We start from the raw sequence: 72,089 nt of genomic DNA, 5'->3' as shown, positions 1-72,089 counted from the left end.
TGTACATAAAGTTTCTTCCTTTTACCCTTTACTCAGCACAAGGTCATGTAGATAGTCATAATAGTGGCACCCTCTTTAAAGCTTGGTGCAGATATTCTTGCATCTAGCACTGTCTGGTATCCCTCTCACTGAAAAGCATCCAAATTAAATAAAACGAGTGCTTTTAAGCTGCCGCGGCTCACATACGTCTAAATCACCTACAGTTTTTCTGACTCGTGCCCTTTCTAAGGCTAAATCAGAGTAGATCGCACTACATTGCAAAGCTTGCTAAATGGTAAAAGCATGCCTATATTCCAGAAGGCCTTAGATGCTATTCTAGCTCATGGTTGTCAAGGGTGTCTGCACAGGGATGATAGAATTTAGCACCATGGACAGTACTTTATGCTGCCTCTGTGCACAGGGCCACGGACAAATCAAGATCATCACTGCAGGAGGGAACACTTAAGTAGGCCGCTTCTTTGTCGACCCTTTCTGGCCTTCGCAATCTTTAGAATACCAATCTCTGACTGCAAGGCGGCATTGTTTTAGTAAAATATATCACAGTTGCCTCTGGCGGCCTTGAAAAATGTACTTATCTGTTCATTCACTGTTTCCATTTAATATTCTACGCTATATTTGAGTAATGTAGATGTGCAGAATTAAGTTCTGCATAATGTTTAACTTAAAATTTGTATTATATTAAACACCAAGTTTGATATTATCCATAGCTGCCATTTTTGTAAGCAACAACCAATTACAGTTCTCTCTAGTAGTTGATTTAACCCCTTAAAACTCATCTTGGTGTATCGTTGTTATATATTTATACATTTTTTCCCCATGAAAATAATCCCATCATGCCTTTAAAATGACTTAAATGTAATTCTAGACATTTACTTCCTCTAGAATACACAGATCCACGTATTCCCCTTCACAGTCATGGCAGCTCGAGCACACCAGCTCGCCTATGTCTCTGCTCATACACTGTAAAAGTACTCTCTGCTGCACGATGGCTGGAATACTGGAGTGATTCAACTGAGTCTGAAGTAGAATAATGAAACAGAAAGACCCATCCGGCATGCTGACAGGATCGATTCCTTAAATTTGTTATGTATGAAACCCCAGAAGCCTGAATCTGGATTTTTCAGACTGTCATCAGTACACTGCAGTTTCAAGGTGAAGATGCTCATCCATGGTGCTGACTGCTTATATCACTCATGATATTCCTTCTAACATATAAAAAAAAATGGTATATGAGCACAGTAACAAGGAGGGGGTCTTTAAGGTTTGGTCTGTAACCTCTTATATGCGGCAACAGATCTCTGCATCATGTAATGTTAAATATCTTTTAAATATGCAGTCAGCTTAGTCTGAACTCTCAAGAATAATATCTTTAAGTAACACAAGTACAATGAAGCAGATTTCAATTTGAACTGCAATCATTCCGCTTTTTTCTTACTCTTTGTATTTGTGTAGAATTTTGTCTGATATGACCACGGAAGACCTTTTTTTGATGCGTTTGGATATCAAGGGGATATTTGATAAACATTCTCATTAAAATCAAACTAACTATGGTTCATTTAGCAGCCGTAGTTTAGATTTACACTTAGAGGAGATAATAATCATTTCAAACAGAGCTGGGCAATATTTCACATTCTATCTCCTGATTTGAATTTTACTTGCTGAATGTGATAAATTAGATATGTGCTTCCTGTGCTGTCCCTCAAACACCACCAGTACTAGGAGTGAGAAATGGTTCTCAGCGGTCCAAAAGCACACAAAAAAAAAAACAAAACACAAAAGCATATGCTGGAATTGAAGGAATGTGTTTCTAGTTGAGACTGAGATTCTAGCTCCTGTCCCATCTCTAAAACCACAGGCAGAAACCAATATTCGATGCCAGACACAGGACACTAGTAGAAGGAAATTTCAGAAGCATGGGCTTTATATATCAGGTAATACATGGTAAAGAATCTGAGCTGAAAACAATCGATGACAAACATGAGCCACCAAGCTGCACATACTTTGCCTTGCTTTGTTTTTATGTCATTGTTGCACCGTTGCTCCCAGTGTTTATTGTTTAATGAGGACTTTTAGCTAATAAAGCGTAAAGGTGTGCAGTTGTAATAATTAAATTATCTGGTCATATTTCCCAGCCCTACTTTTACACCAGGGCAAGAGAAACAGTATTATATGCTTGAAAGGCACTACTTGACTTAAGCTCCAAGGATTAGTAAGATCAGAGTTGCTCTGATGCTTGTTTTGCATGGTTCATTGTTGATGTGGACCATATACCTGCGTGCATGTAGTTTTTTTCCTTACACACTCATCTTGTTTGTGTCCTGTTTTCCAGTGATGTCCGCTGAGCTGCAAATCTACTCTGTGACATCGGCAGCCCCTGGCTCAGAATGGCCCCATGTCACCACTGCACTGCCTATTTGCCGCCCGCCCGCTGGCTTGTGCCTTTCCCTGCCATATGCAGCTGTCTCACACGCCTCCTAGCAACAGCTAGTCCTGGCCCCAGCTGCTTTATGAAAACCCTGACGGAGGCAGACAGACACATATGCTTAAACATACAGACTCACCGATATAGAGGCTTCTGTTTACCACAGTATTCACACCCACCATAACATCATACAGAAAGTACACTGGACATGCACACGTGAAACCCAGTTTGTCATCTACTGTATATACATAAATGAAAGCATTTGCTCTGGTCTTTGATGGACGTCCTCCATAGCAACAAAAAGGTTAGCAGTTATTAGCCATCACAGAGAAAAAGCCGTCTCATCCCGGTGAAAATATCACAGCTCTGGCTTCAGAGACCCAGCAAAACCTCACGCTGCCCTGCTCTGATCGAAATGCCTCATGATGAAACCGCACTGACCCCAAAGCTTTATCTACTCCAATCCCACACACGGTCGGCCGTCATGTGTCCATGTGCTGCGTTAGGACACGAGGCATGCAATTCACAGCGTTGATACCCGACAGATTTGTTGCCACGGCGGCTATTTCCAGCTTATCAGGATGTATTTCTCATGTGTTCAGATTTCATTTAAAACATTTTTTCTCACTCTGCTGTCTCATATTGACAGAATGCAGTAGATTTGGACGCACATCAATATTCCACGCTCCAGTAATGAGAGCTGCCGGGAACCGAGGGGGGCCTCGCTGTTTCACGCTACAAAAACAGCAGGAACCTTAAAACTATAAACTGCTACATTCTATAGCTTTTTTTTTTTTAAGTGTATAACATCTATTTAATGAAGATATGTCTCACATGAAATATGAAAGGATAAAATCAGATACTAGGAAGTCTTTGCCTTTTCAGTGCTTTATCCTTTAGCCTGCTATTGTCATTTAGCAGACGAGGATAAGTAATACTGCCAGGCTTTGTTTCAATCCTAAAAATAGCCTGTGGATGGTTTTATCAAATAAAATATGGTTTAAAGCGCAGAGAAGCCAAATAATTATTCCCCAGCGACAGCTTTGGTAATCTCACAAGTCTGATATTTGTCCTTGTCTAAAGAGAAAAAGAGACCAAAATTATTTTCGCTTCAATTACTGAAAACCTCATTTGGCTGATTACTGGTGTAGAATGAGTCAATACTGAAAGCACACTTGGCTTCAATACCTGCCATAATGTGTCTGAGCAATCTGAGAGACATGTGCAACTTGGAAGTGGCAGCGTGGAGTTGCATTTAATGAGCTTTGAGCAGCTCTAATTGGTGTTCTCCTTATATAAAACTATAATTTAGCCTGTTGTTGATCGTTGTCTGTTGGACAAAAAGTCACATCAAAATGCCATCAGTGTCTCAGCGTTTCTTGTCATATGCAATTCTACTTTTCTCCCCCCACAAACAAATCAATCATTAATAGCAGGCTGTAACCTGTTGAAGGCTTGCAGCAAGAAAACACCAGAGGGACAGAATCAGCAGCACTTCTACATTTATAGCCACCCAGCTCTCTGCACAGTTGGTCTTTAAAATTAACTTTAATATATTAATACGTTAATGTTCTAGTGAAAGTCAGGAAGTTTGTTGAATCTCTTATTTATTGCTTTTTTAGATGTACATATTTACTGTCATCTATAGTGTCTTTTGCCTGCGGCTCAGCCTAGGTTTGAAAGGATTAATATCACAGTGTGTGATGTGACATTGACGTCTAGAAGTACCTTGGAAAAAAAAAAAAAACTTATAAGTGCACCACAGATGCATATATTAAGAGCATCTACTTGTTTATATGAAGGCCACATCTATGTAAATGAAAATTCAGACTGATCTTTAGGTAGCTAACCTTCTCAGCTGTGTTAGTTTCATACTTTTACTCCTCCATCTGTCCCTATCTGATATTACCTCATCCTTCTTTTATTAAGACTGGCCTTGTTCAAGCAGCAAAGGGAGAAGTACTCTCGTGGCTTGGAAAGGAATGGATTGCCGCTGGGACTGAAACTTTCTGGCAAATTAATTGTCAAGAAAATCTGGCATTGTATCCACCTATTGAGTTATATGCAGCCTTAATATTTTACTCACAGTAAGCCAGTGTTGCGGCTTCAGTCGCAGCTGAATACTCAAAAGAAAGGGCCATTTTGTGTAGTGCAACCAATTTTCAGACAGTAATTTGGCCGGCACACCGGGGCTGAGTTCGCTGCTTATACAGGTTAGTAGCAATAAATTGGCCACACTTAATGTACTTTTGACATGTTGTTTGTTATAATACATTTGCCTTCTATTACTCTTAACTGGGGTATGGGAAATATTGCTAGGTCACATGCTTTACTAAATTGGATCCACTGATGCAATACTGCTAAAGGGCCTTTGTTTGAGTGTAAAACGTGTGACATATTCGGGGTGCTTTGTGAAAAAAATATTGGAAATCTGTTCTTGCAGCTGACAGCGCAGCAGCTTATTCTCTGCCTGTAATTCACCACACCGATGTTCAAGCATGACCAAATAATGTAGCACTTGTAGTCTTTTTCTACGGGTGTCAATCATATGACACAGATTGCAACTTTGTCATTCTTTCTGCAGAACGGTGTGTCTTGATGACCACTGAAGTCAGTCCATAGTAATAATGATTTTTTCACCGTGCTGTCACCACACAAACACTAGGCCCGTATCCTGCGGTGTGCGATGCTAGTAATCAACCAAGCAGTGGGTCAGATAGACTCCAATCAGCGACAGACTCTGTCTCACCCAGCATGACTGCCCATATCAGAGATGGCCGGTACCACCCACAGGGTGCCATCTGCTCTACATTTTAGTGCCTTTACCGTCTATCTGATCGCTCGGCGTGCACTTGGTGGACTTTGTGAGGCGTCAGGGCTGCAGTTAGATTATGATGTTCTGAGGCTTTGGTATGGAGGAATATATTTGTGTTGTGTTCTGCTGACCTTTAAAATATTATACAATTTCAAGTAATGTTTGTTCTTTACAATATATGCTCTTCTGTATTGCTCAGCATATTAATTATGATTAACTGCATGTCAATGCAATGTCAAAGGTATAATATGTGGCATTTCTGCATTATTGAACAGACCAAAGTTATATTTGCAACAATGCTCCAGCAAAGACAAATCTGTCATTTTATCAACTGTAGCTGTGTGTCATTTTGGTTGCCTGTCCTTTGCATCACATCCCCTTAACTCACTGTAGAAAGGAAGCACAGAAGAGTGTATTCCAGTACCATGTTATACTACATAGTAAGACAGAAAGACATATAGTGTGTTCCAATACATAGTATGGCAAATGCATCCATTCATTAATCCATTTATCTTTTTTTTTCATGTCAGTAGGCTAAGCAGAGCATTCATGACATCCCTTTCCCCAGCACCATCCTCCAAGGGGATCCCAAGACTTTCCCAAGCCAGATAAGATATGTAATCCCTCCACAAAGTTCGGGGTTTACCCCGGGGTCTCCTCCCATTTGGGTGCGCCCGGAAAACCTCCAAAGGAAGACGCTCAGGAAGCATCCTAATTAGAAGCCCAAACCACCTCAGCTGGCTCTAAGGCTGTGCCACCCTACAAAAGAAACCCATTTCACCTGCTTGTTTCTGCTATCTTATTCTTTTGGTTACTACCCAGAATTCCAAAGCTTTATGCCAAAAATACCATGATGTTATTGTACATCTGGTTTCATGTTGCAGTCTGCGAGGCGGCTAGCTTTTCAGGCCGTTCTGACCAACAATTTTCTGCAAAAGACACTGTCACATACATCACAGAGTGTCCCACGAGTATAAACAAACTTGGGCTGCCGAGAGCACACACAGATGACAGCTCATTTCGCACTACAGACTGCAATGGATATATGAGGACGACAGCTTAAGGTGCAATATTATGATAAAGTAGCATGTCCCAAATGTATACATACAGCATGCAACTTTATGTACTTTGTAAGTGCAGCTGTAGTACGTACTGAAACTACAACGGCTTATTTATGATAATGAAAGAGTTTGTCGGTCAGTACAACTTTCTAGTTAAATGCTGTTTTAATGTTTATTTTTTTTAAAAAGTTAAATGGCATGGAGTAATAACTAGGGATGTCTTGATTGTCTGTCCAATCATGGCAATTTTTACCTGTCGCCTTATTCTGCAGCAGTTTTTATCACTAACAGATTAATTTACAATGCAAATAGTGCACAAAAGTCATTTATCCAGTGATGCTCTTGCTGTTTTAAGCTGCTGACACATGATACAGTTTGCAAAGGCAATATATGGGATATATGATTGCTGTCTTAGGTTTTTTTTTTTGCACGAGGTAACACATATCTACATGAGTCAGAGGTCATTAAGTAACACTGAAACTTTGTCATGGTGTCATTTACCAGCAAAACTTCCACACTGCTCTTTTCTTTCTTTCTTTTTCATGGAATATATTGAGAATAAGAAAATTCATGTATATCACAAAACTTTTAAGCCTTTGGTGAAAGCCTTGTGGAAACTGTTGGTGTTTAGCCGATGTATGTTAATTAAATAAGTTTGAAGAGGAAAAAGATTTCCTGTCCTTGTACAAATGAGCCAGCCTTCTTCAAAAACGCATTTCCCTGTTTGGTCTTTTTTACTTTTTAGCTAGCAGCCTGATTGATTCGGTTGCGGCCTGGTATTGACATCATTTGCTTTTTTGAAATTTCAAACATCCGCACTCTCTTTTGAATGCCCTATCACTAAAGAGCTCTAACCAGAGTCAGTTATCAAGCCTGAGCAAACTTCAAAGGCTGCCTCCAGTAACTGTGTTCACCTAAAAAGAAAAAAAAAAAACAGGGTTTGGATCCAGAATCAAAGTCAATAGTTTTCCTCTCTCTATATTGTACTCTCCAGGGGTCCACCTCATTAAGATGTAGCCTGTGAAGAAAGATTTTTAAGCCACAGAAGTTAAAGAATTTTTCATAGTCTGTAAATTCCTTCAGAGGAGGTGTGTTTTTGCATGCATTCCTATATTCAAGAAAGATTTTTTCTATATATATCATACAACATACATTACAGTGACATGCATCCTCATCTCTGAGGATTATCTTGTGTTAAATAGATCCAATCAGAATGCAGAAACAATAGCAACATTGTCTGCCACATTTCATTGTACTTAAGATTATATTATTCCTCACTAAACCTACAGCAGCAGAGCAATACCTCTGAGTTTGCTGGCGGCCTTGACACAGGAACCCTTAGATCCATCATGCCATATCTTTGTCTTAGGGTGCTTTGTTACATTTTAGGGGCCTGCTCTCGGGTGAAGATAAATGCTGTAAACACCGCTTTATGAATGAATAAATTCCCCCCGCGCCGACACTGCTCCACGGCCCACCGTTAATAAACTGATTCATGGCGTAATCCACTCTCTCAAGCGTTCACAGCCCCTTTTTATACCCCCTATTTATGTTTGCTGTTATTTCAGAGAGTCAGCTGAAAGGAACCACAAGAGGAAGAAGATAAATCACATTTCCCTGCTTTAATTTATGGAGGTGAGCTGGTGTTATATGAGCAAATTCTGTCCCAGCAAACAGCACTGGTGGGGAGCAGTGGAGCAAAACCTGAAAGGGAAGTCCAAGTCAGCCGCCGCATCTTTCTCAATAACCTGGAAGCAAGGAAAGTGAGCGAGTTCATTACAAACCTCATTGTCCATAACCATGACAGAGAAGAAAAGTTACTCCAAAAGTGAAGAATTTATTGCACCTCAGCCTCTATAAAGAGCTTGTCTTTCATCATTGTTATAACCATTCTTGGAAAAAGTGAAGGCTTTTTTTTTTTTTTTTTATGGAAGTGAGATCATTTTGCAAAAATGCTGACAGATGCATCATAATTTTTTAGCACTAGCTCCTGGGGAAATATTTATGGCTTAACACATTTGTCAGAACAAATGATTTCTCTGTTAAACCTCTTACTTTGGGCAAATGTATCACATAAGTGAGATTTTTCATTTCACGGTGGACTGAAAAATTTGAAAAGGGAACAGATCCATTCAGAGAGACCAGAGGAGTGCAACTTATTTTATAACAGGATTTTGCCATTTGGTCCACAGCTCAAGGAGGACATCTTAGTATTTAGTGCATTTAGTAGATGACAAGATAATCTGCTTGCTGTTTACTAATGCCACTGGGAACCGATGTTAGCATTTAACTTTACTTTTTAAGTGGCTCTTAATTGAAACGTCATCTTTGGAAGGAAGTGCAGTGAACATTTTAAAACAGAACCACAATGCAGCCTGTGAGCATTTTTTTCCCCAATTATTATTTATGAAAAACTGTATTTATACATCTGGCTCGGTACACAGACACAATAAACAAGTATTCCAACCGGTCTTTGAGGATGAGTGAAACAGGTAAAAGCAAGCTGAGCGACTCCTGCTCAGAGAGTGATTTGATATGCAAATAATGTTGACCCGTGGTCCAGGTCTCACAGAGTGGCCATCTGTTAGCAAGCCTCAGAGTGGCTGCTGGACGAGACATCCAACAGTAATCCCTCTGCCCTCAGCTCTTAAAAATAACCTACCTTCCATGTGTGCTGTTCTAGTAATGCAGCAATAGTAATGCAAAAGGGTTTTGCAAACTGCATTTTTTTTAATGTTCATTGTTTTCTGTACAGGCCAACCGCTGGTACATAAAAATAAATAGCCACAGGGCACATTCAGTGATATGCTTGTATTGATTTGGGAGCAGATTTCCTTGCTGTCATGACACTTGATGTATATGTACTACAGTGCTTTATATGACCTCCTGCAGAAGCTAAATTGCACTGACTGGCACATGAGTACCTTGCTATATGTACATTGTTTACATTATTTGCTTACTGTTTACACTGTTATTGTGTAAAGGAAAGGGAAAGAAAGCATACTTTATAGTCAACCCTTCCACATAGCGGGAGAGAATAATATCTGCTGTCAACAACAATTAATAATTTATTGTTATCATTACTGCCACCATCACGTCTGGAGAATATCTTATTTTGAAGCTTGGAAAGAGAACTGAATGCTGGATATTTTTGCAGATAGCAGGATGATATGATTTTTTTTTTTTCCAAGAAAAATTTAGATGGAGCCTTAAAGGTGGAGTCTGTGATTCTGGAAAAAGATTGTTGATATTTGGCTACAGGTAGTTAGCATGTCCCAGATTCCATCTCACGCCCACTGTCACCTTTCTTGTGCAGATGTGAATGAGTGATTGTGTGATCCAGGGTGTTCTGGGCATGTTCATGGTTGCGCATGAGACCCACTGGGATAGTAATTTGTAGATCAACCTTAGCCTCTTTATTTGTTTCCCACTTACAGAGCAAGAACTGTGTCCACACCTGATTTTTCTTCAGTGTACACTCAAACCACGGACAAACAGTGGACTGTATTGGATTAGAATCACTGACTTTCCCTTTAAAGTCTCCCTGTGATGAACTTCTGTGCTTTAGTTGTTAATTCTGAAATGCACTTACACCTGGTGTACGATCTGTCTGTTTGAAGAGCAGAATCACTCACTTGATTGGAACATGTTGCATTAGAGCTTTGACCTGTAGTTGCAGCCTCATCAACAATTCTGCTTGTAAAATAACAGAGCCGAAGAAGAAGCAGAAAGGTGTGAGCAGTTTTTGCTGCCCAGTGTACAGAATTTCAAACAAATGTAAACACACAGTGAAGTTAATTGGGTAATCTTTCTTCATGAGTGACTGCACACAACAGTTAGATGGAATCGTGAAAACCTGGAACATGAAGAACAATTGCACCATAGACCGAAGTCTGGTGAGCTGCATGGATATTGATTACAGGCTAGAAGCTGCCCAGCTGAACACAGTCACGCTCATTAGCTATTCCATTACAGCCACTGATTGGTCAGTGTCTTCAGGGCTTAAACAAAGTGCGCCTGGCCATCTAGCTGTCTAACTGAAGCCTTTAGAAGAGAAGAGCGGAATAAAGTGTTGAGAAAGCTTTTGTTAAAGTGTATCGACAGAGCTGCCACGGGGTATTGAACGTTACACTTAAAATAACCAAGGATATGCACAGCAAGTTTGTGCGTTGGGCTCTAAAGTAAAAAAAAGTGCATATTTCTGAAAGGTCATAACCAAGAGAAATGGGAAATGGTACGCAACGTCTAAAAGAAGCCCATCAATTAGCATTTATTTCTCTTTTCTGTAGGTCTGTAATAGAGATGCAAGCCTCTGTTTACTGTTTAGAAAACAGTTTAGAGTTTAGTTTGTGCTTGAGGTCATGATTGAGGCTCACGGTCTCATGGCATGAAAATCAGAGTTATGGTTTGTAATGGGCGTCTGCCTTTGCAATGCATAGCTGAAGAGAAAGCACGGTGATCTTACTTGATAAGAGAGCTGAGCTCCAAGTTACAGAAAGAAAATGATATAAAATTAAATGTTTTCTATCTACTCCACTACCAAAGAAAAACCTTATGCCCTTCATTTTCCGCATATTGAAAGGCAGAAATAAGGATTTCCTATTAGGTATGCATTTTTCTGCCTCTCTCTGGTGGAATGTTGATTCTTGGGGAGCAGAAAAGGCAGAGCGGTGCCCGTGCCTTATTAAAAGTCAGCTCTGTGTTCCGTATCTTATCAAATACAGAGACAAAAATTACGAAAACAACCCACTGTGTTAGATTGTCTGGCTGAATGGTAAATATCAGGTGTATAATGAGCTTTCCCTGTCGCTTTTTCCCTCTTTTGTAATGTAAAGTGGTTAGGCACCTCTGAGAGAAGGCTACTGCGTTGCTTCTGTAAACATCATTTCCTGCATCGCTCATGTCCCTGGGACATCCAGTATCTCAGCGGCATAAAAAGCGAACCGCTCCTTCAATAAACCCAATTATGGGAAAAGTTCGATCAGCTGATCCCAGCCTTGCTGAATAACCTATGCATCTTGTTCCCACAGACAGAAATACGACTGTAGTAACTATATAGCAGATTATGCTTTATATCTCTTAGTCTGTACATAATTACAGTCGAGCTTCATAAGTTTAATTAATATGTATAAGCCTTGGAAAACCGAGTGACTCAGTGATGATCAAATCAAAACATATGCAAGAAGTAAGCAGAGGATACTATAGACATTTGTACATGAATTGTTCATTAATGGATGTCATCGTTAAAAAATATATATTGATTTATAATTCAATAGCAAGATATACATTTTTAATAAGTGATTTTTATTTGAAACCCTCGACTGAAGCCATATCTTGTTCATCAACACATAATGTTGCATATACATTGTATTTGCATATACAGTATGGTTAAAAACAGTTAAACATTGAAAAAGGTACAGTTTGTAGGTGAGGCACATTACATCTGTTATGTCTAGTAAATAATTTATAATAAACCTTAGAGATACCTTGAGATATTTGAAATAAATATTGATGTTTTGTATATGCATTGGTTTGAGTTGCTCTTCTGCTCTTTTCTGAGACCCAAATGTTATTGGAAAAGCTAAGACACAAGATATGTAGCTACAACAAGCTCTAAACTATCTGTTATAGCTGTCTGTGCTGTGCAAATATGAAGTTCAGTAAAAGCCACCTCCTAATCCGCAACTTTATCCACACTGTTTTTGTTTGCCTCCCCTAAACAAACCTCTTCCGTGCGAATGTGAGCCCAGAAAGGTTTTCGTCAAAGCTCTCGCTTTGCATGAATATGCTCATACACGTGCTATGAGAAAGCATACAGAGTATAGCCTATTGACCTGCTCATCAAAACATGGCGCTACACTCCCACTAGTTTGATTGATCAAATGCTTTAGATATGATTTATTTGGATGCATTTCATGTATTTTGTGGCAACACACACTGATGACTGCAATTATATTCACAGACAGAATCAGTTTTATTACTATAAATCTGTTACACCCGTTCCTGTAAGTCTAAATGTATAATAGGATTAGTCATTCAAAACAAAAGCATATTACATGTCCCTCATCCTATTCTAAACACTTTCCGTCTACTCACTGTAACATATCAATTCATACCTCTGCTTCCTTCCCTCTTTGTGATTTGTGGGTTTATAAGCCCATCTGTGTCTCTGTTCTTTTCCTGCAGAGTTTTCTTTGCTTTTCTGTGCCAATAAATAATGCAGAGGCACTTGATTTAAAACCGTCTTATTTAGTTGATATTATTTTTTACCACTTATTTATGCCATTTCATTCTTCCAAGTGCTTAGATCTATTTATTGCTGATGAACTTGCATCACTTCCACGTTTTACAGTCTAGACTGCAATAATCTGATATATATAATCTAACTGCTCGCCAGAGGTGTTGCCCACAGCACTGAGGATTTTTTCCTTTTTTTTGATAGTGCTGCATTTCTTTTTTCTTTATTTTTTGTGATTATGATATCTGAGGTCAAAGTAAAAGAGCACAACTGCTATGAGACGAATACTGAAATCTTTCACTTGCTTTGTCTGACTGCTGGTAAAATTTACAGATAATATTATGCTACACTCCAATCTATAGAGAAAGAAATAACTGAATGTCATAAAACTGAGTATTTCTAACATTTTTCAAATTGCTAAAAAAAAAAAAAAGTTTGTGCTGCTAGGTAATGCTAATCATCTAGAGACCAAAAAGACCAAAAAATCTAAATCATTCCCATTTGTGTCACCTATTTATTTGTAGAATACAGAACTCATTATAATAGGATGAGCTTTTTTGTCATTATTCTACAGTCTGTCTTCCTATATGCAGCACTTACTGTATATTCACATTCAGTTGCTCTCGAGTCTGTGTTTACTACTTGTAGTGAATAAACTCGAGGCCTGTTTGATGTCCTGTGAAATTAGTCACTCAATGTCAAAGTCATCATCGACTCCCTTAAAATTTTAAAGAAAACATACCCGGCTGTCACAATGATATGAGGAGTGCCGTCGCACGAAGGATTTACAGTGCATGATTTGTGATGATTTTTCTTTGAAATATCAGTGACAGGACTCTTGCCATCTGTTACACAACTACTGTACACATCTAATACTGTGCTGGAGGCATTTAGATCCTAAAATCCCTCCAAGCCCCGTTGTACACATGACAGGGAGCATCTGATTTTCTTTTCTTCCCAGTAAAAATCTACATTAGTAGGTTGATTGTGGATAATAGTAAACTACCTTGAAGTTACCTTGAAACTATGTCCTTAATGTGGCAATTGACTGAAAGCAGTTTTTTACTGTAGGGACTTGTGGCCATGTTAGGGTTGCCTCTTGTAGGGCTGTTTTCTAGGGAGGAAAAAACAATCTAACCCAGAGCAGAAACTTCCAAGTGGTCTTGAAAGACTGCTGTGTGGATCTGGACATTGCTCAGTTAAATTAGACATGGCTAGTTAACCTGAAAGAGGGCAACAGGTGCAGCTTTTTCCTGCTTTCTCTATATCCTTGGCCAGTAGAAGTCTTCTCTTCTCAAACATAGCCATCAAAAACATAAATTTACTATTGGGCTAGCATACCAAACCTTCAGTTGTTCTATCTCCACTAAGGTGGAATGACGTTCAGGAACTAGTATTTGTTGTTCTTCGTGGTCAAAGCTGTCGGATCGGGCACTATAATGGAAACAGAGAAGCTAATTGCAGGGCTGCACAGTGGCGTAGTGGTTAGCACTTTCACCTTGCAGCAAGAAGGTCCCTGGTTCGCGTCCCGGCTTTCCCGGGATCTTTCTGCATGGAGTTTGCATGTTCTCCCTGTGCATGCGTGGGTTCTCTCCGGGTACTCCGGCTTCCTCCCACAGTCCAAAAATATGCTGAGGTTAATTGATTATTCTAAATTGCCCGTAGGTGTGAATGTGAGAGTGCTTGTTTGTCTATATATGTAGCCCTGCGACAGACTGGTGACCTGTCCAGGGTGTCCCCTGCCTTCGCCCGAGTCAGCTGGGATAGACTCCAGCACCCCCCGCGACCCTAGTGAGGATTAAGCGGTGTATAGATAATGGATGGATGGAAGCTAATTGCAGTGATGCTCACGCTAATGTTTGTGCCGCCTTGTCCCTGCCTTGAATGCCTGCAGTGGAGAGTCGCCTTATGAAGCAATGGGGTACATTTAGTTTTTACAAACAGTGATTTAATGCAAGAATTATGCAAACACTTAATATAACTGAGGAATAAAATTTCTAGAGTGGAGACTATACAGAATGAACTACATTTGTAGCAGAGGCCAAGACATGTTCTAATAAAGATATGACTAGGAGCTATAATGCTGCTTGTTGGTGGAGTATTTATGCCATTAAAAGTTGATACACTGTTCGAAAGGCATCATAAAGACGACAGTTGGTGCTTATGCATGTGGATGGGAATATTTCTGGTTGTGTTCACAGTCCATCATTACTGTCCCTCTAGTTTATGTCGTTTTATACTGTGCTGCGGTAGTAAAATACAGATGGTGTTCTACATCAAAGCTCTTTCTGCTCTGGTCATTATAATGGTATTCTCTACGTGAAGGCCAACCGCTTGAAGACTCATTTCACCCGTCTTTGTGGCGTCACTTCAGGTGGCCTTGCAGAGTTGATGTCTCCGTAATTCATTATTGCCGAAAAGCCCACACAAAGGAGTGTATCATCCGTTTTTAAAAAAAAGGAAAAAACGAAACGGTGATTCGTTGGTGGAGACTGATTTTAAGGCAGCCCTAGCAGCTATATGTTAGCAACATCCACTTATCTCACCCAGTGTGTCCCACACATGTGTGGACTGTACACTATAGTCTCTTCATTAGTTACAAAACAGATGTCATTGAAAATCTCAATTACATAACAGGTCTCACATTGGCAACATGCTCTCCAACACACAATACCAAGTTTAACATGCCATTTATATCCTTGACAGCAATAGAAACCAAGTAAATTGCACTGCGAATTCTTGTCATCTTGATAGCTTTTGTACTTGTGCATCTCTCCTTCTTGCCTCCTCTGGCTGAGATTAATTGCTCTCCCATCCAGCACTGACAACAGCGTTTATGGAGGGAGGGCTACGGATATGGGATGCCCGTATTTCAGGCCTTATCCCCCTCCCTGCTTTTGTTTTCTTCTTTTACTCTCCCTCTGTCCCTCTTATTTACCAGTTTTCTGTGATTCAGCCGAGGAAAAACACAAACAAAGACAGCACACTGTGGGAATACAGTAGACATGGAACTACAGGCAACAGCTGCAGGGGCAGAGGAAAGGTGATGTCTCGGTTTATGACCACCTCCCACATTTTTCATAAATTCATCACCCAGATACCACCTGCTGCCCCGCTGCCACTACTGATGCCTTTGTCACCCACGCAAGTACGCTGCCTGAAATGCTCTGGAGAACCGGTGAAAAGACGCTGTAACGGCAGAGTTCTTACCGAGGAACACAGAAAGACAGATGTTAATCTGAGCGAGGGAGGTTTTGGCAAACTGTAAAAACACTCGGGATTCTTGACATTGACCTCATCTACTGTTGGGTTAGAGGGATCAAACTATACAGACACAATAGATTGAATGCTGGGTAGGCTGTTAATAATAATCCTTCCCACATGTGAGACTTTATCAGAGACATTGAAAGGTGTGTTTGGGTCTGAATAGGTTTTATTCTCAGCTGAATTAATTCTCCTTGTGCATTGTCCTGTTGTACAGTTCTTGAGAGGGGCTCGAGGGATGAGCACTCTAAAATGCTTTCAAGATTCAATGTGCCTCCACACTGAGAGACTGACATAATGTCTCCAGTTGCTATTGAAGACTATGTTAACAGATGACTTAATAGACAAGGCCTGAACTCAATTGACCCTCAGCTAGACAGCCATTGACAAACTTTCCAATGCACTCAATCAGTCACTGCACTCATTTGTGACATTTCTTTTAGTTTTTTTTGTGTGGGCAGTTTTTCTTCTCATAACCTGATGTAAGAAAAATAATTAATGTCAATGATAAGCAAGTAGCTCATCTTAAAATCCAAATCAGTCGTTTATGCCATAGAATTTCAGCGTATACTAAGAAACAGTCAGCTTCCCAGATCTTAAAGTGACAATAAAGTATTCAAAACAAATAATGTCAACTTGTCTGCCATTTAATTCATTTATTTTCTGACATTTTATAAACCAAATGATTAAACGGCAATAGAAGATCTTTTCGGTGGATGAATTAATGATGAAAATCATCATGAATACAATCATTAGTTGCAGAAGTACAACTGATTGGAGCTCAAAGATACACAATTAAGGCGAGACACTAGAGAGAAAAACATGTTATTTTTTGGTGTTTTTAAAATGCACTGGTCAGTTTTGTCATTCTGGCCTTTTTCTGCTTCCATAGAATGTCTTCTTTCATACCAGTGGAGGGATATTGTCAGAAATGACATATTAAGGGGTTGATTTTGCTACACTTTTCTATTGGAAAATACCTCATTTGAATATGAAAACAGGAAGTTTCAGAAAACTTGTAGGTCAAAAAATCATTTTCATCATGAAAGGAATCTTTTTGGAATGTTTCATGGCAACATCGACCTGTATAAGGTGGTTTCCAATAAAATATATGGAATGTTGCAATAGACATCTTAAAGGCTGTTTTCTCAAAATGAGTGTTTTTTTTTTTTTTTGCCTATAATCTCATAATCTGAAGGTTTCAGCCGATAGGTTCCTATATCACAGAGAGCCTGACTTTTAGAACATTTCATTCCTAAGAACATGGCAAAAATGGATTTGTTTTTCTGGCTACTGACAGTATTTTCTCAGTAATGGAGTGATAAAAAGAAACATCCAAAATCCCCTCTCTGAAAACCTTTGGCTCTAATATGTCAACAAAATGAAACAAAAAAAATTGAAGCTGACTTTAGCCCGTGCTTTGATTTCTGCGCCTTAATTTGATGCAAATAAGGTCATTTTTAGGTGTGTAATACCTCATTTGCATATTTTAAAATGCAATTTCAAAAAACTTGTCCTACAAAAAAATCATTGCCTTAGTGTAAGTAATCAACTTGAGCTGTTTCATGTTGGTATCTTGGATTACTCTCTTTTATTCTCTTCATCTAAGCAGCAAATATTTACATTTGAAAAACCAGAGAAACTGAATAGGCTTGCCATCGTTGCTTGATAAATGACAATTGATTATCAAAATAGCTTCTTGCTCAACACATGCCTGTGGCTCATGTTTACTTTCCCCATTCACAGCATCTTTGGAATGAGTCAGTCCTCAGGATTTGCAAGCTGTTTCAATAATGTGCGAGCTAAGTGCTTGTGGTGCCGTCATTTGTCAGACACAAAGAGCAGGATGAGAGCGATTCCATTCCTTTGCCACCTGATGTTGTCTCTCATGACCGCAATTTTGGAAGATAAGTGTCCTTATCCTCTGGTGATATGGGACACACACTGAGAAAAAAGTCCCTCGCATTCTATTATGCCTTTGCCGTCCAGACAAACACCTAGCATCACGGTTACGACAGACATCCATCATATCTCCCTGGATACAAACGCGGAGAAGATAAACCAGGTTTCCACCATGACCATTCATCTCCTCTTCTACTTGTGCAGTCTCCTCTGACCGTCTAAAGCAGGACGGACTGAATAACAATTCTTGTTGACAACACTTTCAAGCTTAGTTCCTCTCTTTGCTTCCAACAATACTGATGTGTTTGCATCTTCAAAAGAAACTCACATTTACACTTATTACAAAAGATGTGGGCCAATCAGCTTTTTTTTTTTCTTAATGAAAACAGTTTTTGTCTCAGACATCAGCAATTCCCAAATTGTTGCAGCTCCTCATGAAAACACTGACTTTTCCTTTTGCAGATGAGGCTCATTTCTGATCACAAATTCAGTGAAGGCACAGAAATCGGCCAGGCAGCCGCATGAAGCCAGAGAATGTGCACTTGTGTTTACCCCCCCGCTCCCCATCCCCATCCCCACCCCCACCGCGACCCGCTTTCAAGCCCCAGTGGCATTTTTCTATTCCACTGATGAAAGAGATTGCTTGGGTCTTGCGCTAATGAATTGGCATTATTATTAAATGATGTTTGTAAATTATGACCCAGTTTGCTCCCAATGAATGGCGCACAAACCCAAAACCCACATCATCAATTAGGAGCTCACAGCCTCTGCGAGCAGTTAGTTGTGGAGTTAAACTGGATGGGTTTTTTTTGGGGGGTTTTTTTGGATGTTGCTTGTGGAGTTCAAAAGATTCCATGCACAGCTCACTGGCGCTGCCTTGTGGTGTGAAGACAAACATCCTTGTTATTCCACCTTAAACAACTGCTCTCTTTGTAGCAATACATAAAATGATAAGATGTTTTTGTTACTGGATAAAGCTGCTTTATATTGGACAGCAGGCTACATGTGAAAAATAGTTTATCTTACTTTTGCTGGACTCACACTGGAATAATATAGCAATGTTTTGTTGGCTTTAGCATCTACATGCAAGAATTCAGACATTTTTAAAGACATGCTTGCAAATCTAACAGCAACTCCTTCATTAGGGCTGATTTTGTGTCCCATTTTTAGCCACAAGAGGGAAGAAGAGTGGAACAGATGCAGGCCCATGACTTCTCATCTCACTGATCAAATATTTCTTTTTCATTTGAAATTCTGCTTTGTTGTTAATGATGTTGACAACAACTTCAGTCAGCTTCTGATAATTCTGACAGTTGAGTGTTTGACAAATGCAAATGAGCAAATGTTAATTAGCTTTTTGATCCAAACGGTTTTCAGAAGCATGTTTTTTTTTTTTAAACTCTCTCCCTGTAATGTGCTGGTTGTCTTGCATGAGAATGCTGGGGCTTCACTTGGAACAGAGTCACTCTCACAGTGACACCTTGTGGAGGACAGAAGCAGCAGATTTAAACTGGTGTGGAACTGAACTGTAGTTAAAAACTGTCCTTCCAAGCCATCTCTGTGTTGTTTAGTTTGCTTTCGGACATTTAATTTAAGCTGGCACATGAACATCTCCTTCTATTATCTCTTCAGTTCAGCTGTCAGTGAATATTTGCATCTCTGGCCATTTGTTCGGTCTCAGGTTAAATTATTTTAAAAATATTTCTACTTGAGGTACTGATATTCATGATGATATAATTTCAAAGTAATTTGTGCTTTTTTGGGATGTAATTTGTCCAACATACTACACAATTCCAGCTCCAGGTGTCCAATCTTGCAGTGTTTACAGTAAAGGACACATGCTGGTACGGTTCACTTCACACTTTCTCCCCCTCAGCTTGGACAGCTGTGTTGACACTCAGCACTAGAATGAGTCAGGGGCTGATCTGACATGAGGGGGCCTAAAACTAAGTGTAGACACCGGTTTCTTTTCCTCCTTTAAGAGGTAAGCGACGACAGAAAGGAATGCAAATATCGCACCAACTTCAATCAGTCTGTTAAAATGACGGCATTCGGTCATAAAGATGTACGTCGCTTTTACACTGATGTTGATCACAGCTTCGCTCAGAAGTTTCTGCGACAGTGATGTGCACCATATTTGTCATACATGCAATATTGATCAGTGCATCAAGTGAAGTGATGCATATTTATGCACTAATAAATCAAAGACAAAATCTAAATCCGTCACAGAACAAATTATTTAACCGCAGCTTTTGAACTGTGACTCTGTATGTGACAATTGTGACCAATCTTGTCTCCTGTTGGGGATAATTTATAATTATAAGATATTAATGAAGTCACAGCTGCTGTTTTACAAGATAAATGCATGCATAAATATCTTGTTTTGGAAATGCTCATATGGATCCTGCTACTGTCTGATGCTGCATGCATGTAAAAAAAAAAAAAAAACTCAGAAGATTCCAACAAACAGCCAGAAGCAACAAATTGAACTTCAACTCCTGTTAAAGTTTTGTCAAACCTTGGTTACATTGATTATTGGTGGGTTTCATTAACCTGAGCCTTTGTGTCTGCCTTCATCATTAGTAAAGTATATTTTTACAGAAGTTTCAGTTTGTAATGAGTGTGAAATTGGAGTGCAAAGTGAATTAGAAAGGTTTTGTGTGATTTTGGCACTCAAACTGCGTCTTTTGCGCTTTGTGATGTTTTTGGATAGCTGCTGATGTTTAAATGTGGAAAAAGCCTTTTCCAAATTGTTTCACACAACTTGGAGTGTGTTGCTTGCGGTGTCTCTGTTAATGTGACATCATGTAGTTCAGACTTTTGCTGTGGTGAAAGTGATATGGAAATGTTATTAGCTCTGACCTAGTAAGGTTGTTGTTTCGGCTTTTTACGGAAAAATGACATGTTCACATACCATTCTATGACTGGAAAGGTGAACATGTCTGAAAACAGCTTATGTTAAGAGACCACCTACCTTTTTATCATGCATGGAGGCTACAGCAAGATACAAAAAAGCTTCCTTAGTCAATGTTTAGCTTCATGTTGAAGTGCATATGTTAAGCTTGTGTTTGGTTTCAGTTTGCCCAGATTTTCAATCAAACTGGTTGGAAAGTAAAATATGATCAAAGTGCCCACTTGGGATGCATCGAGACACTTTCTGAAAAAAAGTATGAAATGTAGTTCAAGTCAAATCCTTTAAGACACAGTCTGGATTGATCTGGATTCAAAGTGTGTTCGAACAGGGGTTAAGAAACTAAGCTGCACCACCGTCTGTGCTCTGTGGTTTTATGAGTCTCTTTGCTCCGTAAAGTGCAACTGGGCCTTGTCTGTATGAGTCTCCCATATGTCAAATGAAACATCAGCACCATTAGCTAATTTTATAGATCATAAACAGGCCTCCTGCGTGTGACAAAAAGGACGCCGCTGCTTTTTCTTTAAACGTTCAAGATAGCCAATACATCAGGAAAATGAATTTGAGGCATAAACGTAAATTAAAATGTAATTACCATCATTATGTGTGTTTACCCTAGATTTCAGAAACACCAAACCTCCTGGGAGTGAAGGTTTAGTCTTACAGTGTTGCATGGTTGTCGACATTCCACTCCCATTCTTCACTGACCAGATGTCTGTCCCACGCAGCAGACAAGCTATAGAGTGTTTCTGCCATAATGTCTGACTATTCCTGTAGCTCCCCCCTGCACATCATTTCAAACCACCAGAGAATTTATCCGTCTTTATCAGCACTGAGTCACAGTATCAATGCAAGGGAGGTAATTCTTTGGAAAAGACCTCCTTCTCAGGAATCGTTTTGACCTCTCTGTGCATATCTCCCTAAGTGTATCTCTTGGTGTTTCACATTTAGTTCTGCATCTGTGCATTTAAATTCCATACTATTTCATCTGATTGTGGTAATAATACCATTCAATTTGGCATTTAGCTTAATGTTCCATCCATGGCCCAAACACAATGGAAGAAAAACTCACTTAATGCTTATTTTTTTGTGGCACAACCCTACAATTTGAAGGCTGGATTACAGCGCATCTCCGTAAATAGCAGTCGGGAAAATACCAAAATCACGCTGTCATTTCAGGGCACTGCTTAAAGTACCCCAAGTTAAATTATACTACTGCCGGGCTTACTTATCTGTGGATCGCTGTGAGCTGCAGGGTCGCCGCTTGAGCTTGGGTTTCACTTTTACTCAGAGGTTTCGGTCACTGAACCCTGACTGTCTGCACTGTAGATGAATTTCTCAGCTTTGTCCTATAAGGGCTTGAGGGTGGGTGGGAGGTGGAGGAGGGGGTCACATTCCAGACCCACTGAGGCTAAAAGGAAATGATGTCACCCTTTGCCCAGACTTGCATGACTCACTAGTTTCAGGCAGAGCTTTAATGTTCCCCTGCATTTGGAACCCTGGCAGTTCCGACTGCCTTGGCAGTGCCACCGAAACCCCAAGAGGAAAAACACCTGGGCCGTTACATGTCTCGCTCAACACCTATTTCCAAGTTTTTTTTCATCTGCATTAAAATCAGTCCAAGGTGTTTATGTCTATTTGAGTTCAGACTACAAACTGAATCCTTAATTTTAGCTCTCTTGTTAGCAGGCTGTAAATTTTTACTTCTTGTGATGCATTCCTGTCCGCAACAGTGGAGTGTGGCACAAAGTTAGATCACCATGAAGGAGTTTAATACAAAGTCAACTGATTTCAAATCGCCATCACAGTTTAAAACAAGAAAAGCACTCAGAGAGCTCAGTACTCTACCAAGGCTGCTCAGTCGTATCATTTCCCACGGATAAGTCCCGATAAGCCCACAGCGGTGGATTTGTAGTAGGATCGCAATCATGTGATCAGCAGGCAGCTGACGTAGCGTTCACTTGTTATCATAGTTACAGTTGTCACAATTCTGATGCATAGATCCGTATTAATGGGATGAACCTTTTGCACGAAATAAATCATGAGTAATCCCTTAACGTCCCAAAACACAGAAGCCATCATCTTGCCGACAGAGTCCACTCACTTGTACTTTTTTGGAAGTGGACAACTGGTGTGTTTACTTTGTGATATTGTGATAAACGGTGATATATGGCCTTATAGTTAACAGTTATGTCCCAAAATGGGAGTTATATGCCTTGTTTTCTGAATGTGGCTGAGAACTGTTTGAAGCACCCTCATAAGTGACTAATGTTGGGGCTACTTCGTATTTTCATGTATCTGAGGTTGCCAAATGAGTGAATGTTTGCCAGTGAAGTTTGCGCATACTTTCTTAAGGTTCTCTTCCCAAACTTTGGAGTTCTTGTCACTTAACAGATGTAGTTGTTTTCTAATAACTGCAGGGACCCAACAGTAACATTTGTCCATGACTGGCATTTGCTGTGAAGTTTGAGGATTTTTTTCCCCTCCTGCAACCAGCAAACCAATCAAAACTGGGTGGACTCCTCTCAGATATTTGCTCGACTATTATAGGACATTCCTAAAGTTCGTTATTTTTCAATCCGTTGAAGCTTCCTTGAGAATCAGGTCATTACTGCTAATGTACATACTGTCTGTACTGTGAGTTGTGCAGTAATGAGAATATTTTGGAGTGTTAAGCTGAATATGTGCTTACAAAACACACCAGTGAATAAGCAGCCAAGTATACAAACATCGCAATTTAATTAACACTTGACACCTTCTCAGCTATTTTTATTTTTAGTCTTTACTGTGACTAATGAGATCAGATAGAGAGGCAAACTGTTAAACCTCTACAACAAACTTGCAGCATTGAGAAAATTCCTCCAAGTGTGGAGGTAAAATATGTGATATCTGTAGAGGAATCAGCAAAGTGCAGGTAGGACAGACAGAAATTACCACACCCAGCACTGAGTACACAACTATACATATTTGGGTGGCCATATGTATACATTTAACTGGCTTCCTGTACAAGTGAAAATTATAGGAAATTGTGTGTGAATGTGCACGTAGGCAAACATACGCCAACCACTGATTGACCCCAGTTATTTCGGCCGACTGACTAAATGAGTGCCTTGAAAGAGTCTGTGTATGTGCATATGTGAGTGGGTGTAGTGTAGTGTTGCCTGTACTGCAGCATATCCAAGCAGATTATCATGCCTCTGTGCTTCTACGTGTATATGTGAGCTAATGATTTGCTCAGAAAAGTTACATTCTGTACATTTGACTCTTCTTTGTCTTATGCCCAAATTGCAAATCTCTGTAGACTTACACAAACTGTCTTATATTTATGCAATATCTGTTGTTGTTTTTTCTAACTTCACATAATTAGAATTATATTGTCGTGTTTTACCCAGGAGTCCTATAAATTACATGCATACTCTTGTTCCTTACACACATTAATTGATCCTCAGTAGTTGCAGTTTGGATCCAGTTGGAATAATTACAAAGCCCCCAATAAAAATACAGAACAGCACACATTCCCAAATGATTTGAAGTGCATGCAAAACTCTTCCAGTGGCTCCATTTTTCACAAGACATACGAATGAGGTCAAAGCAGCCTGCAAGCAAATTCATGTTAAAGGAGTTTTGGGATTTTTATAGGATGGATGTTCCAGATTGTCTTGCAGTTTAAGTCTGGGATGATGTCCCGCAGCTCTGTCAGACTAACCGGAAGAGAAGAGTTTCCCATCAACAACTTACAGTATCCCATCTGTTTCATGGGTATTTGTGAGCATGCCAGGATACAGACAAGCTGTAAAATACAAGGCTATCTCAAGGGACTCTCTGATGGTATACGTGATACATAAGTAGTGGAGACATAGAATAGACACGAATGTCTAAAAACGTAGGATTTCATTAAATATGAGTTTGAAAAGTATCCCTTTCTTGCTTGCATGGGTCTCAACTTTTTACTGTCCTTTGTGGGTGCTGTCACTGCAGTCTGTGTGTCTTAAACCTTGCAACTGACTTAACATGTGCATGATGATTTAGCTTTACAAGCACTCCATTTTTTATGCCTCATAGACTTTGTACCTGTTTGCAGTCTATAAGAGGCTCAGCTCAAGGAGGTGCAGCCAAATGCTGCTAAGTTCCAGGTACATTTGGGCAATTATTGCAAAGGCTCAGCATCAGAGCCTTTTCAGAGCTATAATATAAGTGAGTAAGTGAGATCTGCACAGGCAACGTTGCATGTATGTAAAAGTGGAAAGACATTTTCACATTTTAGTGTGCATATTTCCTGCAATAAATCAAAGATATTGTGGAATTTTGCCACATGAATGAACTGAGTGGCTACTCCCATGACAGACAGCAGAAAATATCAAACAGCATGCTATTTGTATCATTTTTTAATCAGTGGCCTCCTATGCTTTTACAGCCTCATAGCAGAAAATGATAGAGAGGCGGGGAAATGGGATACAGGAAGAGATTGGACCAAAGGAAAGAGAACTTTTGACCTTGTGTGTCTCTCTCAAGCTTTGCATTCCTGGGAGGTTGTGTTGCTCGAGAGAGCTGTGTGATTTCTAGCTTTCTCAGCTCCCCGCGGTTTCTAACCTCAGTGTTTATGTGTGCTGGGAGGAGATGGCTGGGGGTGGGGCTCCCATGTGTGCTCCATAATGACCACCACTTGATTTTGGCATTGTGCTCGGCACTTGTTTCTCAATCAAACCCTGACCTTCAAAGACTAAATTTAGTCATCTCATACCGAGGACCCACTGCGAAGTTCAGGTTTACTCTGTAATTGTATCAAACCAACCATAATATTATACAGAGCAGCACCTGACAGAGCAGCAATGCATTATATTTCCTAACACTGCATGAAATAGCTAAAATAGATGATGAAGTCATTTTTTGATGGGTTGGTCCACCACTTTCAGAACTATCAGTTCCATTCTGTCATACCAAAACAAAAAACAAATGTCAAATTGAATTTTTGTGTTCACTATTATATTTTGCTGTCATGTTATTTTGTTAAAAGGTGCCCCTGATATAGTAATATGCAGTATAATATTGCATCATTGGAGGAATCCAAGCAAGTTCGGTCAGTTGGTTGGACCACCACTGTGATTCAGGCTGAAATATCTCAAAAATTATGGGATGGACTACCATCATATTTGCTGCTCAGAAGAGAAATTCTCCTGACTTTGGAATTCCCCAGGATTTTCATTTAGCGTTGGTGGCAGGTCACCGTTGACTACTGGGATTATAAGGAAAATTTTGTACAGATTTTCATAGTTTCCAGAGAACCCACAGCACACAGGGGACTGTCTCTGTCTCTGATTGTGTTCACTCTGTACACCTCAGATTTCCAGTGTAAGTCTGAATCATGCCACAGGCTCAAGTTCTCTGATGCCTCTGCAGTGGTGGAGTGTATTAGAGAGGGGCTGGAGTGCGGGGAACTGGTGAATAACTGTCGAGTAGCGGATGAGGGGTTACCTGCTCCTAAATGTTAAAAGACCAAGAGGATAGTGGTTGAGTTTTTTTGGAGGGCAAAAGTGCCACCAAACCTGTAACTCCATGGGTGAAGAGGTCTAGATTGCTTGGCACTACACATGCTGAGAGTCTAGTTGAACAAAGACTGGACCGGAGAGCCAACACCGACACTCTGCACAGGAGGGGGATGAGCACACTCTCTTTTACGAGAAAGCTCAGATCTTTCACTGGAAGAAATCAGGGCAGGCAGAAGGTTTAATGAATATTTAGCAGCCCCTTAATCAGCCCTTAATGTTTCCATTGTGGTGTAGAATCCACCAAACTCACGAGGTAATGTAATAAATGCACGTTCTACTTCTACATCAATTCCAGGCATCACAAATACTGGACATAACTGGACCAGACTCCAGTTCTATGAGCATGAACAAATTCAAATATTATAGGGGACTGAGACAGTTGTGGTGTTGGTGTTTGTTGTGTCTGAATGTACGGCAATTTTTTGGTTGTTAATGCCGATGTTTGAGAGGAAAAGGCTGCAACATAAACAAGAAGGCAGTAAATGTCTGTTTTTGTCATCTTCTCGAAGTATATCCAGTTAGCATTAGGTCATGGCCCACAATCTATCAGAGCTGCTCAGAAGAATCTACCACAGAGTAGGTATTTTCTTTTCTTCCCAAAAAACAGCTCTGAAAGAGGTCCTAAAGAGACAGTATCAGCGGCTGGAACACATACAAAGCCTCTGGCCCACTTCATGGACCAGAGGCAGCAGAGCTAATTTTCCAACAGACTCATTAAGCTCAGTTGTCATCAAGAATGTTTTAGAAAATCATTCTTACCTTTCACCATAACGCTGTGCAACAACTCACTTCTGAGTGACAGGTCAACACACTGTTGGACCCCCCTCTGTACATGCAGTTTTTAAAATATATATGTTGTATTGACTGAGCATAACAATTTCTATCTATCTATCTATCTATCTATCTATCTATCTATCTATCTATCTATCTATCTATCTATCTATCTATCTATCTATCTATCTATCTATCTATCTATCTATCTATCTTTTTGGTGAAAGGTTCTTTGACGTCTTGTTCTCTGTAATTTTTCTTTAACATTTGGATACAAATCTGAGCTACTCTGTGTTGCCATTACCTTTCCTGCTTCATCTGTTAGTCTGTGGGAGGAAAACCGATTATCTTTAGGCACCTTTTTATAGATTCTGCAGTGAAACTGGGGAAAAAATATTTGTTCAACTGTCTTACAGGAGCTCAGTTATTTGTATTTTAATGCATGGTGTGTGCCCTTTTAAGAGAATCCCCCTCGTAATCTGATATTAACGGCTAGTTACGCTTGACCTAGATCATAAATGATCCCTCTATGTAAACTTGTGAAAGTCAGAACAAAAAGAAGAGCATGGCAGGGTGCCCAGACGGAGGCAGAATGCCACAGAGCTGCAGACCACAACATCCAGTGTGGAAGGTTTCCTTTGTACACGCAAAAGAGGTATCCAAGGGGAAAAAAAATCCCTAACTTGTGGTTGTTCTTTTAAGTTTGAGCCAAAGAGCCAATTAGAAGGATTAGGGTGGATCACCACTGGTTTTGTCTTGATGTGCTGTGGTCACCAGATTGCCAGTCTGCTGCTATATTGCTTCTGCCTCCTCAGAGGGCAATAGGTTCACATGGAAGACTCAAAACAAACACACCCGTGCCGAGGGATTCTTCGTCTTTAGTATCTGATAGGACACGGACAAGAAGTGCTAACTACAAATCTAACAAGACCCACACAACTGGGAACATACAATTATATCTTACCAATGGACAGACAGGCACTGGGAGAAAGCTTTCCACGGAATGAGGTCAAGAGCAAGTATGGGAATGCTCTCATGTCACGAACACTGCGACTACCCGGTTTCTTTTCTCTTTCTGAATGAATACACGTAGCCTGCACTGCTGTGTCTACTTATGCAAAGCTGAGTTCGTAAGTGGCATAAGTATAGAGTTAAACACCAGTAAATTAATGTGGTAGATGCATTTTGTGTTCTCGGATGAGCCTGGCTCGTACCCTGTGGCGCATTCAGATGAGTGAGATATTTCAGTCACAGTCTTTCATCAGAGTTCACAGGTTCAGGTGGATTGTTGCTATGTTTGTGTAGTTCAAAGTATTCTGTGGGCATCTTTGATGTTTTTAAGGTGGCACATTGATGTTTTCTTGGATTTTCCTCACTGGTATACCTGAAATGACACCGTCAGTAGACTGTACTGAAGGGTATTGACTGCAGGTCAACAGAGAGCCGACAACATTGGAGTCACCTCAAAGACTTCTCAGAAATTTTCATCTTGAAAAGACAAACATCCGCCATTTTCAGTTTATTTCTTACGCTTTATCTGTCTTTAGATCTCTTATTTTTGGGAGACCCTTTGCGGACACAATGCATACAGGTTGCAGCACTTCCTCAATGAAAACTTTTGTTGGAGATGGTTAAAGTTCAGTTTTTTTAACCTAATAAAAATCATTTTGAATAAATGGTTGACTCAGAGCAATGAACTCTCTGTGATGATGAAGTCTAACATGAGAGATGAAACATTCCTTACTTGACAAGTATTTTTAATCTGAATATGTTTAGATATTAAAATGACCTTTTCTCAGTAGTGCTTTAATTTATACTAAAATCTGGTAGATTTCCAGTTCTGATTCATAACCTACTTCAAACCCCTCCTACTGCAGGGACTAAATTAAAACTATCAAACAGTGACATGTTTAGGCCTCAGTTTCATCACATCCCACGGTCCCCAGACGCCAGATAATCTTGAATCCTTATGGACATGGAGAGTGTGGGTGGCCGTCTCCAGCGCTGTGCCAAGAATCACAAGCTAACTCTGATGAAAGTGGCAAGAAAACTGACTGCATGTAAGCATAACAGAGACAAGGTTTGCTGACACACGTCAACAAACATTGCAGCAAGTAGCATCATTTGACACCCAGGCTGTTTTACTGCCTGTCCTGAAGAAACAGCAGGACATTTTATCACTTCGCTCTGCTTGTAAATTGTAGGCAATATTTCAAGTATTTCACAACTGTATTTAGTTTGCCCCAAATTATTACCTTTCCTGGCTGTCAGCAAGATTCTGCTCAAATTACCAAGACGGCTTACATGAACTTCGGTGGAGGCATAGGCAAAGAAGGAGTCTATTTCATTTTGGTGTGGATCTCGGTTGAGTTGTGAAATCGCATATCATAGTAAATTGGACAATTGGCCTTGGCGAGGTCTGTGCTTTCAGAGAGCCCTTCGAGTATTATGAGTGTGTTACATCCTTTCTCACTGTCTTTGAACAGAAGAACATCTATAAATCTGTGCTTTCTCTTACAACATTTTCTTATCTGGAGATCGGAGTTCCTTGTGTTTACCTGAGGAAGAACAAAACAATCAGTGTTGCTAGTTCGCATCACCTTGAAATCATCACATGGAGTATATTCCATTTGATACAACAACCATCAAAAAAAAAATAGCCTGTCAACATTTCTGCTTTGCTGGTGGGTGTGTGATTGATCCCTGTGGATCTGTGAAGTTGCATTCGCTACATCATAGCTTGCGCTCGTCTTCTAAGATGAATTTGTTGGAAAGCAGGACTTCTCCGGCCTCCTCACTTCGCAGCGGCAAAACGTCTCACGTCCACTTCAGCAATGGCACAGACGGTCTGTACCCACAGGGGGGCTCTGGGACTCAGAACACCAGCCTCCTGCTGCTCCTTTTCTGCACCCGTATTGACCCTAAAGACACGTAGCCTCCACGTGAGCGCACACACCCTGACACCAGAATGCCCTACACTACCATTCTTTCATCTGCACGTCAACTACTGATTGAAGGAGCAAAACCAGACTAAACACACTGAAAGTTCATTCAGAAGACTCCAAAATAGCTCATAAAAGACACGTGTGACTTTTTTTTCTCTCTCTGCTTACTATAAACGGAGCTTTCGTGGCTTTTGAAAACTCCCCATCCTCCGCCCATCTTCCATTCCACTTTTGTCTTTTCCATAAATCAATATCTGTCTGGGAGTGTGGGGCTGCTGATTGTTTTCACAGAGCGTTGCTGTGTAATTTGGCTAAATGGCACTTGCACCCAGTTTACTTGGAGATGGTAAACAGTCTGGCTGCTAAAAAGGGAGTGTGCTGATAGTCTCAAAGCATACAATCAGCTATAATTGGTATTGTGGACTGTGATTGTATCTGATTACTTACCTGGGAGATGATGACAGGCTTGTAATAATAAGTACTATTTTGGTTAAATGATATGATATGGATCACGTTCACCTCATCTCGTCTTACCTGACAAGTCTGAATCTATTTCTGTGTCACATATAATCATAGATATTAGCCAAGTATGAGATTCCAAACACAAAAATCAACAGGGGCTTTGCATACTTAGATTCTCATGGTCTTTTTTTAGAGCCCAGTAAATCTTTTACAATGTGTTAGAGCTGCCGCCGTTGCCAGAATCAAGGATTTTAAAATGTTAAAATGGAAGAATTAAATTCTCCAGCTCCTCAGCTGCTACAGTACTTAAAGTTGCCATATGATGTATAGGTTTTAATCAAAGAGAGAGTATAAAGTTAAATGCAGACTTGTAATTTATCGGCAGTTATAGCAGTTTTACAGAAAGCAATACTAATAAGTTGTGTAAATACTATCTAAACATTTGTTTTCTCCTTGTTTGCTTTTCATTACCACAAATGTTAAGATGATAAATGGCTACAAAAAAGTTTCTGATATGCAGACGGGACTTCCCCTGAACAATGAGCTTTATTAATGGCTTGGTTTGGCGCAGGAATCCTTAATGAACAAAACAGCAGTGGGCCTTGTCTTTCGGCATTTTTTGAAACGGTGCTGAAAATGAGGCTCCGCAGCAGATGTCTCATACTTCTAGTTAGTACATTATCCAGAGGAGGTCTTGTTTCAAACTTTCAAACATTCCAGTAAATGTATTTTACCGACACAGACATTTCGGAGAAAAATTTGTTCTCTGAATCCCGTTTGTGTGACATAATAAGTTTAATAAATCTAACATCCTTTGAACTGCACACGAGTAAAAAGAAAAATAACGGGCACAATCTGACCCTCGCTCACCCGCCAGTATATAAGGCTTATGTTCTGAAATGCATTTGGTGCAGCTGTACTGAATGTGTCCTCACTTTATCTGTGTTCCATCCTAGTACTTTTCCACTAATGCCTCACTCACAATCGCACGGAGCCTGAGCCCAGAGATCCCCCACCCCTCCACCCTCCTCTCCAAACATATTTTAAGAAATTTACAGTGAGTTAACCATGCAGGACATTGTATATATCTCTCTCACACACACATACATAGTTGGCTGGCTTCGTACGGGGCTTCTTGGATCAGCCAGTTGCATTTTGCACAGTTGGTTTATGCCTCAGGAGTAATTGTTGATTTTAACTAGGCTTCAAATAAATCACATATTTATTTGCCACAGTATCCACTTCAAAACTATTTTGTGAGATGACCGATAAATGAAAAAGGCTGGGGGGAATTCTATATTTTCTACTGTAACTAAATTACAGTAAAAAACACCAAAAACAATAATGAATTGGTTTCACTTGCCAAGGTTTAAAGCTGCTGTTAAGCTTGACATATTGGACGCTGCATAGGCAAACCATGACGTCAACACAGCCCTGCTAACTTTTATGCTTGCACTTGAAGCAAGCTTGACTTGCAGTTGTCTTCTCCACTACAATAGGCACAGCAATGGAAAAGGTAATGAACAGGAAGAATTTCCCAGTGTTCTGCAAAACATCTCATCTTTTCCAAGTTTTTGCAGGAATATCTGATCTTGAGCTCTGTGCCGTCTGGGAATCCCTGTCCTCCTACATTGATGGATTGTAAACATGCCTGTAGAGACAAATCAGCTCAGATTTCTGCTTCTAACTCATCTAGTTTGCATGTGCAAAAGCCACCAAACATTAGTTAACAAGGCTCAGGAAAGGAGAAATGACACCAAAATGCACTGAACTGGTGGTAATGACATCACTTTTGGCCTGTACTATCATGTGCAAGGGCCACTTAATAAGGCTAATCTGTCTGTGCCGCAGTTTAATATTGTAAACCTGAAATGATTGAGCTTCATTATTGCTCTGGGTGACATTCTCCTTTATGGAGATTAACATAGGCGGTGTTACTTATTTTAAGTTAACTCCACATACACAGATAGCACCAAAAATGTCCAATCGGAAGGTGTCCAGCTGATAAGTGTTCACACCAAATTCACCATATTAGTTTAATAAATGAGGAAATTCAAATAGGATCAACAAAACTATATATGTGTGGTCTATTTTTAACGTCTGAACAGTGGGTTTGATTGGACTACTTTCATTAGCTTAACAATATAAATAAAACACACTGAAAGCATGTCATTTCACTTTAACAGTAGCTGATGTTTCCATCTTCTTAGACAATATGTAAGAAAGCTTGACAAAAGTAAGAAAGACTACAAGTAAGTGAGATAAAATGGGGAAAAAAAGGAAAAGATTGTAGAGTAAACATTTTTCCTGAATGTCTTGTGGGATGTTGGTCACAAGTGTGGTTCACACAGATTAAGCACTAACTAAGTAAATAGGTAAATAGTGCATCCGTGACAGACCAAACATCTGCTCATAGAACTGCCACATAAACCAACTGCCTCCAAACCATGGGCACCAGATATGACCACACATAGGCTGGCCTCAGGCATTTCACTTCTTACGGGACTGTAAACACTTAATTTAAGTCCTTTGTTTGGCCAGGACCAGTGTGTGCTGTGGTAATGGCTAAATCACTATCTGTCACTGGGCACCCTGCAGTTAGTGGCACACTTGAGTTTACTTTGGCAGAAGAGCTCGTCGGTGGTGGAAGAAGACGTTCTCTGATCTTTTTACTTAAGTAAGAGTAGCAATACTACAATCTGAATATACTCACATACAAATAAAAGTCCTGCATTCCAAACTTGGCTTCATCAGAATCATGGAAATATCAGCAAAATCTGCTTAAAGCATAAAAGTATTCATTACACACCAGAATGGGATTGTCAGTGATCTATCTTTATGTTGTACTAATGGATTACTGATGCAATAACAATGCATTTGAGCAATGCTGCTGACTGTGCTAGAGGAGCTGATTTTTCTCATTTTAGTTACTATTAAGCAGCTAAATTTACTGTATAACACCTTCTTTTTTAATAATTGATTTGGTTTTTTAAATTCTAATCTCCGATAAAGTAAGTGGTAATTACAGTTGTATGTAGTAGAGTAAAAAATGCAATATTTCCTCTAAAATATAGTGGAGTCAAAGTAGAAAATGGCTTAAAAATTAAATATTCAAGTACACTTAAAAAATGTAGTTCCTTTACACCTTTTGAACCTCATTTCCCATCTTAAAAACCAAATATACCCTTAAGCTTGGGTATTCACTGGGTTAAACTGGTATGTACTACTCAGACTGAGAAACATGTACTCTACAGCTGAATCTTATTAATCAGAGGAGGAAATGACCTAAAACAACCCGTCTTTGCATTTCAAATACCCAGTGCACTTTATCCCCCCTTCTGACTTTACAAATACATCAGGCTTAAAACATTTTTCTGCCTTTTGATAAAGCCATTCCTGTGAGAATCTGCTTGTTTAGTAGCTCTGGAGGTTTTCCTGCATGCCTGGTCGGGATCAATGTCACCTTTCAGAGGGTCTGGACACTGGGCAGTTCAGGGGAAATGATGGCCACAAAGGGCTCTTTCAGCGGCACAGAGCCGTCCCCCCAGTCTGACCTAAATCTCCTCCTCCTCGCTCCCCGTCGACTCTGCTTCATAGCAGCTACTCAGACATTCAGCCTTCATCCTGGCTTCACAGGGAAGCAGAAACGAATGCCTGGTGAGGGAGTCAAACCTGCAGGGTAAAAACATGGCCCTCGGGGGGGAAGAGGCAAGTCTCTGGAGGCTTTGGGTGCCAGAAACTAATGAGATTTGATAGGTAGGAGAGACCTCAGATAGTTTTTCATCAGTCAAGTACAAGGCTGAGGTGGATGTTGTATTTAGTGTCTACATGGTGGACATTTACAGGCTTTAAATGCTTTAAAAAGATCACAGTTCTTCCATGTTTCTGCCTCAGCACTTAATCATGCTTCGTCAGATTGCTAAGTCCAAATGGCTGATTAAAACGCTGCCCAGATTATGATAAATGAGCACTGCTTTCTAAAGGAAGACAGATCTTCTACAAGCTCCACCCTCCATACGTTCCCACTCTGCTCTGTCATCAGTCTTACAGCCCCCATCTGTACAACTTTCATAGGGTTACATGTACATGTTTACACTCGGCCCCTAAGGTAAACTGAACTACATTCGCACCGATGTACATCATCGCACCACACCCCCGAACGCTCCAGAGCTTCTCGGTGCAGCCGAGCAATATTTCAGCTCCAGGTCAGGCCTGATTGATTCTCCAGGTGAGGTGTTCAGACTTGGGAAAATGAACTGGTATGTGAGTGATAACACAATGGAAGTCTGTCTGCAGCTGTGATCACATCCAGACATTGTTTCACTGCTGCCAGAAGGATCCTCAGAGAGAAGTGAATGTCTAGATGTTGAATTGTCGAGTTTTTGAAATTGCAATTTGTGAAGGAAGTGTGGTTAGCATGTGCTTTCAATGCAACATTGCTCATGCTTGTGTTATGCAACTCATAATGAACTGGAAATCATTTATTTTTGTAATACAGATTTTTATTACATTTTTACAATAAGTTAAACAACTTTATTTGCAGAGTCTCAAAATCCAGTCACACACATCTGTCAAAAAAAAACATTGCAGAACTATTTTCCAAATGAATGTTGTTGATTTCCAATAACGAAAGAACTAAAATCTTTCAAGTAAAACTGAAAATGGAACTTCATCCAAACAGAACTCATACTGAGCTCTGTCTTCTTGTTTTTTTTCTTCTGGAGTGCAAAATTACAAAAATAGATTTCCTTTTCCTCCGGGCACAAGTTTAATTAAATGAGAATCAAATGAATCCTTTAAGGGTAGAAAAAACAATTCTTAAACATGCTTAAATAATGGCACAAATGGTGAATGCAGTAACATGAAATATTGATGAGCACCAGTAGTAATTTCTGAAGCACTGCGTGAATGCCTTCAGTGACATTTTTACCTGAAACACAGTCCGAAACACAGTGACCATCTGCACACTCGCGTGCTACAGCTATCTGCCAGCAAAGCTCCCAGTGTGAGTGAATGGATGGTTACCATGACAATGTTAGATCACCATTAGGAAAAGCATGACAATATACAGTACAGATAATTCCTGCAAAGATGCTGGGTTTGAATCTAAAAACAAAGAGATCAAAGAAATGTTTTTCTTCCTTATTTGTGTATCTTAAAAGTTAATTACTTTTGTCACCTCCCTTACCGCTCTACACTCTGTTTGACAGAGATTCTTTTCTAATGCAATTAATTATTCTTTTAAAGCAATCGCTTTAAAAAAAATGCATCAGCAAAACATCTGGCGCACAAAACAACATATGACAAAAACAAACACCTTGGAGGGGGGAAAGAAGGGCAAAGCATGGTTCAATAGACTAATTTACATCATAATCACATAGTTCAAGGATCGATGAAAGACACTGCGATGTAGCGGGTGCCGTTGGTGGTGGGGAGGCCTTCGTGGAGGTGAGTCAGTCGACCTGGGTGCATGAAGCTCCAGCCTTTCCTTGGTGACTCTATGGAGCAGTTATACCTGTGGAAACGGCAGCCTCCACCCTAAAAAGGAGATCGAAAGAACAGGTTAGAATAGAAAGTGGTTGAAATTGGATTATCAGCTGTGAAATCCTGTAAGTCATGGGGTTAAGAGTATTGAGGAAGAGGAATAAGTAGGAAACCTAAGATTACATCGCAATTGATGACATCCAGACGCTCTAACATTGCAGGCAAGATTTAACCTCCCATTATACAAAGGCTTACCTGAAAGTCTGTGTCTTTGTTATTGAGGGCGATATTGATGGTGAAGGTGGAGGAGTCGTGGTGAGGCCTCAGGTACGCCTGCCTCTCAGGCGTATATTTTACCACAAAGTTCATTATAGCGTAACCCTGCCACAAAGAAACACAGAAATACGTCATGTTAGTCGACAGTTAGTGCATCTTTCAAAATATGCAGCGGAAAATCTGTCCGCAACTACCAAAGAATGTCACATGCATGTAAAAACAGGCCAGACTGAAAAGAATTTCCACTGTTTCAGCTTTTGGGCAAACAGAGGTGGGGTTGACAGCTTTTCTTTCCTTTGTTTCACCACCGAGTCCCGCTAACCTTTGTGTAATAGCCGGAGAACACTTTTAACGTGACGGGCGATATGAACTCTCTGATGAAGTGTAGCCACTCTTTATCAAACCCGATTTGCTTCATATGAATGTCGTCCGTCGGCACAGTCTCGTAGCCTCCGGAGATCCGCTTGTCCTGGGAAAGAGGAGGGAAAATAAAGCGTGCCGCGGTGTGATTAACGATGGAACAAATGACCCGCCATCCCCGAAATATGTGACCACAGTTTTCAAAGTGATGATGATGATGTGAGTGTGAGTGTGCATGTGTGTTTCAAACCGCAGGCTGCACTGTTGTCGGCCTGTGTGAGGCCCAATGACCCGTGCAGTCGGAGTATCTGTACACATTCGGTCTCCCAGGCAAACTTTGTGACACATTAATTGACCAATTTCAAACTACATAAAACAGGCCACATGAATTAGACACCATAAAAGTAAAACACAACACCATAAGCCTTTATTTTGTTGTGTTTAAAGGGTGGACCTGGAGATGATGGTAATAAAATTAGTTATATACTTCATACACTAATCCTGTGTTTATGTGAGATTGTGTATGACACGGAGATTTAAAAAGCAGCTAAAGGAGAACAGTCCACTAGTACACGTGACATCTGGGACACATTTAACCCTATAAATGGGTGTTTAAAGGTAGCTTGAAAGTAGCAGATGATTTAGTGATCTAAGACAACAAAGACCAGGTTGCTAAAATAAACCTTACAGCACAGCATGATGTGTTGTTTCCTTCCTTCCACTTCTTTGTGTTGGTGTTTGGGTCTGATTAAGTACAAAGCACACGTAACAAAACACCACAATGACGCATTAAATGGTTCATTTATAGTTGCATCATTTAACTCAGGCAGTAGAAATGAGTGAGTGCTTTGTTTCTTTTATGCTTACGAAATAAATTACAGCAAACGACTTCTTTTAAAGGGTATAAAATGGGATCTGTTGTCTGGAACTTCGCTGGCTTTTTGCGAACATACAGTATAATGTGTGTTAAATTGGTAACCTGTTATCATGAGCATTTCATTGGTGGTACCAAAATGACAAATCGACTCAAAGAAATAGTGTACATTTAAAAGAGAGTTTTAATTAATTTATCGATGTATAATTCTAGTAAAAATAAAATGTTGCTTGTTTCCATTTAACTTATTTGGAGGGAATAAACTAAGCTGCATAGCGTCATCAGAACTGTTTTTTTTAATCACTAACTGACTTGGAGAAAATAGTCAGTTATATGAAGTAAGTTGTAAGTAGTTTACTGAATGATAATTCAGTTAGTAGCCGAGGTTCCATATAGTTGTAAAATTAATTTAAAGCAAACTTTTGAAATGTTGCAAAAAACAATGTGAGTTAGACTTGTTTCTTTTACTATATTTGAAGTGAATATACTAGGCTGCGTAGTGTTGTTAGAATGTGGTGTTAAAGGCTGCACTGGCTAAAATAAAATTCTTCTGTAGAACTGGAAGGTTGCCAGTCATGCCAATCCAGTGTTTGCTATTCCTGAATGTATTTGGAAAAGGTGTTTTTTCCATCTTCCATTAACTCTTTTATGAGAAGGCAAAAACCACCTAAAGCAAACATGTAAACTTTTTTTAAATTTTGCCATTTCCATCAATCTTTTTTTAATCTGATAAATATGCACATAAAAATGCATGATGGAAACATAGCTCGCTAGTGTTTGAAACATTTTTCTATGTCATATCATGATTACCTGAGTCTTTTTAAATTTTAAAACCCTGCGTGACAAATTTTAACAAGCTCACACACGAAAATAAAATGATGAGCATGATAAAAATTATACCTAATAAACGCCTTCAAGTTAGCATTAATGTGAGAATTTTAGCATGTTAGATTTTAGCTCAAATCACTGCTGTCTGTAGCCTCACAGCCCTGCTAGCATCACTATTTCACTCTTATTAGCCATTAAATGACAATATCTTTACCTGTGGCAACATGCGGTGGGCATTTGGTCTGGTTGTTTGACATTTTTTAGATGAAACAATTATTTAATGGGCCAAAAGTAGTTAATGCAGAATGAAAATAATAATTATTAGCAGCAATAATATTATTCTTTGCACACTGCTGCACTTACAAAAGTGTGTGAACATAACCACAGAAAAAAGAAGCACTGTGCTGTTCCTGCAGTGTGACGACTGCTGTTCTGTGTTCAGGGAACCTGAACTAACGGTACTGACCTCATGTTTGCCTCCCGACCATGAGCCGTAGTGCTCCATCTCCTCAACGATTTCATCACAAGCCTTCACCGAAAAGACTGGGAACCAGAACACATCTGGACAAGGCTGCAACAACAACAGACACAAAGAGACTACTGAGAATAGACTTGAGTCACACCTTGACCTGGAGCTGTTGTGACTGTAATGCAATATCCAGTAATGCTGAAACCAGATGTTGGGATTTCTGTGTGGCATTATGTCATTCTGTTACACTGTCTGCAGCATATCTTGAAGACATACAGATATGCACATATTAATACAAACCTGCTCCAGGAAGTTCTCAGTGAAAATACGAGTGTAGTTTTGGTGGATGTATTTCTCCTTCCAGTCCTGCAAGTAGAAAGAATTTCAGATTAGTGGCTATTTTTTTGGACTGTTTGCTGACCTGCATACCTCACAGAGCTAATCCTCTCTCCCAGAGGGCGGTTTCCGGCTTGCCAAATACAGTAGTGAATCACAAAGCCCTATCAGTCAGGAGCCTTATCACACTGAAGTCATTATTTCAGAATTGTTTCACATCTGTAATCCTTCCATTATGGCTAATAACCTTTACAGGTGGCTTTTGTTTATCTCAGCTTTTCAGAAAATAGCTTCTTTTTTTTTTTTTGGAGCGTGAAGAATAATGAGAGATCATAATGACTTACCACGGGGTTTTCAAATATCTGCCACAAGTCGTTGTTGTAATGAGAAATGTTATAATTGGCTGTGGAAATGAGCCTCCCAAAGTCGTGACGGTTGGTTATGTACATGAAGACTCCCTGCAGCAAACAGGAAAAGTTTGTTCAGTTTCATAAAACTTAGAGAGGCAAAAAAATCTCCAGTGTCTCAACCATATCTCTATAAGCATAATACATGCAGATCTACAGTGCATGAGCACTCATCAGTGGTTAACACTGGCATAAAACCTGAGAAACTGTTACTTGTGGCAAACTACTAAACAGCTTCATTTGCACAAAAATGAGAATAAAGTCTGATTTAAGTGTGTTTGAACACACTAAAATCAACTGTTTTCAACTTAGATATAACCAAAACAGATGTAGATACCATATAAATAATCTACGATTATTTATGGGTGGGGGGCTGCAGGGATGTTGGTGGTGGAGGGGGGACAGGACAGGGTCGGGCAGTGAGGGGTGAGGAGTGGGAGAACAGGAACAGAGGAGTGCTTGGGACAAAGCGAATCCAGGAATGATATTCCCTTTACTGTGAAGCATGGGGAGAGGGTTGTGTAGGTGTGAATTTGGACTCACTATCAGACTAGGCTTTGCATGAGACAAAAATGATTAATTAGGGATGGTTTTACAATCTCCTGGTGTGCGTTTCCAAAATGCTAATGTACAAAATCATTTTGTGAAAGCTGTAATTTAGACCAGACGCTTTACGTGAGTTAAAGTGAAATAGTGCTGGAGCCTAGTCTGAGATCAGTCAGTGGGTTTAGAGGGAGCAGCTGGTTACATTTGTTTGCTGTAAGGTTTTTGCTGTTCAGGGTAAAGCATCAGGACAGAGGACTTGCATGTGGACTGACTCTCTAACCTTCTTTTCTCCTCCGTGATCTCCGCTCGGAAATGATTACAAAGACAGGACAGAAAACAGGTCTTTCTCTTTCTAGCTGACACAAATCTGGTTTAACCCTGAACTCATCACAAACAAAAAAGGTCAACATCAATTTCCAAAGAGCTGCCAGTCATCCTAATTTCTTATGCAAGGACAAAGGCAGCGACACAGACAGCAGCTCAGTATCAAAATGTTAACGATATGTGTGTAACTTCCCAATCTGAAATTATACATGGTATATTCATGTAAATTCCAATGGAGAATGCATGTAGGAAAGACTCAAATTCTATGTTATCATTCATCAAAAACCTACAAATTTACAGAATTTACCTTGGTGTCTAAGCAATCTTCTATCAAATCATTTCAAGTCTTTTGCATTAGAAAAGAGTCTGCCTATGAAATTCATCAAAGCTCAAATCAGCTTCTGATTGCTAACCCATTGGAAATGGATGTTTCAGAATACAAAGTAATCAAAAACAAGTGGAAACCTTTGGGGGCCTGAGCATATGGAATGATTCCGGAGAAGGGGAGTCTTTTTCTCTGTGACTGGTCTAAAATAAAGGAGAAGCATCATGTAAATACGATAACATGAACGATTATTTCAGAATAAGAGACAGAGTGACAGTTGAAATATACATGTCACATACATAGGAACACAGGAGGAGAGGAAATGCGCCTGCGTGAAGCAAGATTCCTTCTGAAGCTGATGTTTTTGTGGGTTAACATGGGAAGAAGGCATGCTGGGGAAAGGACCAAGCAATCCAAAATTAGACTGACTTTGGATCAGGCGTGGTAGTAGTTAAGTGCTGAGCGCAGGTGACATGTCAGTGGCATGAAGCACAGCTGGGTGAAGAGCTTAAAAGCGGAAAGAAAATGCGTAACAGATGAGAGAAGTGTCGTCAGATTGCCAGCCGGGCGTTGCAACTGGTTGCACTGACTGTGGTCATGACAATGAGGGCAAAAGAAAGGGGAGGATGATGGGATACAAGTGGAGCAGAGAACCTTAATGCACCATAGAGCAACTATAAACAGAGGAGGGTCATGCCTCGATGACAGACAAAAACGAACATTCATACTTGCCAGTCTTTGATTTCCACTGAGCTGTTGACTTTTACCACCAGTTACATTTTTAAACTAGCTGCGCTGACTCTTTCCAGTACATAAATACAGAACATTTATTTTTGACTATAAATATCCCTAAACATGGCTATGACCCTATGCAGACATGTTCTTAAAGCAGAGATAATATTTAAACATTCACAGGATGTTTACAATCCTGAGACAAGAATCCCTTCAGATGGCGGCCGTGCTTTCTCACCATTTCTCTGGCATTTCTACACAAAGCCATATCTGGGTCCAGTTTCTCCAGAACAAAGTAGTTCCTTTCTTTCAGCTCATTCCTTAAGACACTTCCCTTGACAAGGTATACATGTGCCATGTAAGGAATGTTCCACACGCCCCTAGAAATAACAAAACACAGATAAAGGAAGTGTGCATTTTGCAGTGCTGGAGGAGATTTTTGACATTTCATCACTGATACCATTTATGGTTACAAGTGTGGAATTTATTGGTGATCTTGGTGGTGTGTTAAAATAAGACTACATGTCAAATGTGGTGCTGATTCTTTTGTCTACTTGGTCAAAAATACATAGCAGACCATTTTTGCTGCTGATTATATTTGTGTTTCCAGCGTGGTTGGTGAATGTTTGTTCCTCTGTGCCATCTGGATGCCATTTTTACTCATGTTCAAATACAGACAGAAGTGGTGAAGCTGACTATAATGCTTTTCACACCTCATGCTCACGAATAAATCACTGCTTAGTTAGGTGGTGGCTTTGAAATGTATTGTATCGAATATTCTAGGGTGTAGCTCAAAATAAAGGCTTGTGGTTTATGCTAAATGCGAACTGCTGCAACTGTTTTTATTTACAGATCCATCGCTAACATGCAGATGCAGCAAAATGCAAAAAGCCGTATCTCTGTGCAACCTGATTGCCCTTGAGACTTACACGCGTTTTCTCTGCACAATGTCAACATAATCCTCGGAGCGAGCGTAATAACCATCCAGACTCAGGGCTCCCCAGAAGTTGGACCACAGCTTGCTGTGACGAGTGACAAGGGGACCAATTATTTTTCTGTAGAGAAGCAGGAGACAAAGTGGAGAGATGGTAATTCTGTCAGAGCAGATAAAACTCAGTGAATCTCACAGACAGGCAGCCACCTAATGTATTGAATCTTTTTTTTGGTGGTAAAACCAGTGTGCTGCATATTAAAGATCAACCCTCTAGCTGGAAAGTTACAATCACTGGCAAGTCACTGACAGATTGTAGAAATGAGTAACGCAAACCAGACCTGTGCATCATGGCGGAATAAATTCAAGTAAATGTAATGGCTTTCTTGTTGCAGCAGGCTTTAAAACAAAACGGAATCTGGTCTATTTCTTAGAATTTGCATGAAATATAGACACAGGATTTTTCCACTGCTGTTCTTTTAGACTTACAAACCAAAAACCGCATTGAAAGTGTATTTTTTTTCTATTAAATAATCAGTGCAGACTTAAAATAATTGAACCATAAATCATAGTGTATGGATGCAAATGGACACGCAACAGTATACTAATGGTAAATTTTCTTGGTTGAGATAGATTGGACTTTCCTCCCGCAACAACCCCTGCGCCAGCAAAGAATTCTCATGCTGCCTTTAAATATCCTAGAAAGGCTTTTGCTTCGCATGCCTCCGACAGATCACAATACCATGCCACAGCCACAATGACATCTCGTTTATGGGAAGCTTTCTTCCCCATCATGAGCTACAGAGGGGAAAAAAGGGTTTGCATGTTTGTTTTTTGTATAATGCAAAGTGGCATTTCGGGGTTAGTGCGACAGACTCTTTCGCTATTTCCATGTGGCCAGGCAAAAAACAGGAAGCCAGAGCAGCTTATTTTAAAACTTTAATTTACTCGACTGTAATGCTCCTGCGGTTTTGCCACTTGAGGGGTAAATTGAATGGTTCAGTGATCACAACAACTACCAAGGAGGCTGTTTGAACGGGTTCCAGTGCGGCTTCTGCTCCAGCTGCCGTGTCATTACCTGTTTTGCTCAATGAGGAGCTTCACCGTCTGTCTGTTAGTGAGCATGACATCGGAATCGATGCTGAAGTAGTAGTCGCACGTGGCATCCTTACGGCAAAGGTCCCTGATGGGGAAAAAGAATAGACATGGCACAGCAAATAGTAATTTTTCAATCTAGAGTGAATTGCAGTCAATGAAATGCATGGAAGTAATCAGTGTCACAAGTTCAAATTTATCAGCTTTTAAGTATATGATGCCAATTTTCAATTGCAGAGTCAGATTCAGAACCGGACTCACACTGAGTATTTTTAGACCTCCAGTGGATAATGCGATCTTGATTAGAGACTGCTAATAAACCGTCGACTTCTTCATTATAGGGCTGTCATGACCAGTGTATTTAGGCATGCTGTGCTTTGGATGGGATCTCTGTGATGTGGCCTTACAGACTGAATTATTAGAATGATAACAGACTATTTCTCAACACTGAGGATAAATGGAAAGCCCATAGACAAGCAAATGAGGATAGAGAGAGATTCCACCTGTGGGACTGCTGCATCCCACAGTATATCACATGGAAACTCCTCTACAGCCCAGCAAAGGGAGGACACATTATCAAAACCCCACAAGAGATAAATACTGAGCTGAATAAGTTCCAACCAAACTGCAAGAAATTTCTCAAATGAACACCTGGATGTCAAGAAAGTCCATCACTGAGAGTGAGGCATCACCAAGGGAACAAGACATTAACTCTGTTAAATATTTATGCTTTTCTCAGCTACAGCTGTTTTCCTAAACCGTCACTATGCAAGCACCATTTAGATGTTCAAAAGTAATTTACGGTTAATCTGTGGTGCCGCAGTGGATCACAAAACTCAAGGACAAATTGGATGACGGCTTTTCAGACATGGATCGAAGAAAGGAAAGGGAAACTGCCAAACAGTCACTGTTGCCTGCCCCCTTTTACATGAACATAGATCCATGTATCTTGTTACATCAACTCTGTGTTGAGATTTAGGGAGTTATTCAACACAGAGGTAGTTTTTCAGTGCCATTTCTTTGTTTTTCTTTATATCTATAAATAGTGTTTCTGGATCAGTTTTTTAAAATTTGCAATATAAGAAATTACCCTTGGCAGAGGACTGAAATCTCCAAATGTCCTTCTCGTTACTTTAAAAAGCAACAGCGGCAGTAAAAACTGTATTTCACTCTGTGAATAACCTTCCATGCGGATAACAGATCGACTATGAACCGTTAAACCACTATTAATCGTTGCCAACACAACTTTCATCTGGTTTCACCAGTTTTGCTCTTCAAACCACAGATTCTGAAAGATGATATATTTATAAGCAGCATACATACATGCCCATGTTCCTGGCCTCTCCTTGGCTCAGATTTTCTTCTGGCCCCACAACCTTGAAACTGCTGAACACATTCCTGTTCTCCTCCCAGAACCTCTGGATGTGCTTCTCGTGGTAAACCTCCTGAGCAGGGAGCCAATATTAATGGATTAAAAGCTACATATAAGGAGACGTGTTGTAGAGATCTCAAGAAAAAAACAAAAAACAAAAAAAAATCTGTGAGCAGCTGCATACACTCACATTGTTGTGAACAAAAATTTTGAGTTTATCCTTGGGATAATCCAAGGTCAGCAGACGCTGGAAGAATTCGGGAAGAAATGGAGTCGGCTGCTCGATGAATACGCCAACCAACACGTTTGGATACTCCTGTTTAGATTAGAGGAGAGACAAATTAGAGCTATTTTAAACAACCAGTCGCAGTGATGGAACACTATTTAACATAAATCACAGAGGATTTTGACATTTCAAGTTTCACATAAACAAACAGGGAAGTTGCTGCAGATGTCTTTGCCTTAACGCCACTTACTTGGTCTTAGGCTACAGATTTAACCCCAGCATTGCAAGTATTCTGTGCCACAAGTTTACATTCATAATTAATGTGATCTGTGCATAAAATTATTGGATATCCCTTGCTTTTACAGAGTAGGCCAGCTGATGTTAGGGGACTATTGAAGTCCCGCTAGATAAAGTCCCACTGGGTAAGCATATTAAAAACCCATTCTCGAAATGATCGTTCAGACAGCTTGGACAAAAAAGAGAAATAAAGCAAAAGACAAAGAGAAGAGAAGAGAGGAGGAAAGACTTTCCCATGACACTCATTTCCAGCCCACACAGCTCAGTCTGGACTGCTGATCCTCTTGACCAGTTCACAGAAAAGGTCTGGGCCAAGGATGAAAAGGGATCCGAGTAGAACCATCTAATTTGTGAGTTCCGCAATGACTGTGTTTTAGGCACAAGAGGCGGAAACTCATGCATCAATGTGAGGTTAAATTGTTACATCAAGACAGTGGACAGGCTGAAGAGTGAAAGGAGTAGCAAAGAGGGCAGTGTGCTAAACTGAGGCTTTTTTATTATAGCAGAGAGAAGCAACACCTCAACTTTCATTAAACACAAGAGACTAAACTACAGTGGCGCAGTCAGTGAAGTGGTCTGCCTGGCACTTTTTTGGGTCTTTAGTGGTGTGAAACTCACAGTGACCTCAGTTCAATCCCAAAATCAAAGTACACAAAGAACCGTGCAGGGTTTCCTGTGAACTACGTTTAACCCACAAGACAGGCCTGGACACAGTGTGGCCAGAGTTTCCACATGACCTGATCTTCCAGAAGTTTTTGTCCCAAACAAACAGAGGGGCAAAGTGGAATGAAATACCTTCACTAAATTACACATTATTGAAAAGCAATGTTTTCTGCAATCATTATGGAAGGTCACTGAGAGGAGCTTTAACAGAGATGCCTTTGACGTAGCTGGGTTTGTACTGAATCAGCTCCAGTTAAACTATTGAGGCACATTTATTTTTGGAGCCTACAGGATTACGGTAAATCTTAAGGGATTTGTGTCTCGATATTAGATTTTGCGACAAGCGCTGTGCTGTTCGTGAACACCTTGATGTTATTAGGGATGGATTTTGTTCCGTCTCGAACAAACTATTTTAAGATAAATAAAAATAACTGAGATCCTGTGTTGGCTTCGGTGCTCTGCTCAGTGACATTCTTGACGGATGCAACCACACAGTCAGAGACGTTTCCTAGTGCCTGCCATTATTGCTGTCTATACATTGCCAGCCTTGGCTGAACTCTGACAAATTTTCAGCGTAACCACTATAACTTACTATTGTGGATACAATCCCATACTGAGGAGCCCACTAAAAGGCAGCCTGGTCGACAGTGACACCCCTTTAAATGAGACCTTCTGAAAACCTCAGAAGCCATATCCTGCACCACAGCCATGCAATGCTTCCTCTTGCCCAAGAAGTTCCCCTCGCACTTATGCTCTTTTAAAAGGGTCCAAAAGGGCGAACAGACACATAACCTGTTATTGCTGTGCGGCACCAGTAGTCTTGCTTATCTGTTCAGGAGTTGGACTCCTCTCCTGCTGTCTAGACAGTCGCTGATAGATGTATGGTTCATGCTCGAAGACCTGGCAATGCTTCATCCTTTCCAGTGTCCGCAGGACTGGAGGCTAAAGACAAACTTCCCACAGGAAAAAAGGACAGCAAACAGAGGGAAAAAGGCTTAATTCAAAGCACTTACTTTCAGCTGAGACAAATCCACAACATCGTCATCACAGTGGCTGCAGCCGTGTTCATAGTTCCAAGCGTTGGGGACGTAGTTTCCCAAGTAGTTCAAGTACATCTGTGAGGGAAAACATTTAAATCAGGTGAACGATCTTTTTAATGTTTCCACAGGGTTCACAAAAAACATGTTTATGATGTGTTTAAAATAACCTACCCTGGAATACAACTGTGGATATTCAAATTTATAGTAAGAATGAAGGATGACTGGGCAGAGTCGCTTATAGTTCAAACAAAAGACGTCAGAGTTATAAATGTCTCTTGTACTGAAGCTTCAATCTACTGTAATCATTCTTTCTCTTCTTTTCCAAAGCCATCTCTTCCTCTTAAAGGGAACTTGGCAAGATAACCGGAAAATTATAATAAACTAATGGTCACACATCCAGCTAGGCAGCCCACGATGGTCAGAAACCACTGCTAGGACATGGGTTCTTTCTGTGATGTGCCGTTTACTGGGCTTTTCTTCCAGCTGTTCAGGCCTCTGGGAGGAATGACTCAATAGTTTGGTGGGTTTGGTTCATTACCAAGGAAGACCAGACACAGGCAGTGGAATGAGACTTTTCAGGAGTAAGGGGAAGTGAGAGACCAGAAAAGAACTCCACAGAATGATAGCAGTATCATACGGACATCCTGCTTTTTAGCTTACTCTCTCATTCTAATTTACAGAGAGTGATGGCAAAGAGAAAATGGGGAACACATGGGCAGAAGTGTTACAGCCTTGTTTTGGCCAGACCTCTCTCCTCCATTTAATATATAGCTGGCTTTTAGAGCTGGGGTTACTGGCAGGTATTTTGTGATGAATGTTAGATGGCCAAAAATCTAAAGGGTATGGGCCAGCAGAGCTCATCTGCAAGAAGGGAAAAGTTCGGTAATGCAACCTAAAGCCAGTGTTTGTCTTGAGGATAATTAACTTGAAAGTATGTATGGTGAGCTATAAGCAGACTGCATTAGATGCGGGTGAGATTTCTTACTCACTTTGGTGTTTCCGTTGCCATGGACAACCACTGGCAGAGAGTCGTATGCTGTGTTTCTAACTCTTACTCGGCCCGTTCCAAACTTCAGAAGCACTTCATCTGCCAGAAAAGGGGAACACGAGACATTACAGGCCAGGTTATGAAAATTGACTTTCCACATGTGCAACAGTGAAGGTTTACAACGTCTAAATTCCCAAACCTGCAAGTTCTCACATAAATCAGAGTGTAGCAGTAAAAATGGACTATGATGCGTAAGGTTGCTACATCAAAACCTATTTCATGAATAGTGTTAATCCTGTCAGTCGCACGCTGAGTTTAAAATATACAGATTAGCAGGAAATTCAGTCATAGAATTTAGTTTTTTTGATTTCTTACCAACAGCTCCGTTCAAGTTCTGGAAAATCTGGCACTTGTGGTCCAAAGTCATGTTTAAAGTTTCCTAAAAGACATAAACACAGAGAAGTTTGCTGAGTCATCCTAGATAAATTTCCCAGATTAAATGTTGGCCTTGATACACGATACTCACTCGCTGCAATGGATCCAAGTATATTTTTGTGTAGAAGAGCTGGTCGTCGTCATTGTCGTGGAGGTTCCACTGTGAAACTATTCTGTTTATGTATGGAGCATAGCCAATTATACCTGCAAGTAAAAAACAGTGTGAAACGCATGTACAGCTGTAAAGTATAGGGTGAGAGACGTTTACAAGGTCATATACAACTGGCAGACTGTTGGTGACAATTATCTGCTGGCTCCATGGTCTGAAGACTTCATCCTGGAAAGCCTCAACGCCTCAAACAAAGTGTGATTTTTGGCAATTATCCCAAGCACACATGAAATGGGCAGAGACTTTCTCTTCCCACAGTCTGTAGATAGAAAGAGGTGCTATAATGTGGCGTAAGAAAGCTGTAATCTACAAGTTATGACTGTCTCACAGCTCACTGCTAGTTGAACTTCTGCAAATATGCGTGCTACTGTAGTATGTCGCACACTCTAAATGTATATTCTCATCGCAAGCTCTACTCCAGTTTCCCCCTGTGTCTCCTCTTTCTCCTTCCCTTGCTGAAGGACACTGACCACAGGGCCAGATTGCAGGGTTTCGTTATGTTGCTAGTGTGCGCCGTTTTGCATCCCATCATTTAAAGAAAGCCTCAGACACTGTAAACAAGTCGATGGATAGACATGACATAATCCAAATGGCAGGAATGAGAAAAAAGGTTCAAAGGGAATCATCAATCAAGTGGACGTTTTATGCAGATCATATTGCTGGTAGCCGGACCTCTTCTGCTGATCCTGGGAAAATGCTGGGAAGTATACGCCTTTTGGTCCAGTCCTTATAGGAAAAATCATTGGTCTGTACTTCCCTTTAAGATAACATAGTGTAAAATAATCTCACTGCAAAGTTCCACAAAGCAACATGAAGCAACAGAGTTTGTTTTTAGTACACGTGGGCTTGGACAGACTTTATGTTCCAGAAAACAACTTTTTTTTATCGCACTTTTGGTGCTGAAGTCTCTCCAGTGGTTTCAGGTGATTAGTTTCAAACATTATCAGCTTGGAGAGTGAATTACCTTTCTTCAGTATGTAATTCCTGCTGCTAGGGGTCTCAATCGAAACAATTCTAAAAGATGTAGTTCAATGCAGTAGTGTGGGATCATGGGATTTGTTGTCTTCACCACCACTGCTAGTGAAAATCTGATTTCCTTATTAGGTAATGTATACAAGGTTTATCCAAGTTACTTTTAGTCACATGTATTCATGGCAGGTCAACACATTCTAATGAATTGGGCACAAGTAATAATAGCTAACGTAATGTCATTTGCAGAAGAAGAAGAAGGAGAAAAAGGAGAAGAAGGAGAAGAAGAGATAAAGGATAAAGAATGGTAAAAACTACAGTTTGACAGATTACTGATGATTATAGATATTATACAATGATTAAGAGGCATTGTTTTTGCTGTCAAAAATGTTGTAATTAAGCAAGATATCTTTCATTTAACAAACACATCTGTAGAATTACAAACAAAAAACATATCCTTCTGGTAATTATCATTAATTGTAGCTATTTTTTGCAGTATTACATTTGAATATAACAGTTATTACATCTGCTACAAGGAAATTAAATATTTGTAAAGATATGATACATTTTTGAATGTAATTTAACTGTTTATTTTTAAATAGTCACTCAGTTTCCTTTAAAAAATGGAAATTTTTATGATCAATCATATTTACAGGTTTTTAATGTAATTTTCATAACATGTAAGTCTGTTTTTTTTTATTATTTTATTTTGTTGATGTTATTGTGAATTTCCAAAATATGGGGGGAAATGAATTAAGTAAAAAGTAAATATTACCAAAACTTTTTTTTTTCTTTTTCTTTAACGTAGCATTTGGTGTTAACTTAGGCAAAACGAAATGCACTATTAAGCTGGATAAAATAATGGCTTCTCTTGAAGTGGATAAATATATAACATTATTATAGTAAATTCTTATGCATTTTTAAGCTGGAAATGTTACACATTATGTCTTTAGATAAACACATACAGCCACACACAAACACAGCCTTTATATCTTGATTGCATCTCAAGGAAATTGTACTTTCTGGGACACAGCGGTGTGTGTCCAGATGCTATAGAACATTCTGGACTAGTCACTTGGGCGGTAGCTCTCGGAACACAAACAAAGCCTACAATTTTATACAAACTGTGGCACATTTGGGGGCCCAAGACAAATCCACATGTCAAGTCAATGACAATGAATGCTAAAAACAGTCTGTGATCAGTCGGAGACAGCGAGGCTCCAATATGGGAGGTCAGACCAGGCTGATGACCACAAGGAAAGCAGTAATTCAATGTCCTGAAGACTCTGAAGCATGCAGCTGGCCAGGCATTGGATTATGCATGAGACCTTACTGTTATTCTTCTGCGTTAAAAATGTGCAGAGCTTATTCTTTCTCATTCAGCATGTTCATATTCAACATAGGTATCTGTAGGAGAAGCCCAGAGGTGGGTGATCACTTAAAAAAATACACAAAACGAGAGAAGAAAAGTATGCAGCCAATATTCACACGAATGGGCTTCTACCAACTCTCTGCACTGCGGGCAGGAAATACCTGACGGGAAGGTTTACAGGGAAAATATACTTCCATTTTACAGCAAGAGATAGTAATAAAAATCAGGTGGTTTTATATTTTAAAGCTAACACCAGTCTGTTGCCATTCCTCAGAGCTCCTCCGACACTCTTTACACTAATCACACTCAAGGCAAACTGCTGCTTCGCCCCCACAAATTCCAACAGGGCCTGCAAGTCTTCAAACTGCGACAGCTGATGGTGGAATGTATAAACCCCTGTGCAGCCGTGGAGTTGTGACGGTTAGACGGGTTTACAACACTAGTCTAGACCAACATAAGATGTCTAGACACATAATATAGATAAAATGGGTACAATTTGAACAAGTTTTAGTTCTAACCATTGCTTCTTGATCCTAATATCTCCAGATTTGTATTTCCACTGAGGTAATTTCTCTAAACTACTAGGATTGTCGATTGATGCATGAGTTGCGATTAATCTTCATGTAAATGTGAGACATGTCGGTTTGGGTTAAACACACACATCTGATCAGAGTTAGTTCCACTCTCTGCATAGATGTGTAGGCAGGACATTAGCAGAGCAGCAGCAGCAGCAGCAGCAGAGAAAGCATTCAGACAGGATATTCAGTGGTAGGAAACCGACATGCTCAGAGCCGAAAACACAGTAACTGCAGTTATGAAAACACACTGAAAATAGTGTCTTTCCTGCATTAGACATCTGAAAAATGTGGCGGAAAATCTTTTTGCGAGGACACGCCTTTAGACTCAAGTCAATTTCCATCCACTTTCCAAAGTGCTAACACAACATCATGACAGAGTTTAGAGTTTCACGGGTCAAAACATTTGGGCATTTCGATCATATTTTGAATTGTTCAAACCCACCTCCAGAGTTGAGGTAGCGCTTGCCGCTGCGGACTGAAGGGTACTTATCAGATAGTCGTTTATCGGGCCATATCAGTCCCTCTGCAGCAAAAAGGACTTTGTGATTGGCTTGTTGGAACTTCCTGAGAATCTCTTCTGGTCCTCCAGCAAAGATAAGATCGTAGCTGAAAGGGAGGAGTGAAGATGAAATACAACAGATCATTATCATCTTATTTATCTTTTAGGAGCAGCCTTTTTCTCGAACATTCTTTATCTTATATCTGACACACAACCTGGGCCTCTACTTGCCTGAGACAGATAGAAATCTCAATGTAAACAGTTGACATTCTTCATGTGGGAGCATTTGTATAGACGAGCATTCTGGGATTGTTCTGGAAAGTATTTCAATGCCAAATGTTAACACAAAAAAGCACTCAAACTGTGCTGGTGCATGACCCACAGAGTTGTGTGAGAATCAGAGCAAAACTGTCTAACGCTCAACACCTTTCATCTCAGGCCTCATGGTGACTTATTTAAAGACATGCTATTATCCAAAGGGCAGATATTTTAGTGTGTGGAAACTCCTAATGTTTCTGGTGATTTCATCACTTGGAGGTGTAAAGTTAAAAGAGTAAAAGAGTCGATTCATTTTGGTCACACCATTTCCACAAAGTCATTGACTATAAAATGCCCTTCACTAGATGTGGCTTTGATTCTGTTTGTGTGTCTGTTTACTGGAAGCACTTGTTTAAAATTAGCAGATCCAAAAAAAAAAAAAAAAAACAACAACCTAGACCTTATATATACGGTATATATACATTAGATTATGTAAGGTGCAGAAGAAGTGAAAAACATGTCATGAGAGGAAGAGAAGTCTGATGTGGGCGAGGAAGACTGTATGTTCAAACCACATCTGGTCGACACATGTTCATATAAGTACCCTCCATCTCTTGTTAACTCATCAATCAAAGCTGTATCTCCGGTATAAAATGACAAAACATTCATGTCAGTGTTTAAAACTGAACTGTGGGACTTTTACATATAAATGTCTCACAAGATGCTCGTTAAATGCATCAGTGGCAGATAAGTCTCTTTGTATTTTACAGTATACTAGAATCTGGTGTATGTGGTGACAATTGTAGCGATGGAGATGGAGGAAGGTACAGCAACTACAAGTATGGTGGAACACTTAAGACATGGCCAAAAAAGATTTCTGAGGCTCCATTTAGAAAAAAAAAACCAAAAACACCCAAAAATACCTCAACAGTAAGAGCACGGCTTAGAGTCTAAAATGAAAAATGGTCGACAGCGGTGAGATATGTCGTCAGCACACATTGACAGCATTTGTGTAATTACACTGACTGCCAAAAGGAAGACACAAAAGTTCCACACTGCAGTTGTAAAAAGTTTATTATATGAAAAAATATTTACATTCTTTTTGTCTGTATTGCCTGTGACATCATCTAAGATGATTAATTAGCTATTGCTGTTTAGGAGTGCAATGAACAAGGTTTTTTTTTTTTTGCCTTTCAGCTTTGCTTTATTGACGGGATACTAGAGAGGAAGACAGGAAAGACAGGAATAGGGGAAGGACCTGCAGCAAAGAGCCATAGGCTGGATTCGAACCCATGGCTGCTGCATTGGGGACTATAGTCCCTGTTAATGTTTATGTAAACTATGTGGATTATGATTTGCAATATAGAATTTTTTTTAAAAAGTGCAGTTACATCAGTTATTCGTTAAACTCTTATTGCTGTTATGATAAAAATATTTTGCTTCAACAAAACTAAAAGGTACAAACTATGGTGTGACTGAAAACTGTGTAACTAGTTGACTAGCTAATTGTAACTAGTTTGATTAACAGACTTTTTTTAGTGAATGGCAGAGCGTAACACTGACTTGTGTTTAAAGCTGCACTGACACAAAGACACAAATCAGTGCTAAAAGGTAAGCTATCATGCACAGCGCAGTTTATAGTGAAGCTTGGAAACTGTGGTATTTATATATCGCATGTCACTGCTCCATTTGTTTTTTACCACTGATGCAGTGGCTTGAACCCAGGTCACACCCACCAAACAGGAGCAAACTTATCTACAAGTGTCGTGCAGCAGTGTGAGTAAACATGTTGTTCAGCTGAATCACACATTTAAAAGTGGAAACCACCATCTCTCTAATTTGATCCTGGCATTACAAAGGAGTGTGGTGTTTGGAAATGAAAAAACCTGTCGAAGCTGTTAAATTTTCCACCGTGAAGTCCAAACATAGTTAGTTACTATACATGCCAAATTTCTGCTAATTTCAAGTGTGAATAGAGTGACTGAAGCACAGCTAACTCACACGTAACATTCTGGCAGCAAATGGCAATTGTGCAGATTTAAGGTACGCTGCTTTTGAACTGCATGCAGTCATTTTCTTTTCATCTTGGGAATGTAGCGCCCACTCTGAAGCTCAACAATACGGTGCATGAATCTCGGTTTCGCTGACAGTTTAGCGACTAAATTTAACATGAGACAAAATGTAAGCCTGTGAGTATCAGAAGCAGAAACTGTCAAAACACCCGAGGTGGTCCAGCAGGATTATAGAAGCTGAAATACACTCGAATGGCTCGGAATCTTCTGAAGTGCAGAAGCAGTCTATTATACTACAATCACTTCCTCAGAAAGAGAAAAAAAATTACATTCCAATTACCTGTTTCAAGGGTGTGATAACTTTGCACAGCAATTATGGCGAACATTATTCACGTGACATGGTACAGTAGTATCATCATCTCCTGCTCTATTTAAGGAATATGGCTTTCAAAGCGCTTATTATTCCAAACCACTCACATTACCTCAGTGAAACTTTCCATTGGTTTTGAAAACTCATAATTCAGCTACCTGCATGTGAGAATTACTCTCCTCATATATTTGGCAATGCTCTATAATAATGCTGGTGCATGAGTGACTGAAGGGTGTTTTAGCACTACATAAATATGCAGAAACTCCTCTCCCTCAGGAGATATGCCTTTCAAAGCACTTATTACAGTCTGTGACTGTGAAAATTGGTTTTAATGTCTAATTCATAGCTCCATACAGCAATTAAAGGTGTTTTGCATCTCTTTGTTGTTATGGAAATTAAAGCTAAATCGGATCAAAGCTCAGTCAAAGGGATATTTAGGTAGATGCTGAACATCTCTCAGAAAAGTAACACATAAGGCAGCAAAGAAAAACAGCACAATTATTAAAGCAAATAACAAAATCAGACATATTGATCTTTTATTCTCTATGATATCACTGGCTGCAGTATGATATGGGACTTCACTCCTCTGCTATATTTTAAAATAGCATGTCCTCTGGGAATATTCTGACATCAGTGAATGCTTATGATTTATGTGGTTTGTTAATTATTGAGGCTTTGAGATATATTTTGCACGACAGACTAAATCCTCTCATCCAACAAAACACTGAATCTGAGTTATGTAGAAAAGCCAGACAAAGAAAAGATAGTCTGAAAGTCACCATGATAGTGCAAAAATCAGACATGTAAAGCTCAATAAAACACAAAATAAGCACGTCTTTAGTTGTCAACATACCTATCCACGGACAGAACAACAAGATCCTCCTGGTCAGCCAGATCCTCCATGGCCTTCTTCAGTAGTTTGACTTTTTGCCCTCCACCAATAGAACGGCCCACATCACCACCCTTCCATGCTTCTCCCATTCCCAACACCTTAGAACACATGAAGGACAAACTGCATTAACACCAAAAAAGACCATCTTGCAGCACTGTGAAACTACCCATCTTCCCAAGTCCTCTATTTATTTTTCAGTCTCCTTTTTAGTAATTCTGAAATTCCTAAAAGAAGGCACAGTAGTGGGTAACTCCATTAATATTAAGAATATTATGCATCTTTGAAGGGGCTGTGTGAACAAAGCTGCCTTTGAAATGGGCAAACTTTGGAAAATAAGTTTGTTTTTAACTCCTTTCTGTAAATGCTGTCAGAATAAACTTTAACACATTCGCACGATTTTATAACACAACTGTAAATGGAGGGAAAAAAGCACACAGCCGCAAGGAATCTGTAAATAAGAGTGTGAGCCTTTGAGATTAAGGCAGGCTGACCGAGTTACCTGCGGTACTGAGGTAACACCTGAGTTCCAGACCTTATGTCAGATCCTTGTTATTCTGTCTTTACTAATTGTGTTTTGGGGCTTTGTGTACAGAGATGAGTGCACATTAAACCTGCAGAAACAACGCAAGCACACACAGAATAACAAGGAAATTGACAACATTAACTTTAATTTTGAAAGTTTTGTTGCAGGGATGATCTTGAGCGTAACGGCCAAAGTTGCTTGCAGGAAACACAAACTGGTGAAGCTGCAGGATTACATAGAAAAGAACACAAGCACACTGCTGTGGGCAGGGCATGCACTGAACTGCAAGCTAAAAGATTTTCTTTTACTACTTGAGTTCAACCACAAAGGGGAATTCTAGCCCTCCACTGAGGAGTATCCCTTTAAGATGGATGTTTTTGCAGCTTGCTCCACTTCATTGTTTCCTTTAAGAGGCCTAATCAATCCTGGGAATTGTGTGTTTTTGTAGCGCCATGAGTGTGTGTGTGTGTGTGTTGAAAGCACAGACTCATTAGCTGGGACAAACTGCAAGATCTATGGACATCATTTTTGAGAAAAAAGTCGTACCTTCACAGTGTAGTTGAAATAGTTAGCAGACTGCATGAAGCGGCGGAAGCCATCTGTTTCCTCTGTTGCAACAGTTAAGACGAGCAATTTTTCTGAAAAAAAGAAAGAAGGGTAAAATTTTCTTAACTTAAAAAACTTAACTTTACAACTGGATATCATCACATATTTTTTTGACCACCAAAATTATAGGGATGTGAGGATATAGACTTTCAGATGAAAACTGTGACATTTTAAGTTGCAAAAATGTTGGCGACCCGTTGAAGGATATCCACAGAAATGTGTATATTATTCTAAGCTTAAATATAAGTATTGAGATTCCCACTTCTGTGAACCATGTCCCTTGTAAACCTCAAACCTATGTCAACACACTGGTGACTATTTGGTTTAGCAGTCTGAACCTATGTCTCAAATTAGGAAGGACTACTGTAGCTTTAGTTTGATTCAAAAACAGCATATTCCCAAGACACACTCGATAATTTCTTCTCTCCTTGGGATGGAATAACTCCCACAAACCTCTAGGACATTTCCCGTGACCGTGGGTGCTGAAATGTGAGGTTTAAGGAAGGGTTAACCAAATACAAATTTGCACCATGGTCTTGTGTGAAGCAAGAGAACTGAGTAATATGCTCACTAAGCTAGTTTTCACTTCTGATCTGATAATGTTTTGTAAAAGCAGCTGTGGGTAGCTTTAATCACAAAGGTTGTGAGTCTAGGAAGGAAGTGCCCTGAATCTCTAGATCTTGTTCGTCAAACGCTGTGATTGCATTAAAGGTGGGGGGCTTGATTCATTCCCCGCTGTCGTTTCAAAATGAGCAAAACGTTCTTTGCAAGTTGACAGACAAGCCAACAAAAAAGTTAATGACACTTTAATATGGTTTTATAAGAGTACTTGAACGCTAATCCTGCTTTTCATGTTTGGAGAGCCAATCTGCCCTCTATTTAATATACAGCACTGTGTTCCACTAAAGCCTAGTAAATTATTTATTGGACATTGGCAGGCAGGATAGGGAGTGTGAAAGAATACATATCAGGGTCCTACGAAAGCCTTGAGAGGACCTAATTTACAAGTGCACTCTGCTACAGAACATAGTTAAAGAGCTGGCTTTACACTTTTGGAATACAAAGATTAATATGGCAACAACAATTTGCAATTAGTCTGGATTTTATTGATTTTTTTTGTCTTGTTTACTGCATACCAAACCTCCCTATCCACATAAAGACACAACCTATGAAGAATTATAGTTCAAAGAGGATATGTTTTGATAATGTTCTCATGTGGTATAACCTTCCAGAAAAGCCAATATGGCTGCCATGTGAGAAAAATGGTTCTAACTAGACAATCAGTGTCAGTGTAGAAAAAAAAAATACATTCCCATACTTAAATAACACAACATAATGATTGTAAATGAGTACCTAAATGACATATATGAGTGCAGATGTGGCAGCATAGGAGCTATGAATTCCACAATAAAAAGATGTGGGCATGGCGGTGGTATTATTATTTAATCACTGGAGCCTAACCTCAGAGAGTGGACTTCATGTGACCGTTATTTTTGGACCTATAATTGAGTTTTCACCACATTTCTGACATTTTTCAGAGATTTTACCTGTGCTTATCCATACATCCACAAGAGGTCAAATGCATAACCATCGCTCATTTTAACCCCCTTAAACAATCTACTAGTATTGTTTTCTGGTGAGGTCAGAGCTGCACATTAAGTAAACTAAACAAAGCCTGAGGTTATACAAAAAAGAAGCCTAGAGCTCCTATTCTAAAGCAGTATGTGTCTGCAGCTATAAGCAGCCTCCTTGCAAATCTTTTCCACTCTTTTCTCGTCAGAGTGATTTAGCCATTCTCTCATCTCCGTCTAGTCTGTGGCCCTGTCATCACTGTAACAGCCATTTCAGTATTTGTCTGACCCAAAGGTTCTGGTACAGGATGACAACAGTTTTCTGTCTGGCTCTATCCGAACAGTATCGCATGACACCTTTAAACGAACTAGACAGGTTTAGAAGAGTGCGAGTATAAAACTGAATGGTGCACAGTGGGAAGAGGCATCTATTCTGAGCCACAGGTGTTCTCTGTTCTTGTTCTTGGCTTGAAGCAAGGAGATGTTGGAGCATATAGTAGCGCCAGGGGAAGATGTTTCCCTCATCTGGGAAACACATTTCCCACGCAGCTCAATAAAGCAGGTGATTTTAATGGTTACAGAGGTTTCCATGCTTCCCATTTCCTCACACCAGACAATCACACAGGCAAAGTTTAAGCCCAGGTCAAACAATTTGCATGCTTGAAGACCACTGCTTCTGGCAAGAAAAAATGTGTCATAAATCACACTTTATCTTTCCTGGCTGTGTTAAAAAAACCTGAAGCAAAGGTGTGAGATTTTTTTTTTTTTAAGGTATGATTGATTGTTTTAATATGGGGATAATGGTGCACACTTTAAGACAGTATGTCCTAGAGGCCAGTTCTAATGTTGCACACACATAAAGTCCCCCAAATAGCAAATAAAAAGGAGAAATGCTCAGAAATAGTCAACACAATCCCCCAACTCCTTTTTACCAGTACAGGAAACATGTGGTTGGAGGTTTTCTGAAGCTATTTGACCAGGAAACAAACAGATCTGATGGGGCATTTTGGCACCTTAACTATCTTGTGCTAGGATTTCTTGGCAAAATTTGACAACCACCATGCAAATTATGTATTGCATTATGATCTAACTACAGCCAGGACATGTGTTTAGTACTTCTCTTTGCAATATACTGAATTCATTCCGCTGCCCTCATAAAATGTGAATTGGTCGCCAGTAGCTTTGTTGGTATTTGTGTCGTGGAAAACAGTCGTGAGATGCATATCGTGATCCCGGCTCTTTTCAGCTAGTATGATTTATCTGTTCTGATTTCTTCTGCATTAATCTGTGAAGAAAAGGGCTTTAGCACATGCACGTGCAAAACAAAAATTCTGGCTTGCCTGTTCTGTCAGGCAGACATTTCCCATCAGGAAGAAATACACTGACAGTTAACACCAATTACCCCTCTATGACTTTGGCCTGACCTTACAGAACAGCATACTCTACTCCTGTCATAAACATGCAGGCCACATGAGCGCATCCCTACATGTGAGCTTCCAGTTAAGTACAGCCTGGGAATGCAAACCAACTTTGATTTAGCAGAGATGCGACTTGCACTTTTATTTTATTTTATTATTTTTTCAAACACTTCAGCGAGTCTCTCTCATGGCTTTTCCATACACAATCATGGGTGGGAAAAAAAATCCTTTGGGATTCGCAGTGGCCTCATTTGAACTCCAACTGGAAACCTCAGTTGGATATCATGACATTGTCCCCAAATTAAACACACAGTGCATGGGGAAAAAAAATATGATCTGCCAATATAATGCCAAGCCAAAGCCATTTATCCATTTTTTTTTTATGTTATGGTAAACCAAGTTGGCAGCATTAAAGTAGCATTCAACTTATGTTCACTCACATTTTGCCCTCACAAAGCTAAAATTTGCCGTGATTGTTAAAAGACATGCAAACGGACCATTCTTTTAGTACAGACTGGCAAACTGTAGCTCCTTATTTCAATGCATATTTCCAAAAAGTTCAATCAGGGTCCTAGTCAGGCAGGTTTTTTGCACGAATGTTCAAAATATTACCACAATAACTGCAGATATTACAGAATTTTGTCAGTTTTGACAAGTGCTATGCTATTGTGCATTTCTTTCTTTCTGTCCAACAACACATTCTCTTGATGTTCTTTGCTCCTAAGTTGAATATAAACCCAAAGGTACAAAAGTGTGCCAAAACAACTAAGCTGTGGAATGCTCTGGAAAAAGCTAAGCACTGTGAAAGCACATGTAGTGTTATCTATGAATATACAGCATTGTTATACTGAGTTAGTTCACTATTCCACGATAGTGCTAGTTAGCATTTGTTTTGGGGATTTTTTGTTTGTGTTTTTGTAAACCACTCACACTTATTGACCTAAAATAGATTTCCAAGGTTGCAAGCAACAGATTAGTCACTCATCTCAACACAGCCTCACTCCAAAATGTATAATACCTACATACACAGAGCAAAAATGTATTAGTTTTGCAATAAAGGTTGTAAAATTGTGAGATCCGACTTATTTTTGGGTGTTTCTTTTTGATTGGTTTGCATCTGTGCCGTGTGCCTGGCAATTGTATTTTCAACTTAACATGTAAAAACAGCAACAAAGTCTGCATAAGGAGGATGGAGGGAGCATAAACCACATGATTTTCAGTCCCGTGTGTGTTTTGTAGCATTTTCACTTTCATTTTAAGCTGCTTTTTGCTTTTGTTTACACTACAAAACCTGCTTAATTTAGGAAAAGATCACAGTTTGGGTTAAAATACACCTGAGATTTAGGTAAGTTTAGGTACTACAATTACTTGGATCGGTTTACAAGAAGATCAGCCTTTTGGTTAAATTACAGCAGTACAAAAAGTTCCATTTGTTTTCTACATTCCAAAGGTGAGGATTCTGCCTCAAGAATAGCCCCTGAATTGCCAATTTACAGCATATTTTGTGAAAATAATATATTTTGCCTTGTGGACTAACATAACTAATATACATTTTTTGAGAAATTGAGAAATTTTACCTCGAATACAAACTGTGCCAGAATTCTCAATGGGCCCTTTAATTAAACATTCGGGTTGTATGTTATTTCCTGTTGGGAATGCTTGGCTTTGCCTTTTATTCAGACAAGTTACTGAGAGAAAACTAGCTCACTGGAAGGAGTTAGGTTATTACTGAAAGCACACAAGGCTTCATTGTTTCACTTTGTCTCAGAAGAGAGAAAGCAACTTTTTGAGGACAATGGAACAACAAATCTGCTTTTACAATCTTTCTTTGTAACCCCAAATTGGATCTTAGGACAACTGTCCTGTCCTTCGATGTTTTCTTAAGAAAAAACCACAGTCACACTTATAATAAGGCATAGCTGAGGGACACATGGCAACACTCAAAAAAGGTGGTTTTTATACAGCTGTGATTTTAGAGGATGAGTGTCTAGTCAGGGTAAACACAACATGTTCTCTTGTCAGTACTGTATGAAGAGCCCACAGGTGGAGAGGAATGTAGCTCATGCAGTGCTGCTGGATCTCTTCTCCAAAAAAGGCTTGAACTCCAAGTGGTCTTTTCTTTGCACCCTTTCCCTGTACCACATGGGCCTCAGCCGTCTAGGTAAACTTTCACACTTGGATGAGCAAAAGTTCTGACTCACTTGCTAGGGCTAAGCTTCAGTAAGCGTTTCTTGCAGAAAGGAAAGAGGTATCATGGGAATGTGTGCTGGCCTTGAACACCAGGACAACAGGATTCCTTTGGACGAGACGGTTCTGGCCACTGAACACAAACCCTTGTTCTATTTTGGCCATCCAAGTAAATAAACCGTTTTTACCTAACGTCTCACTAAAATTGTCAATTCGAGGAAAGTGCACATAGTTCAGTTAATATCCCGCATTTCTTTCCCCTGCATATATTTCACTCGGCCTGCCTTTAATCTTAACAAGAAACAATGAGCTGGGAGATGGAAAGAACTTTCCTATAAGCACATTGCAAGGACTGCACATCTTGCTTTTTTTGAACCCAGCTTGCAACTCCGGAACCTGCTGACTCACTTGAGGATGTGCCCCCTCCTGAAAAGCCAGTCTTCATCACTTTAAATGTGAATTTAACACAAGTCTGAGTGTTAAGTTTAATAGACTCCCAAGCATTTTAGTTGTCATGAATGGGCCTTGGCCCTTGAGCTGTGCCAAAGCTTTAACACTCATTACACTGCCAGGTTGTATAGCTAAAGCCCTTCTTTGTGTTACTCAAAGTAGCAAACACCCTTTACATCCTGGCAACAATTTTCTTTAAAAGGTAGTGTAATGAAAGTTAGAGGATTATTACGTTGGTATGTAATGCAGGGTTGTCCCAAAGCACTTTTTTGCCAGATTTCTGTAGTGTTTACACGTCAAGATGAAGAAAACGAGACTAGTTTGGCATCTTAACATAGCAGTATTACTGCAGCAGCTTTGTCACCCAAGTATGTGGTAATACCTAAAGCGAGAGAAGAGAAAAGAAAAGGCAAATACGTCAGTGACCTAAATTATATCACGGCAAAGGGCAGGAGAGAGGTTTGCATTCTGAAAAAGACACTGAGCAACAGTCTAAACAAGGTAAGTCAGAGCTGAAGCAGAGCTTATCTCTGTCTACAGTGGCCCGCACAGCATTCCTCAGTGTTATTCAGATGCATTTTCCAAAAGATAAAAGGGTAAGTAAGTTTGTTTTGTGCTGTAGAGGTTACTGTAACTCTGCCACTACTTCTGCTTTCATTCATGATCAAAAACTGTCACTACTTAACTTATAATCTGACTGACAATAATGATCACATTCAAACAGAGCTGCAGTTTGGATGTTGGGTCAGAACTGGAAACTGGGAGGTGTTAAAAGGTCCAAAAACTTGAAATTTCATCATCTAATCCATCCATAATGGTAAAATGTTGGGATAATGGCACAGACTTTCATTTAGTCTCTCTTGGAAGGCATTGTTAGTGTAGCTGACTCAGTTCAACATATGAAAATGAAAAGGGACATGAAAAAAGAATGCTAAAGAGTGTATTCAAAACACCCTGAATTGGGCATAACTTTAAGCCTTAATGCAATTTAAACCAGTGAGCTACATAAAAATAAATCCACGGTACAGCTGTCATATATAGGGAAATTAGCTATAGTGAACAAAAGAAAAAACTATTAGACCAGGCTGTAAACATGTTTATTTCTGCTGTAAAGTTGGCCATTTTAACATCGAGATCTGTAGGGATCGATTTACTTCTGGAATCAACCTCAAGTGGACATTCAAGGAACTGCAGAGTTTACTACTGAAGTGCTGGTTTCATTTCTCAGCCCCTGAGGTTGCCGATTGGTTCAAACCCAGTTTATTTTATCCCCTCCAGAAAGCTGCCAATAGCTGTGCAAAGTGTTTATAGATGAGGAATTGCTGATGTTGGATGTTTACAGAAATGGTCCAGGGAAGCCCTCCCAAACTAGAATCCTCTGATTTTGATGTTGGGAAGCATTTATAATGAAAAAACCGGCAACAGAAGGACATCTTGATTCAAAATGGCACAAAGCTTTCCCAAACACAGCTGTAAACTCTGCGTATGGGACTTAATACAAAAATCTTTTCAGACCATACACATTTTTTACAGTAAAGCCTTCACATATAAGTAACTCTACCACCCCTTCATTTCGCAGCCTTCAACTAAACATAGAGACACACTCCCCAACCTACAGTTACTTTCTAAAGGTTTTCCAGCTTTAGAAAGCATTAGAATTTTAATGTGACCACAAGTAGCTTTGACGTAGAAGTCCTACTTTTGATATCTGAAAGCCAAGAGCCCCGAGACATGCAGACATTCCTTTTAACCTACAGTAACAAATACCTTTGTTGCTACCTAGGTGAGTGCTCCATGTGTTAGTCATTACCCTTAGAGACCAAATTTGAGGGTCTGATACCCAAGGGACTGGAAAACCCAAAGGCTCCCAGATTGGTGAGTTGAACCCTACTTTTTAGTTGTCCACAACTAAAATTAGAGTTTATTTTTTCGTGACGTTTCAGAGTCACCATAATTGATTTAACACACCATTTCCATAATGCAAGAACCATGTAGTACATCCACAGAGAAAGCCTGTGTTTTCAATTACACATGTCAAACCACAGGCACTTCAGGCTTAGGATGTGGCATGATGTCACCATCATTGGGCCAGGAAACAATTTTGTAGTCTCGTCACACGTCATTTTGAATCAGGAATAGCTTATTTATTTTACAAGAACAGCCATAATATCAAAAAACACGACTAATCTATCATGTAGTTTTCATCGTGCAGTGCTCTTATGGTTAGGACTATTCATTTCCTTTGTTGCCCACAGTCTGATTTTACTGTAGAGCTTTAAATCCTTAATTGCTGAAAGAAGCACATACCTAGTTTAATTTACCATAATGGACTTAGAGGTTAACCATTTAGGGTTTTTCTAGTCAATATAATCATCTTTGTGCTGAATTACCGTAAGTGGAAAGCAGAACACATCTTTATTATATAACCTAATACATAATATTTGCTGCAAATGGGACATGAGCCCAGCATTTTAATAAACAGCCACATGCTGTTACCTTGAAATGGCTCCCGTTTCTCTGTTTGGGAGGTGAATTGAAAATCCTCTTTAAAGACGAGCGGTGAGCTGCTCCCTGTGTGCACTGTTTGGCATCGATGTGTTCTTCTCGGCTAGCCGGCTTATTTTATCAGGCTTCAATGATTACTAAAAATAAACTGAAATCCAAGGCTCATTAAGAGACAGAGAAAAGACTGGGATTTGGAATATGCCGACTTTAAAACCCATTTTGTTAGCAAATCAGTTACTTAAACATTTGGCTTCATCAATAACGTAGAAGTGAATGTTTTTGTTGTTTTCTTTCCAGTATAAATATATTATAGTCGGGCTTGTTCCCCAAGAAAAGGCTGCAAGTTGGTCCTGCCTCCTTCTGACAATGTTCTTGCCTTTTTACAATGATGATCTAATATCCCGAAGTCATTTCCTCCTTTTGGTACATTTCTGTAAATATACAAGCCGAAGTGTCTCTGCTATTTTGACATCTACTAATGAGTTCTAAAAGTTTAAACAACAGGAAGCAATTTGAACATCACAACTTGTTCAGCTGTATCAATACAACATTCATCCAGCACATCTCTTGCCAAGGACCAACAGCTGCTAAACGCCCATGTTCTGACAATGAAATGATTCACTCGGTAAAATAATGGGATATTTGCACTCTGAGGCCTGTCCCGACAGCATTGCTGAAATATCACCCATCTACTTCAGTACTGCTCAGGGGAAAGTCTCAGAAGCCTAGTGTACTGCTGTATTTACCTATTTGATAGCTGGCAGCAAATACCTCAGACAAAGCTGAGAAAACGAGTAAAAATGCAGACAATGCAACACATATTTGGCTGAGAAGGAGGCACAGAACCAAGCTTGTGGTGACATAGTGACAATGTTCTAAGGCATGATTACAGCCTTTGCTTGCCAAGGGGGTTTGTTAGTTTGTTAGACTGGAATTACAGGCAATAGAGAGCGCTATTATACAGTATATAAGTATATAAGGCATGGACAAGCTTAGGTGGAGTTTCCTTTTCTTCTCTATAAAATGCAGCCTGCTGACACGTCAGTGATGTCTGGGAAAGGTTTAATCTAGAGACGCCTCGTTCATGTCACAGTGGAACAGTCCAATAGATCATGAGTGATGGCATTTGTCTGAGCTCTTTATAAACATTCACTAAGAAATGTGTCCTAATGAGCGTCAGTTATACAAAAGTGTTTCCAAGCAGATAATATCAACAGCAGTAGGAGCATTTGAGAGTGTTTACAATTTTCAGTGGCATCTTTATGTTCAAACTTCACAGTTTACCAAACAACTGGGCTATAAACACCGAAAACCCTGGAGAAACGGTCTTCAAGAATGTCCGACGGAGGTTAAAGGTGGTCTGATTTCCTGAAACTCTGATATTGTAAAGTGACTCTGAAAGCACTTCAGATGATCTAATCAATATCAATCAACAACTTAAATGTCGGTTCATGTGTTGCAGCGATCGATTTGTTCTTGGACTGGCGGTCGGATGGATAAAGGAGTCATGCACAGAGATACGCAGCGGCTTAGACTCACACTACACCACCTACATGTTAAATCCTTTACCCCGTCAGAAGTGCTGTTCACACAGTCAGTCAGAAATAAGTGAAAGGCTCCTTTCAGATGGCTGGACAGTGGGGGTCTACGCTGCCCAATTTTTGTAACTTTCCAAAACTGACAAACCAACAGTCACGTCCGCTGTTCACGGTGCCTGGCCAGGTGCACATTGGTGCGAAACGGGCAGAACCCTGCATTCCTGCTTCTTCCACTGCCCCCCTTTCACTGCTGAATCACACCGTTTACATCTGTGCTACAACCAATGGGAGTGTGTTCCCAGCGAAGTGTTGGAGGAGAGGAATCAGAATATGAATGAAGTCTGAACCAGGCCTCAGACTTAACGCCGTTTTATTAGTGCCTTATAAACCGCTATTTCAGCTTTGCCCACTCACTATGACGACCAACATCCTGCCCCACCTAAAAGGAAAGTCATTTTGAAACACCGTGTACAGCTTGTTCTTTTGCATTTGGTGGATGACACGTTTGACCTCGTTCTAAAGAAGCATATTCAGGCCTTTTTCCCAGCTGGCCGAGCCCCGACATGATCCTACCCAGTCTTCAGAGTCATTTGCTTCACTTTTCACTGGAATGTTTTGCCTCCCAAACACTTCTGGGGCAAAAAGTCTCATCTAGTGGAGTTTCTCGAGACTTTTTCATTACAGTCCACACAGGCCCATAAGTGGCCAATCAGCGGTGGACCACTATGTTTTATCACTATGTGCACATCAAAAACAAATGGTGCATATAACGAGAGACTACGTTATTAACGTTAACATATAATGTTTAATTGCCATATTCAATTACAGTTAATTCTGGGCTTGGCTTCTGCTGTAACTTTCAAACTTTTTATGAAGCTACACTGCATAAATTATTAGAATTGCCTTATTTACCGCATTAAAACATCTTTAGTAGTTTAGTAGCAAGGATTATTTTACATAGAAATGTTAAAGACTGAAAACAATCAACAACATTTGAACTTTAAGTGCCTCTATTTTTCGAACATAAAAATATTTCTGCGTTCTATGCAGATATTGCAGCAAATAATCAAATTTTACACAAAGTAATCATACGCATTCTCCATTAATATGAAACCTGATTGAAACTCGGTGAACAAAATGAACAAAAACCAACATTCTGTTAAACAATAATTGGATTTAGATAGAATGTGAAGTACAAAAGCTTTCATTTACTTTGTCTATTGAGTTGCAGCGGTTTGCCATCTGTGATGAATCTAGACCACAACTGTGCAACATGTTGTATCAGTATCTCCTTGTGATATGATCCGTCCAAGGTGCTGGAGGGCTTTCACAAGCAAACATTAAACCCTTGTAAAGTTAATGTGGCTACTGTGTGGAAGACACCCAGTTGGACCAAATGACTAAAACAAGCCTGAGGAGGCTGAAGGCAGCTGTTGTGCCCTGATAGTATACTGCTACCCCAGAAACATGCATGTAGAAGAGCTCCAGACTTAACACAGTAACCACACAGTATTTGTGACATTTGAATTAAAAAAAAAAAAAAAAACACATGCATCCACTTATGCTGCTGTCTAGCTTTAGGTTTTACAAGATGCCCTGTGAGTGTGGAAAGAGCTGAAATGATTTCAGGGTAATTTAGAGCAATTTAGCACAGCAACATGTTAACAGGGGCAGGATTTATAAACAAGTCAATAAAATTGTGGGGTTGCTTTCGGAGGGGAGCATAAACCTATATGCAGTATGTTTAGTATGTAGCAGTTGAGCTACTGTAAGAGCAGGTTGCGCTTGTCTCCATGAACCTTCAATTATAACAGATTTACAAGCGCTGCTCCGCGTCTCAATCACAAAGCTGCTCGCTTTCCATTAAACTCAAATAAGCCACAAATGGATTTCTTGCGCATTATGACATATGGAAAGTCTAACCGTATGATTACACTGGTTTTCACTGAAGTCTCAATGCAAATCAAACACTGTTTTGTTTCTCTCGTACTGAAACTTTACAGCCTGACATCTGTATATCAAAGGCGGTGCTGTGCGCAGCCAAACAACATAGAATAAAAAACAGGATTGTGAGAAACCGCAGACGGGTTTTTGTTTTGCGTAAGGCTGCAATGATGTAATTTTACGCATCAACATATATGTCGCGCTGGACATTTTCAGATTCCCACGCAGGGAGCCACAGGCATACAACCTGCGCCTCATTCACAGTTGACATCATGTGTCTCAAAAATCCGTAATTCCTCATTTGCGCAACTGACATGACAGCTCTGGAGCGCGTTTGGAGAACTTTTACGCACGGATGGATTGCAAGCTGAATGAAGTGCAGTATTTGGGGCGACCACCAAGCAACTAGTACAAGGAGGGAGAGAAAGTTTGCTTACCTTTAGGAACAGGCGCGGGAGATTTCGGAGCATCAGTAGAATAGACAGAATTTGCAAACTTGATCCAGCATGAAAACACAAAACAAAACTTGAGGTACTCCATTGCTGCTGTACAGTGCGCGTTCCCGGACAGAGGAGTGCTCGCTGACCGTCGGGGTTATTAACTCCCAGCGGTGATCAAGGTCAGCCCCCGGGAGGGTCGCACTGCACACTCTCGCGATAATAAAATAATTAAAGAGGGGGAGGGAGAAATAGTTTCTGGACGTGCAGGCAGGTCGTTGGCCCCTGAAGACAACTCTTTTAGCTCCAGGGTAGAGTTGTATAAGTACGACAATTCAGGGAAATTAGAGCGCAACAGGCGTGGTTTCTTAATTGCAGCTGCCGGTTGAAGAAAGAAAAAAAAAGCCTGTATGCAGAGAGACAGAGAAGGAGGAAAGATAACTTATTCACCCCTGACACAGGGACGTCCTGAGCGAAAGTGTGACCGAGCGCAGCTGTATTTGAAGCCCTCTACCCCCCTGGCTGTTAAATATCCCTCCTCTGGTCCCCTCCTCCTGCGCTCCAGCCTGACCAACACTGCTCCCCTTCTACAGGGCAGAACAGCCTGCTCATTAGTGTAAACTGTGAAACAGCGCTGCAAAAACACATAAGAGAACATGTAAAACTGGTAAATTTAAACCTTAAAAAAAAATAAAACATTTGCTCTCCAGAGACATTTTAAAATGGTTTATTTCCACCTTTTTTCCGGATCACACAGACTTTCCAACACCTGTTTCATTGTGTCAAATTTAGCTATGGCAAAAAAGTGCCTTCATAGCCACAGTGAAAGTATTCAGAATAGAAAATGCATTCTAACGGCCCTGCGTTTAGAATGATTAACCATAGTACAGTGGTGGAAGAAGTACTCAGATCCTTTACTCAACTGAAAGTACCAATACAGCATGTAGAAATACTCAATTGAAAGTAAAACTCCTGTAAACCTTTCTTAAGTGAAAGCACATAAGTATTTATAGTATTAAAATAAAAGCACTGCTTTGGTTCCTCTACCTAATCAGATCATCAGATACTGTTGTAGCTGCTGTAGGTCAATCGGAGAAGTGGTGAGATGATTAATGTGAGAGGAAAGAAGACAAAAGAAAGCCAAGATGCACAAATCTGTTTTTAGTTGTTGGACTTTTTCCTCAGCCTCTGATTTTTGGTGATATTTTGGCTCATTTATTGATGTGAAAGCATGTGAAAACTTTGGAAGGAAAAATCACTTTTTGGTGGAGCTTTTAACAACTCAGACATCTGAAATGTGACCCTGACAAATTTTTGTAAAGACAGGCAAGGGGAAAAAACTATTGAAAACCAATAGTTTGATCTTTAACAATGTGTTGTATGTAAAAAGCGTGTTATATAATCCACTGTGTAAAATCTTTATTTAAAAACTGACTAAAGCAACTAAAACTGTAAATGGTGGCGTAGAAAGTGCAACACTTCCCTCTGAAATGTGGTGGAGTGGAAGTATAAAGTAGCACAAGTAGAAATACCCCGCAAAAAAGTACCTCAGAATTATACTTCGGTTTCCATCATCGCCATAGTATACACTAAAAGTATCAGATGCAGAATGTGAAGAGTGAATGTTGTGTGCGTTTTACAGATGTCACTGACTGCAGACCATTTCCCTGGAAACTGTACATCTAACCATTTGATAACGTGACTTTATCATATGAATACTTGATTTCTGTCCATTTGGGCTGCAATCAGTTATTATCTGATTTGCTAGTTATACCCTCAATGAATTGTTTCATCTTTAAAATGTCAGAAAATAATTAAAAAAAAGGTCTGAACAGTTTTTTCGGAACCCTAAGTGATGTCGTCACAGTGCCTGCTTTGTCTTATGTGTTTGGCTTTCTATAGGAAGAAAACAGCCAATATATCATAAAGGAATAATTTAAATGATTGATCCCTCATAGACATTGCGCAATTAATTGGCATAATCAAGACTTTTGGTGCAAAAACTGTGTTGACAGTAATATCTTTTTTTTTTTCTTTTCTATAAGGCTTTAGTTCATTTTTAACAGATGTTTTTCTCACGTATCACTATGTATCGCTGCATCATGACGTCAGTGTTTTTGGCTGAATCACTGGTCGGCTGCACTACAATTACAGAAGAAGGTGGCTGCACAGGGTCTGACTCAGTTCACTGTAAAAGTTTCCAAAGACAAAAGGCCTCAAAGGTGTGGGAGTATGTTGGATAATCACAAAAGAGAAAAGTGGCTCATACACTAGTGAAATGCAAAGACATCTGAGGAGTAAACACACAGGCACTATTGGGGAGAGCAAAAAGGCTAAATCACCACAAGTGTTGTCTGCTATACAGAAGAAAAAGCTTTTCAGTGCCTTTTTTTGTAAACTTGTAGCAGCCAAATGTAAGCTCTTCAATGGTAATAATCAATTATTTTTTTGTAAGAAAAGTAATTAATTAATCAACTAATCTGGCGATAGATTAATCTACAATATCTAAAAAATAGCTTTTGTTGCTACTCTAATCAATTGTCAAAATGTTGGTGTTTTTTACTGATTAATTTACTAAAACTCCACTGTTTCTCTTTACAATACAGTAGGTAACCCTAAGATATTATCTAGTGAACAGATGCTGCAGATGTTGGAGCTCCTGCTGCGTCTCTACAGTGTGCACACACAGCAAGGAGAAATGAAGAGGAAAACAGAAACCAGACATTAAATCCGGCTCCCATTTACCGTCAAATTAGATCTGGGTCTCTCAGTGTCTCCGCTGACCTTGAAACCAATGCTTCGTTGCATTTGGGTCTCCCATTCCTTATTAAGAGTAACAGACTTTGCCCCCCTGCTCAAACCACTCCTTTCTGGCAAACGCTTCAACAGTTTTGATGACTGCCAGTGGATTGTTTTACTAAATGACATCACCAGGCTCCGAGGTTTGAATGCAGTGTTAGTAGGAGTGAACTTTTTTTTATAAGATAAATTACTTCTCTCCAGTGAGGCCCTGCTAGACCTAGACAATGTCGAGCCGTGCCAGAAAACTCAACACAAGATACTTGCCTTGGACTTGAGCCAGACGTTTTACTGTAATTCAGCATGCAGCTAACACTGCAGTGAGCGTGGGGCTGCACGTTTGGAAATTCATGTGTCATGAGAAAATTACCAGTTCGAATCTTGCTGTCTCTTGCTCAAATAAAAGCACTTTCAACCAAAAAAGGTCTTTCCTCAACTGAGTAACCCAGACAAAAGCAGACCAAGTTCACACAGCACATTAAGCCCTTTGCTAAGGTGTCAGTCCTATTATGTGCAATCATGCGGAGTTCTTAAAGAATGTGTAATTTAATGGGTCAGTGACAAATATCTAACAGTTTTTTTTGAGTTTTTTTTTTCTTTTTTTTGCCTTGTGGGTTTGTGAGGGAATTCTCTGCAGCTGGAAAATA

At 39.9% G+C, this 72,089-nt stretch overlaps 1 protein-coding gene across 2 annotated transcripts; it reads right to left on the bottom strand.

Annotated features, from left to right (window-relative positions):
- Positions 1–34,817: 34,817 nt before the first annotated feature.
- On the bottom strand, positions 34,818–69,124 carry plod2 (procollagen-lysine, 2-oxoglutarate 5-dioxygenase 2). 2 transcript variants are annotated; one of them, XM_023265009.3, is made up of 20 exons: positions 68,644–69,124; positions 56,534–56,625; positions 55,426–55,562; positions 51,876–52,039; positions 48,437–48,549; positions 48,286–48,349; positions 47,912–48,009; positions 46,896–46,997; positions 44,887–45,012; positions 44,648–44,769; positions 43,308–43,412; positions 42,228–42,353; positions 41,537–41,678; positions 40,707–40,769; positions 39,309–39,422; positions 38,929–38,994; positions 38,626–38,730; positions 36,420–36,566; positions 36,077–36,202; positions 34,818–35,875 (listed from the first exon to the last, which is right to left on the bottom strand). In XM_023265009.3, exons 1-20 carry the CDS (start codon positions 68,744–68,746, stop codon positions 35,720–35,722), a joined length of 2,271 nt encoding a protein of 756 aa, XP_023120777.2. In that variant the 5' UTR covers positions 68,747–69,124; the 3' UTR covers positions 34,818–35,719. The 2 variants fall into 2 exon arrangements, with proteins under 2 accessions (XP_023120777.2, XP_023120778.2); XM_023265010.3 differs by lacking the exon at positions 40,707–40,769.
- Between the last annotated feature and the right edge of the window lie 2,965 nt (positions 69,125–72,089).

Source organism: Amphiprion ocellaris, chromosome 22 (genome assembly GCF_022539595.1).
Source record: "Amphiprion ocellaris isolate individual 3 ecotype Okinawa chromosome 22, ASM2253959v1, whole genome shotgun sequence".
Classification (NCBI taxonomy): domain Eukaryota; kingdom Metazoa; phylum Chordata; class Actinopteri; family Pomacentridae; genus Amphiprion; species Amphiprion ocellaris.
The sequence above is the reverse complement of the archived record's forward strand: the minus strand, read 5'-3'. Positions and strand labels throughout refer to the sequence as shown.

What these genes read in the sequence shown, in the direction of transcription:
- plod2 (XM_023265009.3), bottom strand. Translation starts at nt 68,746, where the DNA reads ATGGAGTACCTCAAGTTTTGTTTTGTGTTTTCATGCTGGATCAAGTTT. An exon ending in ATGGCAACGGAAACACCAAA is followed by an intron (nt 46,998 to 47,911) that starts GTGAGTAAGAAA and finishes TTTCCCTCACAG; the next exon opens with ATGTACTTGAACTACTTGGG. An exon ending in ATATGCTCAGGCCCCCAAAG is followed by an intron (nt 39,423 to 40,706) that starts GTTTCCACTTGT and finishes TGTTTGCTGCAG; the next exon opens with GGAGTCTTCATGTACATAAC.